General features: G+C 35.7%; 7 non-coding genes across 7 annotated transcripts; 3 read left to right on the top strand and 4 right to left on the bottom strand.

The window, feature by feature from the left end:
• Positions 1-12,021: 12,021 nt before the first annotated feature.
• Positions 12,022-12,093, top strand: Trnaq-uug. The gene has a single exon. It is a non-coding gene; the product is annotated as a tRNA-Gln (tRNA).
• A 9,841-nt stretch (positions 12,094-21,934) lies between these two features.
• Trnaq-cug lies at positions 21,935-22,006 on the bottom strand. The gene has a single exon. It is a non-coding gene; the product is annotated as a tRNA-Gln (tRNA).
• Positions 22,007-22,937: 931 nt separating this feature from the next.
• On the bottom strand, positions 22,938-23,009 carry Trnaq-cug. The gene has a single exon. It is a non-coding gene; the product is annotated as a tRNA-Gln (tRNA).
• Positions 23,010-24,791: 1,782 nt separating this feature from the next.
• On the top strand, positions 24,792-24,863 carry Trnaq-uug. The gene has a single exon. It is a non-coding gene; the product is annotated as a tRNA-Gln (tRNA).
• A 905-nt stretch (positions 24,864-25,768) lies between these two features.
• On the bottom strand, positions 25,769-25,840 carry Trnaq-cug. The gene has a single exon. It is a non-coding gene; the product is annotated as a tRNA-Gln (tRNA).
• Positions 25,841-26,281: 441 nt separating this feature from the next.
• On the top strand, positions 26,282-26,353 carry Trnaq-uug. The gene has a single exon. It is a non-coding gene; the product is annotated as a tRNA-Gln (tRNA).
• A 15,901-nt stretch (positions 26,354-42,254) lies between these two features.
• Trnaq-uug lies at positions 42,255-42,326 on the bottom strand. The gene has a single exon. It is a non-coding gene; the product is annotated as a tRNA-Gln (tRNA).
• Between the last annotated feature and the right edge of the window lie 9,196 nt (positions 42,327-51,522).

Raw genomic sequence — 51,522 nt, 5'->3', positions numbered from 1 at the left:
CTTTGAATTGAATGTGTTTTATTAACCTCCGACGCAAAAACGACGGGATGTTATAAGTTTGACGTGTCTGTTTGTTTGTCTGTCTGTCTGTGTGTGTGTCTGTCTGTGGCATCGTAGCTCCCGAACGAATGAACCGATTTACAAGATTTACTTTTTTTATTTATTTAGTGGTTAGGTTATTCAGCTAGCACTGCAGTGATAGCAGCTCGTTTCCCCTTTGATAGTAACTATAAAATTTTGAAAAAACCCCCGATTGCGACATAGTGGACCGATTTTCATGAAACATGGCTAAGAACACTCCCGACTAACTCAGATTTTAAACAAAAAAAAACTAAATCTAAATCGGTTCATCCGTTCGGGAGCTACGATGCCACAGACAGACACACACACAGACAGACAGACAAACAGACAGACAGACAGACAGACACGTGAAACTTATAACACCCCTTCGTTTTCGAGTCTCATACCTAACTTAATCAGTTTGATATCCTTTAAATGAGAAGGCACACTGACATTTTATCCCGCCAGGCGGCGCCTGTGCAAGTGCTAGACATGTCTTTGTCATTCTTACGTGAGAGAGAGACAAAAATATCATCTTCTCGCTCTCACGTATGAAATTCTTTATCTGTGCAATGGACTCATAACTTATGAGCGAGAAGATGATCTCTCTTATGAGTCATAAGGTGGCGCCATCTGTCAACCTTCGAGTGTGACTCCTCATTAGATAAATACTCATGAATGTTGGAGTGAATGACATACAATTTATTACACATAATTATAAAACAAAGGTATACACTAAAAGTGTCGCGTCCAGGTGCTCATTGGTCAAGTCGTATTCTATGACACGGTACCTCCCCAGCCCCACGCATGCGCCCGCGCTGCCGGCCAGCGCACAGACTTTGTTTGGGTTGTCATTTCTAGTACGTTAGTACATAGTAATTCAATGCCTAAACCTGGAAAGTAAGACAGAGCAACTCTTTTCTTCTATGTACCATTTACAAATACTAAACCAAATCATCCTAGAATACATATAATTTAAAATCCCTCTTTAGTTGACATATACTGACTTCTACAAAGCGTTTGAATGGGTGAGTGAATCATTCGTATATATTTATCGCAAAGAAAGAACAGTATAGAACCTATTAAATATGGTAACATAATTGCCTGAAATCTGAAACGAAAATTGTCGTAATTAATAATATAAAAGAGGTATTGTTGGTGTGCGAGCATGCGTTACTAAATCGTACCTATAGATAATAGTTTCCATTTAAATAATAAAATTTAACTGTGTCTCTTTTGTTTCCTTTATGTACAATAAAGCTTATACATACATACATAAATTTAAATAAAAGTTGATTTATCGAATGTCCGCTAAAGTCCTGACTTACGTGTGACAGTGTCTATATAAGGTTCTCGTAAAACCCTAGTGGGACACTCTGAGTATTTTTTATGCTCGTTATCTTAATTTTACAATATAATATTTAGGATATAGTGCTTATAATTATTAAATATAAAAGATATCCCAGCGCCTCGTGGATGCCTCAGGTGACCAAAGAGCTGGCAGCTACTTCGGCCAGAGATTAAGTCTGGCCATCCAAAGAGGTAACGCTGCCAGCCTTCTGGGCACCACAACATATAGTGACGACTTGGGGAGCATTTTTTATTTATAAGTTAATTTTAAGTTTGAACATAGTTTAGTTTAGTTAATGTATTTTCTTTAGTGTATATATTTCAATTTGTTTTTTGTTTTTATATTTCATTTTGTTTCGTCAAATAAATAAACAAATATAAAACATTTTTTAAATATTTTTTGATACAAAATCATACTTCATTGATTTGGAACAATGCGTTTTATCGGACCGACATCCGACACTACCGGAAGCGTTTATCGGATGTAGGATGTCGGTCCGACATCCGATATCGGATTGGATAATATGAAAACGGCCTTACATTTATTTAGAACCAAGTGAAAGTATTTAAGACCATTTCCTGCTTATTGGGAATTAATTTCTGCAAATGGTTTGTTGTTATCTAATTTGTCTCTCTAATTTCTAATCTAATTTTAGCGTTGGTTGGGTTACTTAATGTAGAATTGTAGACTGTGGTACTTTGCAAGAGATGCGGTCAATGCTGCTGCTTGTTATCTATGCTGCAATGCCTGCAATGCTAACCGCCAAGGAACAGGTCAGTAATGTGTATGTATATAGACGGTCAACCAAATATTGGCACTAAAAAAAGTGGCAACGAAAAATGTAGGGCTGTCCGGCCAATTGTCTTTATACAACGCGTGCCTTCCTAAACCTTGTCGTTGGCGGAAACATTGACGAGTCATAACACTTAATCATTTTATTGAAAGTGTTGGGACGAAGGTTGTGTAATGTTCTTCAATAAAACAATTGATGAGGTCTTCAACGATGTGTTTATTAATTGGAAAACTAACTTATTTTAATTATAATTAATACATTTCGTGAGGAGTGACATGTTATCTGTATGACGGTCTAGATCCAAGAGGCGGGGTAAGATGTCATGATTGACAGCTAGAGATTCTTAAGGGCGCGTTACACACCACGTCTTAAGGCGGATACACACTCTGCTACACCTTCCCCTTTTAAATTGAAATTTCTTTATCTTACAATGAAACAGAATGATTACTTATAATTCGTTATACAAAATTGCTGTTATACTTTCTAAATGAATAAAGTTAGCTCTACCTTATTAATACTACAGTTAAACATCTCTACACAAATCAGTCTTCAAACAATTAAACAGAATTACTTTATTTCTATATATTTGTACTTTCACTATTTTCAGTCTCTATGGTAATATTTATAAATTGTTTCACAACATTGTAATATACTTTCTAAAATTAATAACGTTAACTATATTTTCTTAATACTACTAGTACATATGAATCACTTTTCTCCCCCTTTTACATTAAAAATAAAAATAACCATGAATGTTGCGCCTTCAGCCAACAGTACAGACTCCGGTGGAACACAAAGCTGCGCTACGCGACACGAGGTCGAATATGAAATGATGTTCGTGTGTATTCCACATTGTTCATATCTAAAATATTGTAAGACCTAAAGCCGTTACATTTACAAATCTTCCCTTTTAACCATATATTAGTATTAGGCTCTTTTTTAAACCACACATCTTGTCCCATATAAAAACTCTTTTTAAATTTACTCGTACTATTGTAATACTTAATGTTTCTATTAAGTGACTTTTGGAATTGATAGTCTACATTACTATTCAGCGTTGGCTCTAAATATTTATGATTAACAATAGCTTTAGTTTTAATATTCCTATTCATCATCAGCTGACTCGGGGAGAAACTTGTTCCCGAGACGGGTGATGCCCTGTACTGTAACAACGCTAACCTAAAGTCAGACTTATCTTCGTGACATTTTAATAACATTCTCTTGGCAATCTGTACCCCCATCTCTGCGAACCCGTTTGACTGAGCGTATCTAGGGCTAGAATATGTGAATGTGAAGCCCCACTCTCGAGCAAATTGCAGGCATTCTCTGGAGTCAAATGGCACATGGTCTGACACTACTTCGCTAGGGATGCCCCAATTACAAAAAACATCTGTCAGGCTATTGATTATACATTTGGCACTTTTATTCGATAATAATTTAATATCTAACCATTTAGAATAGTAATCATAAATTATTAAATAACTTTTACTCTTGAATTCCATTATATCAGTAGCTATTTTTTTAAAGGGTAATTTAGGTACTTCATGAGGCAATAAGGGCTCTTTCACATTATTTTTTTGATATGTCTGACATATAAAGCATCTTCTTACAAATGTATCCAAGTGTTCATCAATTTTTGGCCAATAGTACATATTCCTGGCAATTTGTTTCATTTTAGTTGTGCCGAGGTGCCCTTCATGTAATATTTTCATAAATTTTAAACGCAATGTGTTAGGTATTATTATTCTATGATTTAAAAACACTATGCCTTCGTCTACTGTTATTTCAGATCTTAATTTAAAGTAATATTGTAAATTATCTGACACATGCTTTTTGTCGGGCCATCCATTCTTAGTATATTCAATTAATTTGGATAATTCAATATCATTATTCGTTTCAGTAATTAATTCTTGTTTTTGCTCCGTAGTACACTGCAAGTGACTCGCGAGCCCTACGCAGTGAACCATTTCATTAATATATGGATCGTCTGAGTTATCACACTTAATATATGCACGAGATAATAAATCTGCTATGTACATGTATTTACCTTTCAAATATTTATATTCTATGTTGTATCTTAGTAATCTTAACTTCATTCGTTGGAGCCTAGGGGACGGTACTTCATGAATATGTTTTTTAAGCAAGGACTCTAGTGGTTTATGGTCATTTAATATTGTACATTTTTGTCCATATATGTAGTAGTGATATTTTTGAGTGGACCAGCACACACTAAGCAATTCTTTTTCGATTTGAGAAAAATTTTGTTCAGACGGAGTTAAGCTCCTTGATGCATAAGCCACTGGCTTTCCCTCTTGCATAAGGCAACATCCCAAACCATCCTTAGACGCATCACACTGTATTACTATAGGTATTTTATGATTAAAATTTTGTAAAGTAGGAGCTTCTGTTAATTTATTTTTAATATTTTTGAAAACATCTTCATGAATGTCCGTCCATAACCAGGTCACATCTTTTTTTAACAATAACTGGAGCGGTGATGCAATACTAGCCAAATTCGAAATAAACTTTCTTAGATAATTAACCATTCCGAGGAATATTTGCAACTCTTTTTTATTGGAGGGGCTCTTCATATTAGTAATGGCAAGAATCCTTTCCGGATCAATTTTCATGCCTTCCTCGGAAAAAATGTGTCCAAAGTATCTTACTTCTTTTAATTTGTACTGAAATTTCTTTTTATTGAAACGAACATTGTGTTCCTTGGCCCTTTCAAACACTTTGTTCAGTATTGCATCATGCTCTTCCTCTGTGACACCACATATTAATAAATCGTCACAGTACACAATTACACCTGGGATGTCACCAAAGGCAGTTTCACTGTACCTTTGAAAGACCTCCGGGGCTACCGAGATGCCAAAAGGACACCTTAGAAATTTATAACAACCAAATGGGCTGTTAAAAGTGCACAAATCGCTGGAATTTTCAGATAATTTAATATTATAGAACCCATCTGATAAGTCTAAAACTGAAAAGTATTTTTTGTTACACAATTTTGAAACTATTTCATCTAATGTTGGTATCAAGCGATGTTCTCTTATTAAAACTTTATTTAGATCTTTGGGGTCGAGACAAATTCTAAGCGAGCCATCTTTCTTTTCAACAATAACAAGGTTGCTTACGAAACTCCTAGGGTGTGCGACTTCAGCTATTACTTTGTGTTCCACCAGCGTCTTCAGTTTCTCAGCAAGGCGGCCCATCAATGCCTGCGGCACTCGTCGCGGGGGCCGAACTACTGGCTGGACTCCTGGCTGAATTCGCAACTCCAATGGCTCCTTAAACTCCCCGACACCCTGGAATAATTCACCATTCAAATTAACAATATTATCTTTGTTTGAGCACACGGCTCCATTCGTCACAGTATTAATTTCTTGTATTTTTAATAATCCTACTGTTACCAGGGACTTGAAACCCAAGATAGGACGGAAATTTTCTTTAATAATTACAAATTCAACATCAAAACTTTTTTCATCATTTTTAGAATATGTCTTTAAAGTAATGGTGCCCAGTGGGAAGATTTTGCCACCATTGTAGACCTCAATAACTGACCTTGTCTCAGACAACCTGTTTTGAATATCATCATTGACAATTAATTTGAGATCCCTTAATGACAGGACATTAATGCCTGCACCTGTATCACATTTAAATGATACCCTTTTATTTTCAACTCTTAATTTCTCCGTCCACTCATTCTTGGAAAAATCAATGGAATATACTAGTCATAATTCATGTATTTTATTATTAGTATTTGTGTCATTTGTGTTCATTTCATGAACTTGTTTGTTAGGCATATGGCACCCTACACTGAAATGGTTAAATTTCTTACATTTTGAGCACATTTTTCCGAAAGCTGGGCAATTCCTAGGTCCATGCTCAGTCTTACATTTTCTACATAGGTAAAAATTTTTGCTGTACTGATTAGTATTATTGAAAGTCCTATTATTGTTAGTATCAGAATACTTATCTTTGTTATCCGAAGACCGGTGCACTGTGTACTTCGCCTGTACTGCATGCACCTCCGGGTTCTTCAGTGTCTTCATGTGTTCTCTGGAGAGTTCAGCAGAGCGGCATATGTCTACCGCCTTTTCCATGGTCAGTTCTTTTACTTCGAGCAGCTTCTGCTGAGTCCGTTGGTCCCTGATTCCGATGACTATTCTGTCTCGCAGCATCCTGTCCTTTTCTTTGTAGTTACAATTTTCAGCAATTTTCCTGATGGCTGTGTAAAATGCATCAAACGTTTCTCCGTCTTCTTGGTCCCGTTTGTTGAAATTGTAGCTATTAATAACTTCGTTTTGTTTTGGCTTAAAATGTTCGTCAAATAATAGTATTATTTCTTCTAGCTTCGTTTTCTCTTCTGTTTGCAATACATTAAAATACAGTTCTTGCGCTTGTTGCCCGATGCAATTGAGGAGTATAGCCGCTTTTCTCGTTTCTGTCAGTCTTTCGAAGCCCGCAGCGAGTAGAAATATGCGGAAAGATTGTTTAAACCTTAACCATTGTGGCCAACAATTGCTGATGTCATCGAGGTTAAGGCCCTGCGGCATTTTATATTCCACCGCGCATGTCATGCTGTCTACCTCGGCTGCGTCCATTTTCGTAGTTTTCTTTTCGTTATCTTCGTCGTCTGACATTTTTAGTTTCGTACCTTAATATTTTCGTATTCGTACAGGCCGGTGTCCGCCATGTGACTTCGATCTTAATCAAATTTAATCTTCGTAATTGTTCTTCTCCGACTGCGCCATGTAATGTTCTTCAATAAAACAATTGATGAGGTCTTCAACGATGTGTTTATTAATTGGAAAACTAACTTATTTTAATTATAATTAATACATTTCGTGAGGAGTGACATGTTATCTGTATGACGGTCTAGATCCAAGAGGCGGGGTAAGATGTCATGATTGACAGCTAGAGATTCTTAAGGGCGCGTTACACACCACGTCTTAAGGCGGATACACACTCTGCTACAGGTTGAATTCCCATATGAAATTTGAATTTTGCGCATTTTTTGGTGCCAACATTTGGTTGATTACGAAACGATTTTTGTTTAAGTTTGTTTGTTAAAAGTATGTTGTTTGTTTACAGTTTTATTTATTTTTACAGATATACTACATCGACTATGAGCACCCAAACGTTACATACTGGAATCCAAAATACCTGGAGTACCTGAAAATCACAGCTCAGAGACACGGCCGTCATGACCCCATCCACTACTTAAACTTCCGTTTAAAACTCTTAACAGTCTTCGGGAACGATATTGTAGTAAGTTAACGGGTTAACAATACAATTACTATTGTAACCAGTAAACCTGACATTGTGACAAGTAAATCTATCGAAACTACGGGCCGTATCGAGACTCTTGGCTATGAGACTTTTCGCTGAAACGATTATCGGAAAAATGATCGTCGGCATCGCCATCCCCGTGATGAGAATCTCGTGGAAGCCGAGAAGGACAAGTCCAGTAAATACCTAGACTGGGCTCACGAGATAACCGCAATGTGGGATGTCGAAACGAAGATCATTGTTCCGACGACTATCAGAAAAAGCGCAGGGAAAATCAGCGAAAAGTATAGCAAAGAGTCTCGACACTCTTGAATCTACCAACATCTTAGGAGACTCTCGCTAGGTGGCTGGATCAAGGGTCGGAAGCAGAAGACGGGTCTCCTTGTCACGACGCATATACTACGTTCGGTTCCACTCTGCTGCCCTGACCACCGACCGGCAGCTTGCCGGTGCTGGTGGTGCCCTAGGTTAGGTTTTTACATTGGTTTGTAAGTGTTGTGGCATTGACGTTTTGCTTAATATGATTTTCAATTTCAATCATATGTTTAATCGGTGTGCCTTGAAAAACTAAAAATATTAAGTGTAAAACGTCAAACTAAATGAAGTTCATACATTTTTTAAATATGTATTCTTCATTTTACAGATGACCATCGACGTTCACGAGTTTTTAAGCAACGAGTATCGGCCTAGCATGTTAGTCTTGCGTTTCAAGATTTGCGATTTCTTTTCAGACGCCAATTATGACGTGTTCAAGCCTTACATCGCGAAGTTTTTTAACGCCTCATCTTGTCCTTTTCCAAAGGTAAATGTGTCTGTATTTTTATACTACTACCAAGCTACTACCTACTATGTATGTGTACTAAAAATAATACTGTGATAATTGTCTATCAATTAGCAGAAAAAAATTAAAAGATTACTAATTTTTCTAAGCACCTGGCGACAAGTCTATAACACAGACACATAGTATAGCAATTTGCAGTGACGCCTCTTTCATACGTTTTTATTTCCACGACACGCTCCCTCGAGCCACCAAAGTAAGGGCCCATATAGATGGCGTACGAACTCGCATGCGATTTTAGTTACTGGACTGTTGAAGTTACAAGTGGCGGCATGTAACTTTAGCGCTGAGTGAAATGTGGAGGGGATAGCTGCGCATGGGGACGCAATGGACGCATACCCTTCGCCCCCTGTAATCCCTGTAGATACCTGTTTTTGACTTCTGCGCAGTAAAATTCTGCGCTAAAGTTACGTGGCGATACTTGTACATACAATTCATCACACCAATGAAAAACAGCAATGTAGTTACTAAACGCAAAGAGTATCGAGTATTATAGAGAGTTACTGTCGAAGTAAAATGTGTAATCACAGTAGTGTTGAGTTCCTCACTCATGAGGCACCTCATTTGTACCACTCATATTGTTGATTTGTCGCAGCACTTCACACGGAAAAAATGTATTACATCACACCTCAACTCACCTCACCTCAAAAATGAGTAAAAACTCATAACCTCGCGCGCAAGTCTTACAACACAAACACCTCATGCCACACAAATCATTCAAAAACTCATTGTCACACGCGCGCCTCGCGGTTCTCAAACTCCCTCGCGAGAGTCGACACTACACAAACACCTCATGCCACACAAATACACACAAACTTCAAATCATTCAAAAACTCATCTGTCACACGCGCGCCTCGCGCTCCTCAAGCCTCAAAGGCTGTCACCGAACTACAAACTTTATTGCCGAGACAAAAGGTCCACCGATAGATTTGTACCGGAAATCGCTTTGTACCGGAAGACCTCATCGCGACAATATCACATTACCAACATTAGTTCAAAAATCCTTTCAAAGTGAAACAGTTAGTTAGGTTTACCGTAAGAGTGAGTGAGACAGACACGCGCTATACCTCAAAATTTGCCTCGCCAAAATACGTTACACGTGACTCGAAAGAAAACAGTCTTAAGCGCCGCAAGCTTTCATACATATTGCGTCGTTGTGATCCAAGCATCTCGTCAAAATGGCGCGCGATTTTCGACATTCGATAGTTTCGATGCTATTACTTGAGCTACCGACTTGACCAGTTTAACGTGACCTATCGGACCAACAGATTTGTATGACTGTTGTCACTTGTAATAAGGGAGCTCTCTTATACTGGACGGTGACATAATTGTTTTCGAAGCGTTTTGAATACCAAGGACGACTCAAAATGTGCATTTATGAAGTTTGCTTGACAACATTACAGGATTAATGACCGAAATATTATTTAAATTATTCAATTTTTTTTAATTTACATTCTTATGTAGGTGTAGTTGTTATTTTAAATGCAACAAATATGAACTTTGTAAGCATGAAGAGTTAGCGTCTCACTGAATTTGAATTTCTCTCCTTTTTCTTAGTGACAAATGTTTATTTTATTTTTGCAATTTTTACTTATTTCTATAATATATCAGTTAAATTTTCGTTGGTTGTTTTGTCTAAGTTAAAAGTTTGAAAATATTTTAAGGTGGATAATATTTAACATCATATAGCATTGCATGTTCAACGGATAAAGAAGAGAAATTTCTATTTTGTTTTTACGTTTTAGTTATAGCCTTCCTTGAGACAACAATATGGGTTAATATTATCCATAAAAAGGTATTTATGACGCGGAGTATATAAACATTGTTAATAAAAATAACATTGTTTATTATGTAATATGTACACATTTTGACAACATTATCAAATAATAAACGTGAGTCGTGAAACGAAACGTAATTCCTAGACAGTTGACGTTGTCAGTTGACAGTGTTGACACAGACAGAAAAAAGTAAGTTGTGAAAGTTGTTTGTTGTTTCCGAAGTTCAGTGGCAAATTTATTTGTGTCATACAGTGATATTACTAATAAATACACCAAAATACAATAATGGTGATATTTTATACATGATTTAATACGCTTGTTGCTCTGCTTTGGTGTCTTTTACGTGCAAGAATATAGTCAAAAGTATGATTGCCGGCGGCGTCGAGAATGTTGGTGTTCCTTTAATTTACTATAATATTGCTGTTAGAATATCCGCAGCGGTAAGTTGGTTCTTTTTACGCAAAAGTGGTATCTAATTAGAAAACAATATGAACTCACGTTTGTTAAAAATATGCCGTTTTTAAGGTTACAATTTCAATTGACATATATAATTATTAAACTGTAAATGAAACCATGATATCAAGAATATAACATACGATAAATAACAATAATCAACAGCTAAAATAGAATAAAAGTTTCATAGAACCATCAACTCAATTTGCTTTTTATGTAGTTTCTTATTACAACGATTGGAATTCTTAAATAATATTTCAGTCTTCTGTTGTTCAAGTTCTATTCTTAACATTTATTTGCAAATAAAATTTAATAGGTATAAAGGATGTTATTACATAGTATACATATACATACTAGAATTTGTTGCCCGATTGAGTCTATCAAATCGCCGATTGTAAAATTTTATGTACCAGTACCTCACCTCATTTGAAGTAAGACATTGTAACACCTCATTTTTGAAAATGAGGTACTCATACAAACTCATTTTAATATGATGTCCTACCCATCACTAAATCACAGTGCATAGACTGCCATCTCTTGACACAGACTTGAAACTTTTGAACCTCAGTTTTGACAATTTGGCCCCTATTCTTAGCTTGATATGTTTTAAAATGTCAAATATTAATATTAGCGCCATCTAGCTGAGCGTACCCTAAAGGTGTAATGCCATCTAGGCCACCGTACCTTTTTCTTTATGGCACTGAGGTACGTTTTTTTCTTAGACTTTATCTGTCTATACGGAGTTGTATATGTATTTGCTAAACGGTATATAGGCCCCATATAAAGGGACATCTCATTAGATTTTTACAATGTACTCTATTTTTTTTCAGGGGGAATATAGTTTCCTAAACTTCTCCATTTCGAATTTGCCCAAGCTGTCGACGTTTCCCGTGCAGAACGGTCGCGTATTCTGCGGTTTCGCGCGCGGGAGCGAACGGGTGGCGGAAGCCTATTTCGATGCTGTCATTAAGCATAAATTCATATAATATTTAAAACTAATAATATTTCTAAACAACTGTTACAAGATTAAGGGCCAGTTGCATTAACCACAGTGAGCAGACAGCGTTACGCAGCAAAAGTATGAGACTTTGCATACAAAAAAATTAACGAACGCTAAATTCAGTAACAAGCGGTTAATGTCCTGATTATATACGTCTACATTGTATATTACTGACTCTGTAACTGTGTCTCTTTTGTATTTTATGTACAATAAAGATTATACATACATAATATTTCTATCTAGTTATTTTTCATTCTCGACTTATAGAAATAAAATACCTGTGTTTTCAAAATATTCTATTATAGTATTATTACATTGAAAAATTCAATAGCCCAAAGAAAAACATTCAGTCACGTGCCATCGCATTTTCAATGCACTTGAGCAAATAAAATAAATGACGTATTGATCACGTTGATCTTGATCACGTTGTATATTTGATACAGAAATAACATCGGTTCCATGGTGTAATGGTGAGCACTCTGGACTTTGAATCCAGCGATCCGAGTTCAAATCTCGGTGGAACCTACTTTTTTGCACATATCTGTGCCTTTACCACGATTTTTATCAGAACAGTAATTCGTTAGGTACCTATTCGTTTTAATCCATAGGCAAACCTATCGTTGGTTGCTGCACGCGTGCGGTCCGTTTGTTAATAAGAATTATGTAGGCAGTTAAAAAGGCGGCATTTCGTGAACATCAAAGCAGTGAGCCTTCTGTACTCAGTTTTTTGGCGTTTTAGAATACGATGCCTAGAGAATGTGAATAGCGCCCCGAAACGGTACTTACTAGACCCTAATATCAAATAAACGTACTGTAGGTAACTTAATCAAGAAGATTCCTACTTTAGTTTTTATTTTTATATTTTATTTGTTTTATTACTACTAACATTTATTAATGAATAAAACTTTCCTTAATTGGGCATTTCTCAGAGCGTTTCAACTTTTTTGATTTCGGTGGCAGCATTATTACCCAAACCCCGTAAGCGTAGCATGAGTTTTCTTTGTTTCTGGTAGAAATCTGCGACTTCTATTTAAATTGACAAAATTTCATGTGACTTTCACTGGAATCACGTAAAAATGCTGCCACCGAAATCAAAAACAAAATTACGCTCTGAGAAATGCCCAATTAATGTATTAAATATTAAGTTTCGACATGACAACAACGGAAAAAAGCACCATAATACTATTAAAACCTGTTCCGAGTAATTCAAAAGTCAATCAATATAATTGGAAAAGCAATAAAGTCAAGAAAACCTCATGCCAGATACACGCCACTCACAGAAACTTTGTATTTGTCTGTATCGAGCTGTGTAAAGAGTTAGAGTGAGGTATTCATGATATCAATCATGTACAAGCGAGCGTGTTTCATATTGCTGCCTACAGCGTAGTTATTCTAGGCCAGGAGCTAGGGCGTTTATTTGAGGGTAATTTGAATACAGTCGAAACATTTATTTATTTATTTAAAAAATCAAAAAGTAACACAGCATTAAATTTTACACTAAGGCACTATGAATCTACACAATATAAAACAAGACACAAATAAAACATTCGATTTGGGCGACAACGGCTGCAGCGTCTGTTTCTACCATCACATATCAATGCATGTGGGAAAACTAGTCTTAGATATCTACATGCATATATCTATTATAGGCAAGTATATTTCTAAGATATGTTGATAGGTACTTTGTACATTTGCCGTTGCCGATGCACTTTAGTTGTGTTTGTCTACCATCTCCTGTTTTCCTCTCTCAGTTATTCTAAGGTTAGCTGGAAGAGATCCCTTAAAGGGATAAGCTCGCCTTTGTACATAACCATTATAATTATTCAATGTACGTGTAATTTGTTCTGTGCAATAAAGTGTTTACCAGTGGCGGCTGGTGAAAATTTCTGCTAGGCAACACTGAGCAAAAAGAAACCTACCTTAACATTAAGGTACTTTACTAGTAATCAATTTTAGGCAAGCCGGTGGGAATCGGCTTGTGTGGACTAGCCGCTGCTGGTGTTTACTACTACTACTGCTATTTCAAACCATGGGGAAACTTCTAAAACATTGTTTTAAAATTTACGAAATCCTAAGGGTAACAATGTAATGAACAGTATTAAACAAATTATTTAAAAAAAAATATTTTATATTGGTTATACATATTCTATATTTTCGACAATATTTTTGAGTCAAAATACAGGTTTTACGTCAGGCTATTTAGTACCAACTAACATTAGTTGGTGGCCACATGGTACTGAAAACAGTAAAAACCAATAAACATGTATTATATTGTGTAAGACAAAAGCACTACTCGTGCCATCACCGATTGTTTAAACCAACTAATTAAACAATACGTCACATCTCTTAAACAATTTATTTAATAAACCACTGATTATTTAAATGTAAATTAACCGGTTCCACGGTGTAATGGTTAGCACCCTGGACTCTGAATCCAGTGATCCGAGTTCAAATCTCGGTGGAAGCTGTCTGCGTCGCCGAATCACAAACGCTCACGAAACGCTCACGATAATATCTTTTTCGTAGCTATCTATCTCTATCGCTACAGGGCCAGACTACTTTTCTGCGGCGTTTCGACTTCGTTTCGCGTCGCAGAAATGCCATTCGGCTACTGGGCCTGAACATTTTAGTTACGTTTTTTTCGTTAATTAGCCTCAACTGCTCCTTAATTATATAAATAATCATCTAGTAATGTAGGAAACTCTAGGCCTAGATTTATATATCTTTTTGTAAACCGTACTTGTAAATGGCTGTTTGCTTTCTAAATTAAAAAAAAAAGATATTACAAATATAAGTTTCTTTGGATGGGTCAGAAATTATATTTTGGGTTTAGAAATTTAAATTTGGTGGAAAGGTAACATATATGTACATATTTTAAAAGTATATTGTATTAATTATAATTTTAAATACATTTTAATAAAAGGTAACTTAAAATAAATATTTATAACTATTTACATATATACAGATTATATATAAAATAAACATAAAACATTTCTTTGAATATCTTTAGGTACCTTGCATATCTCTATCTTCTAGTTTTAAAACCATTTTCGTAACTTCATGTCGATTTAAAACCAAAAGATTTTTAATGTATCGCCCTCGTTTCTAACTTTTTCTTTTCCGCACTAATATCGTAATGTACTAAAATAGGTAGGTGTGTTTATTGCTTTGTTTCCTAGTGTAACATGGCAAACCTCCATGTTGCGGCCGCCGCGCGCACTGGCCGCTGAGGAAAAAATAATAAGCTTGTCGCGCGTCTTTTGTTTCGGAGACGGAAAAATTTTCTCTTCGCTGGAAGGAAATTACATACATACATACATACATACATACATACAATCACGCCTGTTTCCCAGAGGGGTAGGCAGAGATCACGGATTTCCATTTACTACGATCCTGACAAACCACTTTCGCTTCACACACTTTCATAACATTTCTCATACACGCTCGTCGGTTTCGAGTACTTCTGACCTGGCCTCTTTGCAATATTTCCCCGATTTGATCAAGAAAAGTTCGCCTAGGTCTTCCTCTACCAACTGACCCTTCCACTCCTTTTTCATATACTTTCTTCGTTAATCTCCTCTCATCCATCCTCTCTACATGCCCAAACCACCTTAACATACCCATCTCAATCTTTGTCACCACATCTACATCCACTCCACACTTCTCTCTTATCACGCTATTTCTGATCCTATCACTCAACTTTACACCAGCCATGCTTCTTAACGCTCTCATTTCTACGGCATTCACTTGACTTTGAAGTCTTCTTGAGTTTGGAAGGAAATTACTACTAGTTTACTTGAAATTAATTATATTTAAAATATATGATTTGTGTCTGTACTTAAAAACCGGCCAAGAGCGTGTCGGGCCACGCTCAGTGTAGGGTTCCGTAGTTTTCCGTGTTTTTCTCAAAAACTACTGACCCTATCGAGTTCAAAACAATTTTCCTAGAAAGTTTTTATAAAGTTCTACTTTTGTGATTTTTTTTCATATTTTTTAAACCTATGGTTCAAAAGTTAGAGGGGGGGGACGCACTTTTTTTTCCTTTAGGAGCGATTATTTCCGAAAATATAAATATTATCAAATCAGCCCTCACTTTACATGTAGGGGGGGGTACCCTAATAAAACATTTTTTTTTCATTTTTTCCATTTTTTAACCGACTTCAAAAAAGGAGGAGGTTCTCAATTCGACTGAATGTTTTTTTTTTTTTTATGTATGTTACTCGATATCTCCGAGAATCGTAGACCGATTTTCAAAATATTTTTTTTGATCGAACGGGTATAACCCCGAGATGGTCCCATTGGCACCAAGTCGTGGTCTGATGATGGGATCTTGGAGAAATCGAGGGAACTCTTCAAATGTTATAGGCACATGTAATGTTTTTTGTGTACTTTTCAAAGGTGCACCAGTATTTGCACCTGATGGTAATAATTTTATGTGGCTGAGCTGATGATGGAAGGTCAACTCCTCAATGGTTAGGAGTTAAAGGATAATTCTTTCACTACTGTACATATATTCGGACTGATACATATAATGTCACTAGGAACCACTAAAAATCAACAAATAAATTAACTTTTTAACAAAAAATAAAACCGCCTTCAAAAAAAAAGCGTGTTACAAAACACGGAGAAACTAAAAAGCCAAAAATAATAAACCTTCGAATTCAGATTTCTTATCGGATTGCAATAATCTAAACATCCAAATTATAAACAAATCAATTATTTTTGGAGTCGGGATCAGCCTGCGTATGGTTGGGTAGGGCAAACAGGAAATAGCAAGGCGACGAACAGGTCTGGTACCGACTACAAAAATAATTGATTTGTTTATAGTTTGGATGTTTAGATTATTGCAATCCGATAAGAAATCTGAATTCGAAGGTTTATTATTTTTGGCTTTTTAGTTTCTCCGTGTTTTGTAACACGCTTTTTTTTATTTTTGCACTTTGTTGGCGTGATTGATATACATATTGTTACCAAATTTCAGCTTTCTAGTGCAAACGGTTACTGAGATTATCCGCGGACGGACGGACGGACGGACGGACAGGCAGACATGGCGAAACTATAAGGGTTCCTAGTTGACTACGGAACCCTAAAAACAGTGTATTAGGCTGCCTTCTTATGCAGCCTTTTACTCTACAATTATCATTAATCTAAAGAGGATCAACGTCTTTAACCATCGACGCAAGAGGTTCGCTGAGTTCCTCCGCTGGGTTCTACTGCCATACGTCGCTGTCTGTATTTAAGAGGAGACCCGCGGTTAATACACGTCTCAAAACCCGACGCAGAGTGATTCCCGGGAACTTAAAGGCCAGTGACGTTATTTATTTTCCTCGCGTACTGACAGACATCTCCTATTTTATTGTATATATTTTTCATTATATTATTATTTACTTAAAGAACCTTTGTTTCATTTCTCCGCTGACTAGCCGGCTACACTAGTTCGAAATACAAAATAAACTACTTACCTACTCTTGGCCTATTCGGGCGGTGATACCGTCTCCCCCGGTCGGGATATTGGCAAAAAACAATATTTTATACCGGTCGCTAAGCGTTTGCCGCAAATGTATGCCGTGACCGATACATGGGTTAACTTGCACGAGATATCTGGAACGAGGTAAGTCTCGAGATAATTTTAATCAAAAATTGATAAATATATATTAGAATATTTAGAATAAATTACTCGATAGCTTAAGTTGGGTTTAATTGACGGAAGGTCTATAATCGATCACCTAGCTTTCTAGGTGATCGATTATATACCTCGATCGATTACATTTGGTGAATATATAATTTTTTGAATGTGGGTGCGTAAGAAAAATAATTTAGAGACTGTTTACAATTTTACATTTTACTCACTCACTTTACTAAAAATGTACTTACAATGAATATGAATTATGAATTTTGTAATCTTTACAGCGGCCGAAACAATACAATTACTTATATTGTTTTTGAGCAGAGCATAGATATTTCACGGTGTTTCATTTGAAAACTTCAAGTTAAAAATTACAAATTGGAAGTCCCCCTCTAACTTCTCATATTAGACAGCGACTACCAATTGTAATTGTAATTTGTAGCTACATACAACTTAGTGAAATGGGTCAATAGTCTCAGGATATCTTAGATATCTTCAGATGCTTTTCTCGTCGCCTCTCACGCCGCCCTGGCATCACATTAAATATTGACAATATAAAAATGTAGACATCGAGTGCCCGTGCTCCATTTTGGAACGTTACCCGCCAATAAATATCTTATCGAGTTACAATGGGATAAACTCGGGCGTCTAGGGAACTGAGTAACTAGCCAACAAGTTCCGCAAGCGTATCGTAGCACGGGAAAGCAATAACGGACCGTAACGGTTTCGTAACCGGTTATGGTTTTTGGCTAGGCCTGAAAAATAACCGATTACCGGTTATAATCGGTTATGGTTATTTTCGACAAAAACTGAAAAATTTTCAAGCAAGTGATCAAAAATTTACGAAAAACATGTGCCAGTGCTATGTCATGTAAGCATAAGTCAACAGTGTCAACACATAAAACAGTAAGGGCCACTTGCACCAACGAAAACGGAGGGTTAACCGACGATTTTTTAGAATTTGACAGATGACAGCCCACTAACCCTGAGTTAAGTGGTTGGTGCAAGTCGGCCTTAAAGTGAAAAAATACCTTGGACGTGATAAAATATTCAATAAAGGGTATATTTTCCATTATTAAACGTTCATAAAAGACAAAAATGAAAAAAAAAGCAAAAAAAGGCAAGTTATTTGGTCATTAAATAGGTTAACCCGTGGAGCATCCTATACACACGGTGTCTATAAATAGTAATTTAGGGGGGCGGGCGCTCCACGGGTTAAATATGTTTTTACAAAATAACCGGTTATAATTATAACCGATTACTTCAGTAGGCCTAGCACGTGATGGCTGCGAGAGTATGTCGCCGCGAGATAGATGACACGTCTTCTTCTAACTGTATTAATTACATAAGGACGGGTAGTCTATCTCGCGGCGACATACTCCCGCGGCCATCACGTGCTCGGCCTACAGTTACTCTTCCTATCGCTCTTCTGTTCTGGGCCAGAACTTCTGGCCCTGTAGCCGAATGGCATTTCTGCGACGCGAAACGAAGACGAAACGTAGTCTGGCTCTGTCGCACCAATACGCAAGAGCGATAGAGATAGATATCTACGAGCGTTTCGTTTCGTGAGCGTTTGTGCCATTCGGCTACGAACCCTGTAGTGACGCGATAGCCAGACTGCGTTTCGTTTCGATCGCTACTTAGAGTCCACGATTGTCACTTAGGCTAGGGAACTGCTTGTTGGGAGTTAGGGAGTTGCTTACGTAGCCAAATGTACAAACGTTTATGATAATATTGTTATCGTTTCTGTCTCTTTCTCTTTCGTATTACGCGTATATACCGACCACCGGCCGGTTTGGCTCAGTCGGTATTGACCCTGCCTGCTAAGCCGCGGTCCTGGGTTCGAATCCCGGTAAGGGCATTTATTTGTGTGATGAACACAGATATTTGTTCCTGAGTCATGGCTGTTTTCTATGTATATATGTATGTATTTATCTATTTCAATATGTGTATCGTCGCTTAGCACCATATTACAAGCTTTGCTCAGTTTGGGGCATGTTTGGGGCTAAGTTGATCTGTGTAAGGTGTCCCCAATATTTATTTATTTATTTTATTTATTTACTAGCTTTTACCCGCGGCTTCGCCCGCGTAATAAAAGTATTCTTATTGAAACGTTTACAAAAAATAAGATTTTCATTTGGATCCGTAGGTTTCTTTGTAGGTACATCTGTCCGCGATTGTTTCGCTTAAGGTAAAGCGGGGCAATTCTCGACTGGAGGGCCATTGTAACTGATCTATTTGCTGTACGGTCAGCCAAGAACCTTACACTGTTTTTTGGCTGACTGTACCTTAAAATTATTACTATTGTTTTAAAAGAAATTCTTGCAATGATTGTAGAATTGTTACACAGCGACCACAGCGTAGGTAGTAGGTACGAATATGTATGTATTTTACCTATATAAATATTTATACTGGGGAAACTTCATACAACCCACATAGCCAGTATCTCGACGCTATGGTCGGTAGGGTAAAAAGTACTTCCTTGCGTTATCGCTTACAATTTTTTCCATTTTGCTTATACTTATTGCAAACGTAAACATATAAAAGGAAAGCAAACAACCATCTCAAGCGCGGATCCAGCTTCGTGCCCAGGGGGGGGTCACGTGGTAAAGGCCCAGCCCCCCGGGGGGGGGGGTCACGTGATCTATTTGTATGGCCAGCCTAGGCTCCAGGGGGGGGTCATGACCCCCATGACCCCCCCCCCTGGATCCGCGCATGAACCATCTTCTTACAGCACATTGAATATAATAGTTATCAGGATACTCGCCGATGCCTACTTACTAATAATCCCTTCCCACTGAGCCACCTGCATGACCCCCCCCCTGGCCCCCATGACCCCCCCCTGGATCCGCGCATGAACCATCTTCTTACAGCACATTGAATATAATAGTTATCAGGATACTCGCCGATGCCTACTTACTAATAATCCCTTCCCACTGAGCCACCTGCATTTTATACTGCCTAGATTGCCGACCGATTATTCCGACCCCAATCCCTATTCTTATCCCCGTCCCTATCTCTATCCTTGTCCTCGTCCCCGTCCCCGTCCCCGTCCCCGTCCCCGTCCCCGTCCCCGTCCCCGTCCCCGTCCCCGTCCCCGTCCCCGTCCCCGTCCCCGTCCTCTTATGGCTATTTTGGATATTTTAACCCTAATAACACTACAACAGGGGAGAAAATTACTTTTCCACCTCATTAGATTTTAAAATCGTTCTATTTATCGTGATCAGCCACCCGATAAACCTTAAAAACGATACCCATATTGTGTTTTTGACTTTACCCCCTTTGCACCCCTTTAGAGGTCAAATTTTCAAAAAACCTGAAACATGTATTTAGTCATATGTCTTTAGGAAGCCTCCTATGAAGTTTCGTATAAAATAGTCAAACTAATCTTGTTTCCCCATACAAACTTTGAACCCCTATTTGAGCCCCTTAGGAGGCGATTTTTGAAAAAACCTTTCTTAGTGCTCCTCTACACTACATAAGGAACCTACGTGCCAAATTTGAAATCTCTAGGGGCTGTGCGTTGATATGTCAGTCAGTCAGTCAGTCAGTCAGTCAGTCAGTCAGTCAGTCAGTCAGCTTCTTCTTTTATATATTTAGATATATATTGACTCCACATAGCAAGACTAGAATGCATTTCGGTCGCCAGGTCGCCACTCGCCACGTATCGTAAACGGTTGTCGCTTCGGCTAGGGAAGTATGTCGAGCGCTCGACATAATATCTCTGTTTGCATACACGATCTGAATACGGTCGAATCTTTAAGTGAGCTTTTTGAAGACTTCGGTAGTTGAAGATGAAACTTTTTCAAATGAAACGTCGGTAGATAGTTAAGAATGAATAAGTTATTTTTTGCAAAAATGTTATTTTTGGCACAAGCATTTATCGCCGACTGTACCTTTCTTTCAACAGTCATCTACTCCTCTCCCGGACGTTTTTAAAAACCCCTTACTCGATGGGGATACGACGTTTCATAACAGAGTGCCTATAACCACCTTTCTGCTCCATCATCAGATCAGCTCTATGATACCATAATATTACATTGTCACGTGATTTACATATGTATGCAAAATTTCAGCTCAATCGAAAACCGGGAAGTGGGTCAAAAGCTTCTACGTTTTGACCCAAACTGACAATACTAACAAGGCAAGTTAAAGTTAGTTAGTTACTTGTATATTTAAATAAATAAATAAATAAATATTGGGGACACCTTACACAAATCAACTTAGTCCCAAACTAAGCAAGGCTTGTACTATGGGTGCTAAGCGACGATATACATACTTAAATAGATAAATACATACTTATATACTCTCAGACTCAGGAACAAATATCTGTGCTCATCACACAAATAGATGCCCTTTCCGGGATTCGAACCCAGGACCGCGGGTCAGCAGGCAGGGTCACTACCGACTGAGCCAGACCGGTCGTCAAAAAAAAAAAAAAAAATAAAAAATAAAAAAAAATGAATAACTACTCGGCAGCTAGTTAAAGTTAAGAGTTATTTATCTACATCCATATACTACGTTTTCTACAATTTCTACAGATCCAGTATAAATTCAGGTAAGAGGTAAAATAAAATAATGATTGACTGTAACTCTACCAAAACACTAAACATTCAAAAGCATAACGAAGGTTTCTGTCATACACCTTAATTCGATGCGAGAATACACTTTATTATATAAATAGTATAATTTATGATGTATGAATAATAATCAAGAAAATTAATCAACTAACAAAAGAACAGGTTCCACCGAGATTTGAACTCGGATCGCTGGATTCAGAGTCCAGAGTGCTAACCATTACACCATGGAACCGGCTGACCGACGCGACGAAAAAAGCATCTCTTTTGGCATGGCTGAAAATACTTTCACCCGGATACGAATCTATGCATGACATACATTAATATACCTACACAATAGTTAGCATACATATTGTGAGTTTGGCACATATTCAATTTCGATTTCAATATGTAACGTCGCGTCATATAGATAAAAACGGGGTTATAGTTCTTATTATTTTTATCTCACAATGGTAGGTGTAGGTATTATAAAAATACTCTTATTAAATACTTTGGAATTGATAAGAAAAATCTAAACGCAACTCCCGTGACGAAGCAGAAAATAATTTACTTGTACAGCTTCCTGTAAAGACTTTAAATTTTTACGCTTTTACGACAATTTTACCGGATAGGTACAGTCAACCAATTAACCCTAGGCCACTGTAGAACTATGTCACAGTGACGTTATAAATCAGATTGTAAGAAATCTCTAACTGCTTGTCATTTTGACATGGTTGTAGAGTGGCCTAGGGTTCCAAATGGTTGACTGTACTTCATAGAAAATAATCTTGATGGTAGTCTTGAATAAACTAAATACATATAAACAAGAAGGGAACCATCAGATTTTTTTACACATCAGCTTGAATGGTTTATAAGGGTTCCGTTTACTTTTTCAGGTACACTGAGAGAAAATACAACCAGTTTTCATGTTCGTTCAACAAGTTTTTTGGTTAAAATAGCGCCTACGTGCTCTTTGGTTCAAACAACAAGCTACTTGTCATTTGAATCGGCAATATCTTTGAATCAACAAGTCAATTTTATAAAAACAACCTGACACATATTGTTTTAAACATACGTTTGGCTGATTCAAATGGATAAACCGCAACAAGTCGAACTTGTTAAATTCACAATGCAAATTTCTCTGTGTAGGTACTGAACCCTAAAAATAACGTGATTTGTAAAAAGTCAGGTTCCACCGAGATTTGAACTCGGATCGCTGGATTCAGAGTCCAGAGTGCTCACCATTACACCATGGAACCTTATAACTACTTGATGCAATAATGTAAACGAATTCTTCTATTTTATTGTGTATCGCATGATTTATAGCTGTAAATATCTTTAGAACAATAAGTTATATATTTATTCAATTGCTGACAGCGTTAATATATTGCCTAGGTTCGCTACTATAAGTAACTTGATACCTACATGATACCACAATAACGATTAAAACGGCATGATGTAAGAATTTAACGAATAAGGGCCGGTTGCATCAAACCGTCTGTCACCGTTAAAGCGTTCGTTAAATTTTATGGTATGGAAAGTTCCATAGACGTCTGCTGCGTGACGATGATGTGTCTGTTAAATGTGGTTGATTAAACTGGCCCTAAATATGTCAAAAGTGACGTATTTTCCTCCTACACCTCTGGTGTTTCGGGTGTCCATGGGCGGCGGTGATCGCTTACCATCAGGCGACCTGTCTGCTCGTCCTATCCCATAAAAAAAAGAAAAACTTATTTAAAATAACAATGACACATCCAATCCATTCGTATGTAGATCTAATTCACTAATGGAAATAAAAAAATATAAGGCACTAATTGCCAACTTGCAAATTAATCTTCTACATTTTGATTAAAATTAGTGTTAGGAAACTTTAAATTTATTTTTACAGTTATCATTGCCGGACCGTATCGGACGAAAACAAGAGACCTCCAATATTGGTGAATCTGATAAATTACTATGCATCATGTTCCCGTACCGTGTAAATGGGCCCTTAAACTGATAATTTCTAGAGCAGCTTCTTCCCAAAATGCCTGCCCGAACTGCAATCTAGATACAATTATCTTTAAGACGATACGGTAGGGGTCAATTCTCCATACAAACGCTCTCGACTATTTCCTCCCTGGTTTTTGAAGATAGAGCAATGATTTTTTCAACACAGATTGTTATTATTTTTATCTGTGTCGGACCACTTTGATTTTTTTTTTGATATTCTGCTTTTTAAAGATTCTAGAGCCAATCAAAATTTTCCAAAACGGCCTTTTTCATTGTGGCGCAAAAAAAGGTGTGATACTCAAGATTGGTAACAATTAACCAAAAAAGCTAAACGGTCCAACATAGATTATTTCATTGTTATTCAGATTCTCAAATTTCGTTCCGATTGATTAAGTTTTGAAGAAGGAAAGAGTCGAGAGCGGAACCTCGATTTTAAAGATTTTTTTTGAAATAGAGACTGAGTTGTTCTTAATGGACAATTTTTTTTCGATAAATCTAGTTAATAACACTTGTATATTTAACTAAAATTCCCAAGTTAAAAGGGGGGCTCCTTTCCATTTTAGCATTTTCGCTACCGTATCCTCTTAACAAGACTTCAAAGCAAAAAACAAAAGTCAGGTTCCACCGAGATTTGAACTCGGATGGATTCAAAGTCCAGAGTGCTCACCATTATACCATGAAACCGATTAATTGCTCATTACAATATTATGTATAAGCATCCCATTTTATTTTATTAAATAAGTGCTTATGCTTATAAGATCATCATCATCATAATTTCAGCCATTAATCGCCCACTGCTGAGCATAGGCCTCCCTTCGTGTACGCCACTTATCCCGGTCCTTTGCTAATGTCATCTAATCTCATCCAGAAGTGCCCCGCAGTTTTTCGAATGTCGGACGACCCAACGACACCCAACGAGCCTTCGGATGCCAGGCGCTTATAAGATAACCTTTTGTTTGTCAATCTATTTGTTCAAGTGTGTTAAGATTACGTTTCTGAAGTTCTATAACTTCTACATGTTACTTGAAAATTTGTCGGCTAAACCAGACGGTTCCATGGTGTAATGGTAAGCACTCTGGACTTTGAATCCAGCGATCCGAGTTCAAATCTCGGTGGAACCTGTACTTTTAATCTCGTTATATTTCTTAATTAGCTTAAAAGCCTTTTAAAAGTATTGATTACGCTGTAGATTAATAACCTAACTACAAAATTAACATTTTTAAAAAACCCCCGACCGCGATATAGTGGACCGATTTTCATGAAACATGGCTAAGAACACTCCCGACTAACTCAGCTTTCAAACAAAAACAACCTAATCGAAATCAGTTCATCCGTTCGGAAGCTACGATGCCACATACAGACACACACACAGACAGTCAGACAGACAAACAGACAGACAAACAGACAGACAAACAGACAGACAGACACGTCATACTTATAACACCCCGTCGTTTTTGCGTCGAGGGTTAAAAATACTAGATACTAAGTAATAATAAATTAAAGCACTATATTGCTTTATAAATTACGTTGTGCCATTTTAAATACGAAGGGAGTCTTACCACCACTCCAGTAGTTTTCAGAATGAAATCGATGTGATGGCGCTTTTCAGCAAAGAACTACTTTATTTAGGTTGGAAGAGCCGTGGGCACAGACCACCCAACTAAACAGCCCTTACAGGGCGACTCGCGGTCACCAAGCGTACGAAAAATGAGGCATATAAAAGTTTGAACGCGCGCGACACCGGTCAGTAGCGCCCAAGTATACGACCTGTTAACACTGTTCATTCCCTATTCCCTAGCAAAAATTTTGTATGGTGGGCGCTACAAGTCTAGTGAATGTGCCAGTTTGTGAGATTAGTTGCCATTGTTGCCTAGAAAATCTCAGTCTACCATAAGATGTTCTAAAACAATCAGGATAATGCAAGGAAATTGCTGATTGAAAATAACTGGTAATGATCAGTTAAAAAAAGTTCAGTTTAAAAATATAAGCAAATCTGGCAAAATTTCTTCTAGTTTCAGCAAAAGTCAGGTTCCACCGAGATTTGAACTCGGATCGCTGGATTCAGAGTCCAGAGTGCTCACCATTACACCATGGAACCGGTTAATAGCTCATCAAAAAAGCAATAAGCCATTATGATATTTATAATATTAAGTAGAATGTGCTGTCACATAAATAAAGAAGAATAAATAAAGGAGTGTTATTTGTTCAATTGCCGTGACGTGAGCATTTCTTTTTTTTTGCCACTTTTATGAAGTGTGATATTTTTGAAAAAAAAAATGCTATTTCTACTCAGAATTACTAGCCTTTTCAATCCTAGTAGTTAAAAAAATTGTCCCATACGATTTTTTATTATTTTGTTACCATTTTCCGTACATGTTGTATGGTACCCCATACTCCATCCAAAGAAGGAAAGTAACAAAAATGTATGGAAATTCTGGGACACTTTTTGTCTCCCAGTGAGTTTGAAAGTACTCGTGATTCTGAATACAATTGACCTAAAATTCCCTAAAACAATAAAAAGTTAGTGAAAAATGCAGAAGGTTTTATGGTGTAATGGTGAGCACTCTGGACTTTGAATCCAGCGATCCGAGTTCAAATCTCGTTGAAACCTGATTGTTTGCAGTAAAATATAGATATTCTAAAATAAATGAAGAATAAACCACATGATTGACATAAAATGGATGCAAATAGACTGACGTATTCATAAACTATATTACTTTTTATACCTATACTACAGCTTATAATATAAGCTGTTTTAATATTACATTTTTGCAAAATAATGTCAAGTCAAATGATCCGCCTGATTGACGGTACGATCTAACTAGCAAACTTATTCGCCGGTAGAAACACAATTAACGCTAGAAGGTCTGGCTTAGTGGATACTAGTGGATAGTGAACCTGTCTGGTCCAAATCGGGCAACAGCTAAACTGTGGAATGAATTGTCGCCTGCGGTATTTCCGGACCGATACGACCTTCAAATCTTCAATAAAAGAGCGTACACCCATCTTAAAGGCCGGCAACACACCTCCAATACCTCTGGTGTTTCTGGTGTCCATGGGCGGCAGTGATCGCTTACCATCAGGTGACCTGTCTGCTCGTTTGCTTCCTATCACATTAAAAAAAAATAGCAATTATTTGTGTGACGACCATGACAGTCATTATTGTTTCTGAGCCATGGATGTTTTCTAAGATGTTAATATTTGTAAATTAGATGTGATGTGTATCGCTCACTGAGTCCCCACTCCCCACAACACAAGCCTTCTTGAGCTTACCGTGCGGGGCTTAGTCAATCTGCATAAGAATGTGTTATGATTGTTTTTACAGGTACATTTCACGTTATTACCGCACTAGTTAGGTAATGAGCTCATTTCGCAATTAGTCAAAAATATTAATCCATGTACTGTAACTGTAAAACGTTGTACTGTACATATAGGTACGTTCTACGTTCGTGTTTTAATTTATCGCCACTTGTTTCAAATTTCTTATTTATCACCCTTGTATCGTAATATACTAATTACAGGCTAACTACGCCCACATTTTTTTTAGATTTGCCGTATTATTCCGTGATACAAAGATTATTCAATCCTCCGGCGGTTCACTATTAGCATGTAAAGTATTACGGCACACCCCTATTAACTGATTAGTTAATTAAAAACACTAACTCTTTCGCTACCGGCCCGTGGGACTACGAAATCTAGCGGCCGGTGGTTTCAATTAAACTAAAGTTAAGTTAAAAAAAGTAACAATATTTTTGTTAAATCAAGTTAATAAAGTTCGTTTGTCCCTTTCCAACGTATAGGTGTGATAGAAAGGGACAAACGAACTTTATCGGCTTGATAAGTTTAGTGTACGTTTATGTATAAGGGGGGTAGGTCTAGTTGGTTATCGCTTCGATCAATAAAGTTGATATTCTTAAATAAGACTGTAGGTAACAGACAATACCTACAGTCATTTTGTAGTGGCAGTTATAAAAAAAATTACCATTTAAATAGACATTAGTACCTATAATTAAGGGTATGGTGAGGTAATGGTTTTGACATTACGACACGACTCACACTTCAAAATACGTCCACTTTTAGCACTAGATAAGATATGGTTCGGATATGGTTGTACCAAAAGTGTCGTTTTTAGGGTTCCGTAGTCAACTAGGAACCCTTATAGTTTCGCCATTGTAATATTCCTACCCTATAAATACCTAACTAACATCAATCACCTATTTAGTTAACCTATATAACCATACAAAAATTGAAACTCTAAAATTTATTAAATAAAATTAATTACCATGAAATGAAATCAATCAATTAAGTTAATATCTTATATTGGATCAGTATTTTGACCTAGTGATCGTTTAGTGTCTATGTAGAACCCATTGTTGTAGCCGCAAATAGTAACCAGTCCTTTTCACATATTATGAAACAGTAATGCCCTATTACGCCTAATAAAATAACCCTAAAATGTCAATAACCAAAATACATGAAATAAGTCCACGACAAAATCAGAATGAATAATAAATTGTAATAAAAGATGGGGTTTAATCAAATATAATCTGATTGTTATAGTTAAATAAAAGAAATAAACAAATGAGCATAATTTATATGTCAAAATTAAAATAACTAATGTTTGTCAGTAAATAATCTTAAATGTCACCATTATAATATAGAAGGTCAATAGTAAATATAATACAATTTAAAATATTTTATTTTTGGGGTTATAGATGTCGCTCCGCCTCCGCGACAGTCCATGGCCATCATCCAGTTACGGGTCAGACCCCTGCCCCAGTTCTGAAGGAACTATTTTGTGGTCCTGAAGGGACATCTTTTCATAATGACAGGACTACTTTCATTTGCCCGAGCCATTATGTTGTGACACTTTCATCACTATAGAGAGGATTTTCAAAGGGACAATTTAAAATATCAAATACTGGTAGTAGAGCAGTGTATCTGACCACTCCAATTCTCCAGAATTCTGTAATTTTGTACATCATTGTTTTATTAGGTATTTATCAAAATAATATTATCCAAACTGTTAATGTAGTCATTTTGTATCACCTTTCGGACCAAAATAAACCACGATCTTGCAACTTTCTGCCTCGATCCAGTCTAGACAAATCATTTATGATAGGTATTTGGAAAAATATGACTTTATATTTGAAAGCCATTATGTAAAAATCACAGGTTCATAGATAACAGAATAGACAGACAAACTGCTGAGGGACAAGCTAATTAAAAATAATCATTTTTATTTTAAAAAAACAAAATGAATTTACAATCTTACATTATATTGTGAGCTATTTATTTTAATTTTCTCACAATAAATTTATTTACTACCAGTAGGTATACAAGGGATCAAAAATATATATAAAGTCATAAATGTATATGTCGAGTTTGTCAATTGTCATAAATAAACATAGTTAATATAAATTCCCATAAGCCCTACTAATCCCAATTCAATAATTGAATATCATTAAATGTAAGCCTTCCTGAGCCTACCGTAGGACTCATACAATCTATGCACAAATGTACAACATTCATTTATTTATTTATTTATAAATTCACTCACACAGTTAAAGTCTAACATATTAAGTAACCAAATCCCGTGTTAATGTATAATTGAACTTTCTAGAAAATGAATAAAGACTTGAAAGGAGAAAACAATTTTAATTCTAATATTTCCTATACCAAACAAAATCCTAGCCCTAACAGCTAAACTAACCATCTACTCTACCGACATATTAGCAAACTAGCGATCCGGATCGCACATTTAATTTACTCGCGTAATTTTCCGAAAGTGCAATGGAAAATCTCTAGCTAAAGCTAACTAAGACGGGCGAAGAATAACCCTTTGACCTGACACCCTATTTCTTCACGTGGGCTGGTTCTCACACTAGGGATTGGGACAGCAAGAAGTCAGCCAGACGGGTAATGTTAAATAGGAAAGTTGGACAAGAACCTGGCAAATTTAAGAAGTTTAGATAACAACTCAAATCGTCCAGATTCCAGGAGCAAAATCCTGTCTTAATAAACGCAGGAAACTGCCAAGAGCTCACTTGGACTCTACTAAAATAACCCAAGAAATGTCCCTTGGTTGACTAGGGCTATAGTTGAACACCGTTAGGTTACCCGCCCTATCCCTCCAAAAGACAGCAAAATATCAGACCAGTTCATCCTACTAAAATAATCTATCTCAATAATTATTTACAAAAGTTATTATTTAACTAACAGAACTAAGTAATATATGAAATCCTTCAACAAAGATTATTCTAGCGTAAAATACCACTAAAGCAATCCAAGCTAAAACATTTCACACATTAAAACACAATTAACTCTTTAACTAATAAGAATCACTCACAAATCTAACCAAACTTTAAAACTTTAGCAACACTATTGTTCTACAACTCTAAACTCTACTAGTACACTTTATAATACTAGCAGTGATCGAGCTCCAAAACAATAACAATTAAGACACTTAAATTTTACACCAATTAAACACTGAAATATACGCTTTTAACACAAAACTCTATATTATCCTCCAACCCCAACTATACCAGTATCATGAAATACTAGCAAAATCTAGGCTAGGGCATAATATAGGTAATCTAGATTTACCCAAATAAACCTAAATAGAACCAGTCTGACGGTCGAGCGGAAGGCTCTCTAATCCCCGAATGCCAATGAATGAATCCCATGCAATGCCTTGCATCCCATTTCAAACATCCCTTCCAAGACTCTGAAATCCCCACTAGCTCCCACTTCCTCACTCCTGATTGGTATTTCTTAACCAACGCTGAAATTCATAATTTCATACAATATTTAAATAAAACATGTTTTATTTCCTGATCAGAATAAGGTCCAATTTGATCTACTCATAGGGCGTGGCCGAACTAAGTTTTTTTTCCACATGTTTGGACACAGGATTGGCTCACTAGACTTTTTTCCATTTGCACATGCTTTAAAAATTGTCTCAATCAACGCTCTTTGTAATATGGTTCAATATGGCTTAAATTTGTTTTTATTGGCTAGTATCATTTAATTGTACAGTTTGAAATTTGACACATCTTCCTGTTGATTTGAATTTGACCAGGCAGCATTTCTTAAAATCCCTACTGCAAAACCTTTATGACTTTGAAACAAGACTCAAATTGGGCTACAAATAAGCATCTAAATATTTTGGTTCACTATAAATCTCCAAGCTCTCCATCTCGTATTTCTAAAATATGATCTACTTGAGACAAACAAAATTTTAATTATCGTGAGACCGAAACAGGAATTTAATCAACTAAACAAAAAATATAATTATTATGCTTGCATATGATGAAACATGGAAGCAAGTTTCTGACATGTTACAATCGCCTCCCAAAATTTACTGTAGCTTAAATATATTAAGGATATATATTTGCAGAAGTAAATTTTCAAACAAAAGTATACAAAATGCTAAACAAAATTTATAAATTACTGCAAGTAAAACTATTAATAAAAATCTCTTTTAACATTCTTCCCTTCGTGTAAGCCTTTTTTTTTTGTTGCGGCTATGTGTGTGTGTAGTGTGTGTTTAAACCAAACTGAAGAATGAACATTTCTGAAGGAATAAGTTTACAGGGCCATTCATGTTAGAAATAAACAATTAAAAATGCAGCCAGTTAATTTTGCCTCAACAAAAGAATAGAAGTTGTGCTGTGTATGCCAATGGCCTACCCTTCTACCGATCCGACTGATACATACGAGAGTTTCCGACTTGAGTCTATATTTTAGCGACCAAGAAAGGAATCAAACGGTATCTCTTTTTAAGACAAAATTGAACCTTTTACCAAGGAGCATTCTATGCCACTCGAGGGGTTACTATCTTTAAAAGATTTAATTCCAACACCGTATCTGATGACTTATTTCCCCAAAAAGCCTTTCCTAGTCTGGAGCATGTTCATCAATAACGGGATGTCAATTATAAAAGTTTAAGCTATGCTATGCTTAAACTTTTGATTCCCAAATGAAATGACAAATAAACTGATAAATATACTGTTTGTTATACAATCACTAAACAAATAGTACTAACCAATAAAAAAGCACAACTAGATTGCAAATCAAATCTTTCGAAACGAGCTAAATTACTAAATATCCAATATTAAAAGCTAATACGAAGCTCACTTCATGATTATGCTTTTCCATATGAGAGAGTACTAAACATCTCGTTACTGATGGGTGTGTAGTGTTTCCTGTTCTGATGTTGTGTGTAGTATAGAGATAACACGGCGGCAGCTTAAACCTGCTAATATGCTCTTTTTTTTTTAGCGAGCCTAACCTAACTCCAAACTACCGTATTACCTCTTTTGTGTATGTGTGTGTGTGTTCCGGTCAGAATGTCAAAAGATATATCGTTGTTTAGTTTTGTTAATTTTTCAGGGCCCTGCATAAATAAAATAATTTTTTTTTTTTTGCAATTTAACATGTTTTCTGACAACCATCATATTTATTCATCTTCATTCTCACTTTCACACATCCCCGAAAATGTACCAAAACTTTTGCTTTTTCAAGAATTAAAACTAACATAAAAATTACTATTATTTCATTATTAAAAAAAAAAAATCTACCATTAGCAAACATATACCTAATATATTTATAATAGAGATCTACTAAAAAAAAACTATTCTTTTTTTTATATCTATTGGAAAATGTTCCCCAAAATGATCTATTTAAAATCAAGAAGAAGAAGGAAGAAAGAAAAAAAAAAAAAAATATGGAGAGCCCAGTTCAATAGCAATAAACCTTTGTAAAAAAAAATAGCTAAGTATAGTTTAAAAATTCAGAGAAATATATTTTTTCCGTTTAAATTATTTTTAAAATGATAAAACAGTTTTTTTTTTAAATTAGGAATGTGTTTTGTCTAATTTGAATAATATTATTTTTAAAATACTGATTTTAAAATATAATAGAAATTTTAAAAATCTACGTGTTTGAAGAAATAAAATGCTGCTATATAATCTATATAATAAACGCTTCATTACTAATTATGTATTAGCATTAAAACTCAAAAATGTGTATTTATTTTTATATATCTTAATAACTTAAAATATAATTGAATTTAAAGATGAAATGAAGCCGCCTCACAACCCCTCCAAAAACAATTAATTCACACTAATGAATATAGAATTCTTGAATAACTTTCTCAAATAAAAATAAACGTTAATATATTATGTATAACCCATATAAGCGAAGGACCTTACACAAAACAATAGCATTTTAACTACCTCAAATAGCAAAGAACGTTTACAAAAGTATATATGATTTAAAAAAACAAAATCTATATACATAAACGTAAATGTTTTATGGTCGCAATTATGAACCTCTAACTCAAAACAGTAGCTTTCCTTAATTCATAAAATTTAACGAATTCACTATACGAATACTGTACCACTAATACCAAATTGACCAGTAAGCAAAGATCCTTATAAATCTACTATTACCATATTTTCAATATATGAGTACCTAACTATAGATTGGCAAGATCCTACTTTTTTTTTTAAACCGACGTCGCTTTTTACTAACTGACAGTCATGACACACAAGGATAACTCGTTTTACTAAAATGGTGTATTGCTTTTCTAATAGAACCAATCTCTAATATACTGAATAACTTTGTACATGCCTTGGTGACTCATTACTTTATGTATCTGCTCAATAAATCTATTCCTAAAACTTCTGAAAAATAGATGACATTTTCTTGTGAATTATCTGGCTTGAAATATAATATATAATTATCAAAACTGTCACTCAATGCTTAGCTATGAAAACCTTTCAATAAAAAATGTAATTTCTTCCTTGGTCGTCTAATTGGTATAAAACCCCTACTAAAACTATGGTAGTGCTTACGGTTTGCAAATAAAATTCTTTACTAAAGTCAGCATTATGTAATTGTATTACGTTAATAAATTTAACTTTTACTTCGTAAAATGCCTGCTGTTGAATACTATCCTAATTCCAAAATTCTTTTTTTTTTTTTTGTTAATTCAAATAATAGTTTAAGTATTGTACTATGTTATAATTATATTTCCTACAACTAAGTATAAACCGTCGATAAAAGTTCATGAGCCTAAAATGTTTTCAATTGTTTTATATCTTTAGGTCCTGTAAATTATGTAACCGAGCATATTTACTTCATTACATGAAACACAAAGTGTTACTAATCAACTGAAATAAAACATTCGTTTAAACTAAACGCAACTACTATTATTACTATAACTGCAACTATTATTACAATTATTTTCTGATTTCAACATAAAACAGGCGGACCGTATGCTTGCTTGCCACAGACGTTGTATATAAAAAAAACCGGCCACCTTGTCGGCGTGATTGATATACACACTGGCACCAAACTTCAGCCCTCCAGTGCCCACGATTACCGAGATCATCCGCGGACGGACGGACGGACGGACGGACGGACGGACGGACGGACGGACGGACGGACGGACGGACGGACGGACGGACGGACGGACGGACGGACGGACGGACGGACAGACGGACAGACAGACATGGTGAAACCACAAGGGCTCCCAGTTGGCTACGGAACCCTAAAAAATACTATATTAAAAATTGGTATCCCGCTGTCCAAAATAACATACTGAATTTAGTTATATATTGAGTATCTACAAAGTAATCAATAGGTATAACGAAATTTAAACATGTAAGAACAACTATAAAACATAAAAAATAATATTCCCTACTCGAAAATAATCAAGCTAACTAACAAACGCTAACGTTTTTATGCAAAAACCATAAATAACACTTGTTCTATCGTCGAAAAATGGTCAAGTGGTTGGCGCGACAACTTTTTGTTAGATTACAAAAACAAAGGGACTTAAGATTGTAACACGACGGTCGAACTATAAGTGTTCTCAAGAATTTAAGTGACGCCAACAAAGATGCCATAAATAACAATTCAGAATGGTAACTTTCATTTTAGACTATTTCAAAATGATAATTTCACACGCAAATATACTAAAATGTACGTCGTGTAGTATCCTATTCAAACCGTTTCTATGTAACTGCGTCCATAACGTAATGAACTATTTAAAACACTTTTATGTACGAACGAAATGTAATAAACTATTAAAACACTTCTATGTATGAACGTAACGTAATAAACTATTTAAAACAATTCTATGTACGCCTCCCCATGTAGGAAACTATACTTAAACTTGAACAATATCTGATACAAATTACAATATGAGTATGAATGAATTACAATTGACGGTATACCTACTAAATAGACGTATGAATAAAATTTACAATAATAAAATTAAGAACCTATTTCATAATATGCTATCCGTCTTCACAACAACAATTGTGTTGCTATAATCAATCGACTACACGAATCAACTATAACAACAGCTTTGATCCAATACAAGATATGTAACTCAACACTATAAAAACCAAAATGAAGAAATTATAAATAATGAATACCAATGTAAATGAACTCTAAGATTTATAAAAGACTAACCACTTTAATCAAAATCTACTTATCCTAGTTACGCTGGCCTACCCCACCAAATAAAATATATGTATATCGTGGTAACGCTAGAGCCAATTGTACTATTATGTACATCCCGAGTCACGACAGTAAATAAAATATATATATATACATATATATCCTGGTCACGGCACCAATTGTAATATTCCTACCCTATAAATACCTAACTAACATCAATCACCTATTTAGTTAACCTATATAACCATACAAAAATTGAAACTCTAAAATTTATTAAATAAAATTAATTACCATGAAATGAAATCAATCAATTAAGTTAATATCTTATATTGGATCAGTATTTTGACCTAGTGATCGTTTAGTGTCTATGTAGAACCCATTGTTGTAGCCGCAAATAGTAACCAGTCCTTTTCACATATTATGAAACAGTAATGCCCTATTACGCCTAATAAAATAACCCTAAAATGTCAATAACCAAAATACATGAAATAAGTCCACGACAAAATCAGAATGAATAATAAATTGTAATAAAAGATGGGGTTTAATCAAATATAATCTGATTGTTATAGTTAAATAAAAGAAATAAACAAATGAGCATAATTTATATGTCAAAATTAAAATAACTAATGTTTGTCAGTAAATAATCTTAAATGTCACCATTATAATATAGAAGGTCAATAGTAAATATAATACAATTTAAAATATTTTATTTTTGGGGTTATAGATGTCGCTCCGCCTCCGCGACAGTCCATGGCCATCATCCAGTTACGGGTCAGACCCCTGCCCCAGTTCTGAAGGAACTATTTTGTGGTCCTGAAGGGACATCTTTTCATAATGACAGGACTACTTTCATTTGCCCGAGCCATTATGTTGTGACACTTTCATCACTATAGAGAGGATTTTCAAAGGGACAATTTAAAATATCAAATACTGGTAGTAGAGCAGTGTATCTGACCACTCCAATTCTCCAGAATTCTGTAATTTTGTACATCATTGTTTTATTAGGTATTTATCAAAATAATATTATCCAAACTGTTAATGTAGTCATTTTGTATCACCTTTCGGACCAAAATAAACCACGATCTTGCAACTTTCTGCCTCGATCCAGTCTAGACAAATCATTTATGATAGGTATTTGGAAAAATATGACTTTATATTTGAAAGCCATTATGTAAAAATCACAGGTTCATAGATAACAGAATAGACAGACAAACTGCTGAGGGACAAGCTAATTAAAAATAATCATTTTTATTTTAAAAAAACAAAATGAATTTACAATCTTACATTATATTGTGAGCTATTTATTTTAATTTTCTCACAATAAATTTATTTACTACCAGTAGGTATACAAGGGATCAAAAATATATATAAAGTCATAAATGTATATGTCGAGTTTGTCAATTGTCATAAATAAACATAGTTAATATAAATTCCCATAAGCCCTACTAATCCCAATTCAATAATTGAATATCATTAAATGTAAGCCTTCCTGAGCCTACCGTAGGACTCATACAATCTATGCACAAATGTACAACATTCATTTATTTATTTATTTATAAATTCACTCACACAGTTAAAGTCTAACATATTAAGTAACCAAATCCCGTGTTAATGTATAATTGAACTTTCTAGAAAATGAATAAAGACTTGAAAGGAGAAAACAATTTTAATTCTAATATTTCCTATACCAAACAAAATCCTAGCCCTAACAGCTAAACTAACCATCTACTCTACCGACATATTAGCAAACTAGCGATCCGGATCGCACATTTAATTTACTCGCGTAATTTTCCGAAAGTGCAATGGAAAATCTCTAGCTAAAGCTAACTAAGACGGGCGAAGAATAACCCTTTGACCTGACACCCTATTTCTTCACGTGGGCTGGTTCTCACACTAGGGATTGGGACAGCAAGAAGTCAGCCAGACGGGTAATGTTAAATAGGAAAGTTGGACAAGAACCTGGCAAATTTAAGAAGTTTAGATAACAACTCAAATCGTCCAGATTCCAGGAGCAAAATCCTGTCTTAATAAACGCAGGAAACTGCCAAGAGCTCACTTGGACTCTACTAAAATAACCCAAGAAATGTCCCTTGGTTGACTAGGGCTATAGTTGAACACCGTTAGGTTACCCGCCCTATCCCTCCAAAAGACAGCAAAATATCAGACCAGTTCATCCTACTAAAATAATCTATCTCAATAATTATTTACAAAAGTTATTATTTAACTAACAGAACTAAGTAATATATGAAATCCTTCAACAAAGATTATTCTAGCGTAAAATACCACTAAAGCAATCCAAGCTAAAACATTTCACACATTAAAACACAATTAACTCTTTAACTAATAAGAATCACTCACAAATCTAACCAAACTTTAAAACTTTAGCAACACTATTGTTCTACAACTCTAAACTCTACTAGTACACTTTATAATACTAGCAGTGATCGAGCTCCAAAACAATAACAATTAAGACACTTAAATTTTACACCAATTAAACACTGAAATATACGCTTTTAACACAAAACTCTATATTATCCTCCAACCCCAACTATACCAGTATCATGAAATACTAGCAAAATCTAGGCTAGGGCATAATATAGGTAATCTAGATTTACCCAAATAAACCTAAATAGAACCAGTCTGACGGTCGAGCGGAAGGCTCTCTAATCCCCGAATGCCAATGAATGAATCCCATGCAATGCCTTGCATCCCATTTCAAACATCCCTTCCAAGACTCTGAAATCCCCACTAGCTCCCACTTCCTCACTCCTGATTGGTATTTCTTAACCAACGCTGAAATTCATAATTTCATACAATATTTAAATAAAACATGTTTTATTTCCTGATCAGAATAAGGTCCAATTTGATCTACTCATAGGGCGTGGCCGAACTAAGTTTTTTTTCCACATGTTTGGACACAGGATTGGCTCACTAGACTTTTTTCCATTTGCACATGCTTTAAAAATTGTCTCAATCAACGCTCTTTGTAATATGGTTCAATATGGCTTAAATTTGTTTTTATTGGCTAGTATCATTTAATTGTACAGTTTGAAATTTGACACATCTTCCTGTTGATTTGAATTTGACCAGGCAGCATTTCTTAAAATCCCTACTGCAAAACCTTTATGACTTTGAAACAAGACTCAAATTGGGCTACAAATAAGCATCTAAATATTTTGGTTCACTATAAATCTCCAAGCTCTCCATCTCGTATTTCTAAAATATGATCTACTTGAGACAAACAAAATTTTAATTATCGTGAGACCGAAACAGGAATTTAATCAACTAAACAAAAAATATAATTATTATGCTTGCATATGATGAAACATGGAAGCAAGTTTCTGACATGTTACACCATGTCTGTCTGTCCGTCCGTCCGTCCGTCCGCGGATAATCTCAGTAACCGTTAGCACTAGAAAGCTGAAATTTGGTACCAATATGTATATCAATCACGTCAACAAAGTGCAAAAATAAAAAATGGAAAAAAATGTTTTATTAGGGTACCCCCCCTACATGTAAAGTGGGGGCTGATATTTTTTTTCATTCCAACCCCAACGTGTGATATATTGTTGGATAGGTATTTAAAAATGAATAAGGTTTGCTAAGATCGTTTTTTGATAATATTAATATTTTCGGAAATAATCGCTCCTAAAGGAAAAAAAAGTGCGTCCCCCCCCTCTAACTTTTTAACCATAAGTTTAAAAAATATGAAAAAAATCACAAAAGTAGAACTTTATAAAGACTTTCTAGGAAAATTGTTTTGAACTTGATAGGTTCAGTAGTTTTTGAGAAAAATACGGAACCCTACACTGAGCGTGGCCCGACACGCTCTTGGCCGGTTTTATTTTATGTCAAGACAATAATTTTATTATAATGAAGAGAAGTGTTGAGACAGGCAAGCTGTCCAAAATTATTATATCATTTAAAACAAACATCATTTATTATACACCGTGATACAGTTTAATGATTATATTATAACCAGTACCTACGGGAGGCAAAGGACATCATTCTACATAAAGGATGTAAAGTACAAAGTGATGTATTACGATACTAATTTTCGGTACTCTGACAATTTTAAGTGCCTATTTTAGATAGGTATAATAAGATATTAGCTATTAAGTTTTATTCTCTGTCTTAGTTTTTATATGTTATTTATTCATGTAAATAAATTATTCCCCATTAAAAAAAAATTAAATAAAAAATTGTATACGCTCGTACTTAAAATAACACTCCATAACTTCCAGAATAAGTACAAAATACACCATAAATACCCTTTTCACCTTAAACCTACTAAATAAACATCATTAACTATTAACAGTGCCACCGGCCTCAACCCTTCACTGCCCACAGTGCCCACTGCCCAACCCTCGCGTATATCTTAACTCGACACATTACCTGTAAATTATTATTTCTGATTAATAAATTGCGTCCCCTGTGTCACCCGTGTTTTTGTGCGACTACTATGAGTGTTAAGTATGTTACTCGATAGAGAAAAAGTCACGTCATGTAATTCGCTGTATCAAAAACATATACATATACACCGTGTTTTTTTTTTTTTGTTTTCCGTTAAATTCGACATGTCATCAGGTTCGTTATCAGAAACCAACCTGTATATTACATTTAGTTAAATTCGCAAAAAAAAAGTTTTCATCGTTTTCATACATAAATGAATTAATTAGTGTGAGAGACCCTTTAGAATAATATTCAAGTTAGTGTCAAGTGATTGTAAAGGTAAAGGCTGTCAAACACGTGTTCAGTAATTATTTTTATTTTTTAATAACTCGATAACCATAAGAGTTAAGACGCTAGTTTCTTTGAGAAATTAATTGTATTTGATCTAAAGAACCATTCCTTAAAGTTAACGGAATTCAATAAAAACAGGGTGTATAAGACATATACATGTAAAGATCTAGTGTGAAAAGATTTGCCTTCGTATTCGAAACGTACACGTACACTGAGAGAAATTTGCATTGTGAATTTAACAAGTTCGACTTGTTGCGCTTTATCCGTTTGAATCAGCCAAACGTATGTTTAAAACAATATGTGTCAGGTTGTTTTTATAAAATCGACTGGTTGATTCAAATATATTGCCGATTCAAATGACAAGTAGCTTGTTGTTTGAACCAAAGAGCACGTAGGCGCTATTTTAACCAAAAAACTTGTTGAACGAACATGAAAACTGGTTGTATTTTCTCTCAGTGTACGAACATGTCATGCTATTTCAGCCAGTCTCAGTACAAGATGTACTGACATTGACTGAACTAGCATGACAAATACGAACGTTTTCGGTAAAATACGAAGGAAACCCTTTTTAACCGACTTCAAAAAAGGAGGAGGTTCTCAAATCGACTGAATGTTTTTTTTTTTTTTTTTTTTTGTATGTATGTTATTCGATATCTCCGAGAATCGTGGACCGATTTTCAAAATTTTTTTTTTGATCGAACCGGTATAACCCCGAGATGGTCCCATTGGCACCAAGTCAGGGTCTGATGATGGGATCCTGGAGAAATCGAGGGAACTCTTCAAATGTTATAGGCACATGTAATGTTTTTTTAGTCTATTTTTCAAAGGTACACCAGTATTTACGTCTGATGGTAATAATTTTATGTGGCTGAGCTGATGATGGAAGGTCAACTCCTCAATGGTTAGGAGTTTAAGGATAATTCTTTCACTACTGTACATGTATTCGGACTGATACATATAATATCACTAGGAACCACTAAAAATCAACAAATAAATAAACTTTTTAACAAAAAATAAAACCGCCTTCAAAAATAAGCGCGTTACAAAACACGGAGAAACTAAAAAGCCAAAAATAATAAACCTTTCAATTCAGATTTCTTATCGTATTGCAATAAGCTAAACATCCAAATTATAAACAAATCAATTATTTTTGGAGTCGGTACCAGCCTGTGTATGGTTGGGTGGGGCAAACAGGCAATAGCAAGGCGACGAACAGGTCTGGTACCGACTACAAAAATAATTGATTTGTTTATAATTTGGATGTTTAGCTTATTGCAATACGATAAGAAATCTGAATTGAAAGGTTTATTATTTTTGGCTTTTTAGTTTCTCCGTGTTTTGTAACGCGCTTATTTTTGAAGGCGGTTTTATTTTTTGTTAAAAAGTTTATTTTCGCACTACATCTGCGTGCGTAGCCGAATGCACAAATGCTCACGAAACGAAACGCTCGTAAATATCTATCTCTATCGCTCTTGCGTATTGGCGCGACAGAGCCAGACTACCTTTTGCGGCGTTTCGTTTTCGTTACGCGTCGCAGAAATGCCATTCGGCTACAGGCCCAGTAAGTACTTAATATAAGCGATTGCACTATATATCAGTCTTTTACAGTGTTCATTTTCAGTAACGATCTCGCTAATCTCGCTATCGAGTTACATATTAAAAACTCATGGTAACACCATACTATCAATTATGGAGTTTGATGTTTTTTCATTAAACCTATAGACCTCAGGGGAGTCAAGGGAAAGGCGGGGCCAGTAGGTTAGTTGTGGCTTTATTGGGGTTACGAATGTAACGATTATAAGTACAGTGTGTCGTGTGTCGGGTGTTTAATAAAATATCCTACTTATACTCTGGCACGCCCAGTTTGACAGTAGAAAATACGGTATAAAACGATGGTGCGAATAATTTTTAATTTCGCACCGGTTTCTACTCACAGTTTGGGTGGGTTTCAGAATAAGTAAGTATACAATGTATAAGTTTCTGTCATATTTTTGGCATCGAATTAATTACGAAATGGAAATAAAGTTATCGTACCTATTTTTAAGAATTATTTTTTTATGATTTTTTTTAAGTATGTTATTTAAAAAATAATAAACAATAAAGTAATATTCAAATGACGTTATTCGAAAACGATAAAAATATAAAACTCTCCAAATTATGATGTAAGAACTAAGAATAAAAACAAAAAGTTAAATTTCTCTACTCTGCAATAACACTAATAAAAATAAAAATAAAACTAATTCTTCTGTTCATCACATTAAAAAAAAACAGAAAAAAAGCAAAAAGCAAGTTCAAGGTTCCACCGAGATTTGAACTCGGATCGCTGGATTCAAAGTCCAGAGTGCTAACCATTACACCATGGAACCGATGCGAGGGGCGCCGAATTTACCGGCTAGCTGCTGCGCGCTCTACGGCGCGCCTAGAATATGACGTCACGTTCTGTTTACACGATTCGATAGAGTTCACGTCACGACTTAGTAATTGATTTGATTTATTTAGTTCAAAAAACGAAAAGGTTTTTAAAACTTTAATGCAAATAAATAGAAAATTGAAGTTATATTGTGTGTAATATTGTGTATCACGAGTAAAATTAAGTTCATTAATACCTAAAAATGTAAATCAAAACTGAATTATGAATACATGTAACAACTTTACATATTTTATAACGTTTTACGCTCGGTTTCTAATTTGTACGAACTACGAAGCAATGTTTTGTAGGTAAGTATTAGAAGTCGAATCTTCTATTAGGTTATGTCAGTCATCATTAAGAGAATTGTGATTGTTTTAATTTTAGACATTTTCTATGAAATAAATTTATCTTTATCTTTATCTTTTATCACTTAATACTTTACTTTCATAATTTTAATTAATAATGATGTATAATACTCGTGCGAAGCCGTGGTGGGTTGCTAGTTAATTTTAAAACGACAATAGTTATTTGTTATACAAGGGGGCAAAGTTGTATTTTAACGCCGAGTGTGGAATTGAAAAACGAGCAAGTGAAAGGATTCTATAATAGTTGAACCACGAGCAAAGCGAGTGGTTCGAGAATAGAATCCTGAACTTGCGAGTTTTTTAACACACGAGAAGTAAAATACATTTGCACCCGAGTGTAACACAAAACTTTTCCCCTCACTATAGCGAGGAAACTACAACGCAAAAAATGCGTTTATCACTGTTTCCAGTAGTTCCACAGGTGGTAAATCATCTTTATTACTAGATTCACCTACTTTTATCAATTTTAAAGCAGTTAATTTGACGTTATTCAGGGTCAAATTACTTTACCCACTAGTGGATAAAATGCGTTTTTACCCGCTGGTATTAAAGGACAAAACACGTGTTTCCGAGCTAGTGAGGGGAAAAAAACTTTTTCAAATGACACAACAACTATGTTTTTAAACCGGAAAACTATCATTGGCCTAAGCGCGCTACATTTTGCTATGATTAGGTACCTATTATAAGTGTGCAATCATTATGTTCTATGCGTTCCATGTCTGCTAGGAATCCCCGCATGAGTTCGTGTCATCCATGAAGACGCATGCGCAACGTAGTGACGTACCATCGGATATATCGGAGCAGTTAAGGTGCTCACAAATATCTGAACATGCCCTATAAGGTACTTGACCCATTGTTAAAGCCAATCTTATATGATTAAGTACTGTCCAATGAACCGAAATAAATTATTACTATATTTTATTAATCCTTTGGGGTGTCGGCTGTCGACTCCCGGCCGATTATATCAATCAAATTTGAATTTTGATTAACTAGAATAAAATCAAATTTCCAATAACATCTGACACTTGAAGAATATTTATTAAAAGCATTAAGAATATAAAATGGCAAAAATATTACAAAAATACGTACACTTTTAGTACCCAAAATCCATTAATATTGGTTTTTTTAAAATTCGATATGAGTCTAGGAGTAGTTCCCGAATACTTTGTACATAGCCACGTCAGCAAATTTGAATTGATCCTACTTTGTTACCAACATTTAGCAATTTAAGTCGACTTTCGTAAGATATATACAGGATAACTGTTATAATTAAGAAAATGTAGGTACTTAGTCCATGGGCCAGCTGGTCCAATTTTGCCAAACGGTATAATTTGGGGGTACTAAGTTTCCTTTTTACAGCAGTTAGGTAGGCCTTTGAGGATGTTAAAAAACCATGATTGCCATCTCAAAATGGTAGCTAAACAAAATGGCCGCCAATCCAAGATGGCGGATATTGAGTTTTAAAAAATCGACCATATCTCCAGAAGTATTGGTCCGATTTCATTTTTCTTTTTTTTAAACGAAAGCTCTTTTTGTGTACTTAAATACTTGTCATATTCATTGATTCGATAAATTCAACCATTAGTTAGTAATTAACGAAAAATGTAAAAAAAATATCTTTTTTTCTAAGACTTTTTGTCAAAAATCATGTTTCTACAAAATATCTTGCATATTCTGATAAATATTTAAATGCAGAAAAATAGTGCCATTAATCACCTTTAATTTGATGTATAAAAGATACAGACTTAATTAACAAAAACACATAGAGGCTTAATTTTAATTCTGTCTTCGTTGAAATTCACCGTTGTGCATACAGTACTAAAAGCTTCAGGTCGAAGTTGTAGATTACTAATATGCTGTTTTTAGTATATTTATTTATTTATTTAAACTTTATTGCATAGTAAAAATATACCTACAGTTACAAAAGGCGGACTTAATGCTACACTTTGCTTACGGACTGGACTTTGCTTACGGTGACGTCGTTGATCGGGTCGCCACCTTCCCGAATGAAGGTTGAGGGAGGCGATGGCTGAGATGCGCGCCATATTCGTGAACGGGTGCTGTTTGTGAAGACCGGTCTGTTTCAGCTAATAGGGGCTATGCTATTCTATGTAACATTAATTTTGAATGAGATTACGTTGAGGCACTCTGTTCGGTCCTTGTTTGTTTATTTTTCTTTCTGACTCTTGGAGACCATATACATCTCCAAGGAAAAAAGTAGATTAAGTATACATATATTTTTTTCCTTTGCTTAAGACAACAAGAGTCTTTTACAACTCTAAAGTTATTTTAGTTATTCGGTTTTTTTCTTCATGTATAATTTTTTTAGATGTACTTTGACACTTAGAGACTCTATACATCTCTAACATCTCTTATTAATAATCATAATAGCTTTGTACTTTGTATAATTTCTTGTGTTAATATTTTTTTTTATGAATACTTTTGCTTATTAAATTGTATCTTGTTTTTTTTAATGCATGTTAAATATAAGATGTAATGTTTTGAAAAGAAGTGGCCCGCCGAGTTTCTTGCCGGTCCCATAGTGGATACCCTCCTCCAACTGAGGGGGGACTGAAATCTTCTCGAGGCTGAGGCGTAGGGTTAGAGCCGGCGTAGTTTTATTTGACGTTCATAAGCGCATTGTAATATGCCTACTTGGAAATAAATATTTCATTTCATTTCATTTCATGTATCTCTCTAGGAGATGGAATACTCCGTCATCAACTTGCGTTTAAGGGTTAAGATCGTGTTCCGGATTGAAAATCGTTCCGCATTGAAGGACTCTCAAATTTGAAAAAAAAACCTACGCACGAGCGGGTTAGTGAAGAGCACCCCCAGAATTCGGGCAAACTTTAGAAATGTTCTTTGAAGCCGTGAAATACCGGATGGACAAACTTTGAGACATTTATCACCGCTTAAAGTAGAGCCAAATATTATTAACATGTATTGTTAGTCATTACCGAACGAAAAACGTTAGACGTTAATAACAGACGTTTTAATTACCTACCCACGTCAGTAGAATTTTCATAACAGGTGTACCAAAATGCGAATGTTTCTATGCAACCTGCTATTGAATCAGAAGAAAAGTTTGCACCCATATCGACGAATCTCAATTATTAGAGAGGAACTCCGGGGTTAGGCAATCTGGCCGAGTTTTTAAACAGGAAGGCATTTATAAAGGCCTCAATAGGAATGATAGATGTATAAATGTACGCCTCAATTATCTTCGATATGCGGATAACATCGTCATCTTCAAAGAAGCACATGTTCCCCGTCATATGCTGGACGAACTGTATGCCGTCGGTGAGTGTTGGGTTAAAGTAATTAAACATATATGTACAAATTGAAAGTTACGGCAAGGACAGGCTTATCCAAAGCTAACCATATATCAGCTTTTATAACAAGTAACAGAGGACAAGTTATCCGGAACAACAAATAAAGCTTGGGTTAAGGAATGCCATAAACGACTAAAGGAGGTAAGTCATAATAACAAAATCATCCTTCAATGGACCAAAGGACACAGTGGATCTCGAGGTGATGATGCGGCCTACGAGCTGGCCAGGCAGCTGGGGTCGGCTGCCGATTCTCCTGATGCCCTTCAGCAAGGTATGCTCAATAGGAAACTACACACAGCACACTGCCAAAACCAGATCAAATGCTGCTTTCAAACAAGCCTAGCCTAGCATCAATGGAAAACTCACAGAAACGCTGCTTCAACTAGGGAAAGTCCGCCTGACGCCGTTTTCACATTATCCGATCCGATATCGGATGTCGGAAGGATTTCCTTAGAAAAAATCCAAGATGGCGCCTGTAATGTATGGGATATAGGTCCGACATCCGATATCGGATCGGATAATGTGAAAACGCACTGAGAATGGTAACCAATGTCAGAACAGGTCGTAGACTATTTAACAAACATATTTTCATAACAGATGCTATGAACATTCCCCTGTGACGAGGGTGCCTCTCACCTGGTGATGGAGTGAGCAGAGGGGCTCCATACAGGAAAAAACATCTCGGATCCCCGAGAAACCTCTCCAAAGTTCTCCTACTCAATATTAAAGGTCTAATAGGATTTCTCGAGGAGATAAGCTGACAGGACTAGCTAAATCCCCCACATCACGCAAAATAGGCACAAAACGTTGAGTTGTGGCGAACCACAACACAATACAGGGACTTGGATTTCTGTATTGTGTTATGGTTCACACTGACCAGTTCACAGTTACACACTGACCAACATGTTTGATCAGTGTGTAACTGGGTACTTCCCACTGTGACATAAGCTTGCGAGACGTGGACACTAACATGTACTAAATGAAGAGGCTAAAAGTTGCATATAGAGCACAACACGTTCGGTATGTCTTTCTACGATGGAAGCGAAACGAGTTGATGCTGATGCGGCGACGGGTCAGAGTTATAGAGATCGGATTGCTACTCTAACGGCTTCGGCCGGGCCAGGGCACGTAAGTCGTGATTAAAGGTGGAATATGCGTGTATTGTTTTGGAAGCATAGCCCAGAAACAAGACCTGCCATAAAAGTTCGAAAAATTTGTAGAAAATTAATCTGTTACCTGTCTTGAAGGCTTGATATTGGCTCTACAATCTACATTAGCGGTAATAAGTAATATATTTCTGTGCGTAAATTAAAATTTATTCGGTACTACCTATATCACGTTGTTTATTAGTAGTCCAGGTCAATCCAGGTCTCTTTAAAGCAAGAGTAAAAAGACTTATATTGACCGGGATATAGACCGTGATTACCTTTTTGATTTTTGTCGAGCTCCCGATATTTCGACGCAGTTGCATGCATCATGATCACGGAGTTTTCCGTGATCATGATGCATGCAACTGCGTCGAAATATCGGGAAAAAGCTAATCACGGTCTATATCTCGGTCAATATAAGTCTAATGAAAATAACCGTGAATCATTCAAAACTCTTAAGAGTAAAAAGGTATCTCATAGGTAAGGATGCTCCACCGTAGACCGCATCATCACTTACCATCAGGTGTGATCGTGGTCAAACGTCTACCTATCCATACTAAAAAAAAAAAGTCGGATACTTCATAGATATGCCTTATTAATGCATTATATATATTTTATATTTTTCTTTTGGGGTCTGTTCTTCATCTTTTGTATGCAAGGATTATTTTAACTAAATATAAGTTTTCTCGAACACGGATCAGAGATCGCTTAACCTTTTAAACGCCAAATAGTGAAAAAGAATATGTCGTGCCCCGGACACCAGACAGACGTGGATCGCAATTATTTAAGCAAAAATAGGCGTTAAGAAGGCCCGCATGGGCCCCCAATGTAATTGGCAAAACTGATGGCCATGGTTAGCGTCCTTAGGAAGCATTTCCAGCGACGGCCATATCCGGACATGGTGGTCAAAAGGTTAATGTGATGAGATAGGAACTCAACTATGTCTAGTTTATTTATTTTGTATTATCTCGGTTGGTTGGCGCTGCATCACTAAAGAAATTTTATACATATAATCAAATATCTAAAACTGTACTTTACCTATGACGTATTTTATTATATTCTTAAAGCTAATGGATTTCGGATACTATCATGTTCAGTTCTTTTCTTAATAAAATTGTAAGGACAATTGCAGAAATATCATATAAATATATTTAATCAAGTCTGTATTAGTGTTCTTTACATATCCCGCACCTTTTTTGGTCTTCTCTGTTTGGCCTAAAGGTTGACTGGTAGAGATTGACATGTAGCATTAAGTCCGCCTTTTGTAACTGTATATTTTTACTGTGCAATAAAGTTTAAATAAATAAATAAATATACTAAAAACAGCATATTAGTAATCTGCAACATCGACCTGAAGCTTTTAGTACTGTATGCACAACGGTGAATTTCAACGAAGACAGAATTAAAATTAATCCTCTATGCGTTTTTGTTAATTAAGTCTGTATCTTTTATACATCAAATTAAAGGTGATTAATGGCACTATTTTTCTGCATTTAAATATTTATCAGAATATCCAAGATATTTTGTAGAAACATGATTTTTGACAAAAAGTCTTAGAAAAAAGATATTTTTTTTACATTTTTCGTTAATTACTAACTAATGGTTGAATTTATCGAATCAATGAATATGAAAAGTATTTGAGTACACAAAAAGAGCTTTCCTTTAAAAAAAAGAAAAATGAAATCGGACCAATACTTCTGGAGATATGGTCGATTTTTTAAAACTCAATATCCGCCATCTTGGATTGGCGGCCATTTTGTTTAGCTACCATTTTGAGATGGCAATCATGGTTTTTTAACATGCTTATAAGCGTACCTAACTGCTGTAAAAAGGAAACTTAGTACCCCCAAATTATACCGACTTCTTCACTGGCCCATGGACTAAAATGACGTCCATTCGTTTCGTTTGTCCTTGTCCGTGGGCTGTAGATACCAATCGTGAGCAAGACTCATGCGTCACTAACATCGTTTAGATTTCGTTATAACGTTAAAATGCACCGTAGTCGAATCGGCCTGTTCTAAATCCGTTTTTTTTACTCGAGTGCCTTAGTTTGAGGTCAACATCGCCATGGGAAGTCCCTACGCTGCCTCAGTTCCGTAAGATGCAGATGAACTTTTTAAGGCGTTTAGAATGTTTATTTACTTATTTATTTAGCAAAGTGGGCTTTGACAAGATTTTTTAAGAAATAGGCAGGAAACGAGCAGACTTCACCACCTAATGGGAAGAAGTTATCGCCGCCCATGGACATAAGCAACATCAGGGGAGCCACTTATGTGTTGCCGACCTTTGAGAACCCTAAATACCTGCTTCTTGAAGAACCCCATATCATAGCGCAAGGGAAACACCTCAGAAGGTAGCTCAATGAGCTAAGCTCATTCCACAACTTGCACGTTCTGGGCAAAAACGAGCGAGAGGCCCGTTTGTTCTTGGTTTGCCACGTGTCGAGAAAGTGAGGATGAACTTTGTTTCTTTGGCGGATTTAAAAGACAATTATTAGATTTAGATGTCAACCGGCTTCCATTATCAAGGGAAGTCCCCTGCGTTGTCATTATCACAGGTACATAAGGTGGGTTAAAAAATTCATTGTTTTTTTTGGGTATGTATTTGACACTTTTTGATAATAATAGAGGTCGCGTTTCGCATATCGGGAAATCCCCGTTGTGTTAGTTTCCTAAGATGCAAAATAAGTAGTTAATAAATACGTAAATTAGATATTAATGATATATTTTTGAAAATGTATCGCCACTAGTGGTAGTAGGTAGGATGTAGGATAGATTTAAGCGTTAGACCCACTTTCAAGATAACTTCTATGAAAGTATGTAAATCCTATATAAATAATCTTTGGTTTAAAAGTACCAAATGTGCTAAGTCTTCATAAAACCTCAGTAGGTATACTAGGTATATTTTGGAAGGAAAAGGGTGGGTGAAATTCTAAACCCACTGCCCGGGCAATTCAGAAATATGATAACATTGATAAAAATAGAAACGTCGTAAAAATTCATAATAAAACAGTTTTTCATCCGATTGTATCAATCCTTGGGCAATTTTCGTACGATCCAAATTCAGGGCTCGTCCTGCAAGTGGTTTTCACCCATTTACCTAATGGCCACTCTTTGGCTGTAGGGAGGCCAAGTATTCAAGTTTTACGAGACATTCCGAGTAAAATAGAAATTGAAGTAAGTACTTGGTGTTACTGACTTAAAATTATATGCTTAAAGTTATTTGTCCCCCCCCCCCCTTCCCTCCTTGTCAGCAAAAGTGAGCTAAGCTCTTACCCACTCCCCCATGCTTACCTACGTAAACATTGACCTATTCATCTGTTGTTTTTAAACTATAGACATGGTATAGAGAATTTGTGAATAACTACGAATGACGTTAATTATCATCTAGACTACCCTACTTAGACTTACCATATGTGCCATAAAAAATAAGCAACGCAAAGAAATTATAGTTTAACTAATTTCTTATTGGCGGGAATTGTCAATACATATAATTTTATCAGATTTTTTTCCGCAAAACGTGCCCATTTTAGAGTTTCGAACCTTAAGCTTACTCCTGCGAACTTCCTTTTAGTGCTAAAAAAACTAAGTTACCACATATTTACTACTGCAAAAAATATAATATACGTCATTAACATTTTCTATTGATAAGATGACAATGACTGAGACCATCTAATCTAATCAGCTACGCCTCGCCTTTACATTCTTATTCACTATTATTTTGGCGTAACGACAGGAAACGACTCCGCCAACATTCTTACCTTATAAGGACATGAGTCTTTAAAATTATCAGCACGTCAAAGAGTTATCAAATTCCTATGAAATAATATCCAATTTTTAAATCGAATCTAAGGAAAACGAAATGTATACTTAAGGTTTTACTCGATTTAAATACGATAAGGATCTGATATGTCTCGGTCAAAAGTGATATTTTTGTGCGTGACAGAGTGGCACTAATAGTCATAAATACACTTAATCTTATCTTATGGAGATATCCAACATCCAGTAGCGCACATAGGGGTATTTCACTAAAAAAGCTGGCCATTACTTGATACAAATAAGAAAAACTAAAAATAAATTAAAATAGCATATTTGGATTGACACAATGGAACTAATATAAATGTATATAAATAATTTTGGCCAGATTTGGTCAAATACCCCTATGTGTGGCGGCCGTTGGAATTTGACACCATACTATTTCATATGCGGCAATACGTTGCACGTAATTTACGACACCTATACTATTTCATATGAAAAAATGACGGATCGGATGAAAAAATAGAGCAAAATCACCGGAGACAAAAC

This window comes from Leguminivora glycinivorella, chromosome 6 (assembly GCF_023078275.1).
Source record: "Leguminivora glycinivorella isolate SPB_JAAS2020 chromosome 6, LegGlyc_1.1, whole genome shotgun sequence".
NCBI lineage: Eukaryota > Metazoa > Arthropoda > Insecta > Lepidoptera > Tortricidae > Leguminivora > Leguminivora glycinivorella.
The sequence above is the reverse complement of the archived record's forward strand: the minus strand, read 5'-3'. Positions and strand labels throughout refer to the sequence as shown.